Raw genomic sequence first — 65,111 nt, 5'->3', positions numbered from 1 at the left:
TACCTTTCATCATAAAGGAACTTCATCCTTTGTTGGTATGGCATCTCAGGTGGCATCAAACTACAAACCAAAAAGTAAACATAATCAACAAACCAATGAGTATTATAAAGACTTACCCTAAAACTGTGCTCATTTGGAAACTAGTAAATTATCGATACCTGATCAACTTTCATTTCAAATACTCTAGAATCCAGGATATAAGTTAAAAATGCATCACAGCCTTTTCGAATAAATTTATATGCGGATATTGCTAAAATCATATTCGAAACATAATCAGACTTAGCAAATTTAACAAAAATCAATTCACCATTCTAGCAATCTCAAATCAATTCATTTTTATCAATAATTCACTACAGCATCGTGAATAGTCAGCCAGTCCATTCCCAAAACAATGTCAAATTTATTAAGTGGCAATAACATCTAATCAGCAGGAAATTTATAGCCCTAAATTTTTAGTGAAAACTTCTTGCAAACCAGGTCAACTATGACATTATGGCCTAAAAAGTTCGTTACTTTAACAACATAATCAGTTGACTTAATTGATAAACTCTTTTTCGTTACTAACGTAGTGCATATATATGAATATGTTGAACCAGGGTCAATTAATGCATATACAGTAACATCATAGATAGAAAATGTACCCACAATAACATCAGGAGCTGAGGACTCCTCACGCCCACGGATCGAAAAAGCTCTGGCATGAGCTCAAGCTGCAGATCGAACCATTGAATCCTTGGTCCCACTTTTGTTGATTCCAGTAGTACCACTATTCCCTAGTCGTCTACCTCTAGTAGTAGTAACAATTGGTTTTGCGTTCTGATCTCATTTTTGCTCAATTCGATTTAGGAAATCTTTCTTGAAATGATCAAGAGATCCACAATTAAAGTATAAATCGTCTTTCAACCTACACACTCCAAAGTGATACCAGCCACATGGACTGCATTCAGGTTTGTTTACATTACGAACAATACCTACGTTGGCTATTTAAGGCGTCGACGTTCTCACGCTATTCTGTTTCGATTGATCTTTGCTTAAAAACTAGATAGCTCTAAAAAATGGCTACTCGATTCTTTCATCTTTTATGGGGGAGAAAAAAAATGTTCCGATTGAGTTACGTTTATTGAAGTCACGAGCTTTCATTTTATTTTGTTTCTTGTGATTGTAAACTTCTTTCATTTTCTGAGCTCGGCCAGACAATACTAGAAATTCTCTAATTTCCATCGCACCAACTAACAACTTTATTTCATCTCTTAAGCCATTTTCAAAACGAATACACATTTTTTCCTCAGTAGACATAACTTCACAAGTATATTTATTGAGCTAAATAAACTCACGCTCGTACTTCGCAACTGATCTATGACCCTATTTCAAATTGAGAAATTCATTTTTCTTCTTATCAATATACTTATTACTGACGTACTTCTTTCAAAACTCAATTTTGAAAATTCCCAGTTAACCCATTCTTTGGGTACAACTACAATCAAAGTCGTCTACCAGTAAAAAGACTCATCTTTTAACAACGATACCACACATCTCAGACAATCTTTTGGAGGACATAACATTTCATCTAAAACTCTATGTGTGTGTTCTAACCAGTATTTAGCTCTAGTCAAATCATCACCCACCTTACTACGGAACTCTTCAGCTTCGTACTTTCAGACTTTATCAATAGAAATTCTATGAGTATTCGGTCGTATAGGGCTTGAATTTTCAAACTTTGCTCGAAAAGCACCCTCAACTGATGCTTCTTGTCTCATATTTCTCCTTTGTTCTAGAGCCTGCAATGCATTTACTAATTTTTCCAACGATATACTTGACAAATCCTTAGATTCTTCTAATGAAAAAATTTTAGACTCATATTTTTCTAGCAAAGTGACAAGAATTTTTTACACTACTCGATCATCGGAAAAATCTTTACCCAACAATCTTACCTTGTTTACTATGCCTTCTAGCTTGTCAGAATGGTCGTTAATGGTTTCTGTCTCCTTCATTTTCATCATTTCAAACTCTCTGATTAGATTGAGCACTTGCATATTTTTTGTTCTTTCATTGCCTTGATATTCTTTCTTGAGGTAGTTGCAAATTTCTTTTGCTGACCCCAAATTCATGATTCTTGTAAATATTTTGCTTGAAATAGTAGAGAAAAGACATGCTTTAGCTTTGGACTTTCTTATCTTCTTCTTTTTGTGAGTCTTCAGTTGATTCATCATTAGATTTGCTGGTAAAGACGGAACATCGTAGTCTTCTTCTACTGCAACCCAAAGATCCATTGTATCAAGATAGACTATCATTCTAACAGCCCAAGCTTGATAGTTACCACTATAAAAAATTGGTGGAACAATATGAGAAAACATTGTGTCAACTTCCATGTCTAAAGCTTATGTGTTTCTCTCAACTCACAGATCCCTTAAGATAAAAGCTCATATACCAATTGTTGGTATTTTAGCAACAATATAAAACACAGAAAATGTGAAAGAAAGATATATTGGAAGCACACTATAATTTGTTGTATTGTTCATATTATATAGTAAAAAAATAACAAAAACTGCAAAAATTACTCCTAAAAAACATGCCACAAACACTTAACTTACTCCTAAAATCATGTAACATAAATCTAAATCCCTAAAGGCTTGGTCTATAGACCTATTATTAAGTAAGTCTACGGCACATCCTCAACAGTTATTCGAATTATCTAAGTTATCCGAATCGTAAAATTCAACTCAACTCGAACTCAAAACTCAGAACTACTTATTTGGGTTGACTTGAAAAAACTAAATAACTCGATTCGATTAACTCAAAATTAAAAAAAAAATTCAAGTCAAATTGAGTTTTACTCACTCCTTACCAATTACTATCCCCTCACATATCATTTCAATGTCATCAAAAAGACCTTGCACTTAAGTGTGTTACAAATACCAAAGATTTCCATCTAATTATTGCATTTGATGAGATGATCAGTAGGGTCAATTCCTTCATATGTTTCTTTTGGTGCTTGAAAGAGTGAGACATCTTTTCAACAACAACTTTTAAAGCTTAAAGATCATTGGAATAGGTTCATCCCACATCATCAGCCACGTTTTACAAAAATAATGCATCTCTCTTTTTAAGGCTTTCGTTTGACCCTTTACAAGCGTATTCTGATTTTAGAAAGGCACCAATTTAGAACGGTATACTTCATGGTTCTCTTTGATTGGCTTGCTATCCCCCAATAGGTTACGTAGGTAGCTCGACACTAAGGAGGCAACATCTTCCTACCTTAATGGTGGTTGGGTTTAGGGGGTTGGTTTGGTCTAAGCTCTTGAATAAATTGGGCATTTTGTTGTAATGTTTTCTAATGCTATTGGAGTTGCATTTAAAGGAGTTCAATTTAGGCTTGCAACTCTGATTATTGTTCAAGTGTAGGGTAGAGTTTTGAATAGTAGAGTTTTCCTTGCAGTTTGGATGTTTGATAAACAAAATAATAATGGAAGGACGACACTTGAAGTTTTGATGGGTGGCAACCATAATTAGAAGGGTCACTATAAGAATACCCATAACAGTAATTGTATTGATCATGTGGTGTGTTGGTTTGGATGTTTGATAAACAAAATAATAATGGAAGGACGACACTTGAAGTTTTGATGGGTGGTAACCATAATTAGAAGGGTCACTATAAGAATACCCATAACAATAATTGTATTGATCATATGGTGTGTTGGTTTGGTACCATTGACTACTTGTTGATGCTAGTTGTTGTTATTCAATGACATAAAAAAGACAACATTGTGCCACAAGTTGGTAGGGTGGCTTATGTTTGGAAGCTTGTGCGATTTGGGTAGAATGTCAACAATAGTAACTTGAAATCTCTTAGGTGATAAAAGGAATTTATATAGAAGAGGAGCTTGGTGTGAACCCCTCTAGATAGATGCCCTGCTATGTAAAAGTTAGAAGGTCATGGATAATTTTATTAGGATAAGACAAGATATAACCTAACCATATCTTAAAGAGTTAGCAGTAAAGATATGATAACTTTTTTTATTTTATTTTAAACTTGGATGTGATAAAAAAAAATCTTCAAGTAGATTTTAATGTAATCTATTTACAATTCACATGACAAGAATATGTCTTCGATTAAGTGACGGTCCCCATTAACATCCATTAGCGAGTTAACAAAATGGTTTTGAATAGTTAGATGATTATATTATAATATTTTTATAATTCACTAACCAAACAGTAAATTTACTTGTAATTCACTCAAAATCTTAACACACTTTGCCATGCACGTGACGCATAGGAAGTGTTACACGTATTTGATATCTGAGCTAATGATACAATGACGCATAGGAAGTGTTACATTGAAATGTGTGTACATAAAGTAACATAGACATGCACATTCAAATTCAATAAATATATTCGGACCACAGGTTTAATTTGTTGAATATTGGAGTCGCAACAATTCTGCTTCTGTACCAAGAGAATTATTTTCCATACCTAAGATACAACAAATAAAATCACAGAACAATTTTGTTTCTGAATCAAGAGAATAAGTACAATACAACACAAAATCACAGACAAGAGGGATCCTCTGTTTTCTCCAATGTAGAACAACTTAATGAAAACTAACAGGAGAATCTCTCTGTTTTTCTCCACGGCAAGCATGTCCAATCAACAAGGGAGACCAAAACCTCACCTAAATGAAGCATAAAGTGGTCGAGATCTTCTAAAACTAAAGATATCATCTACTTGGACGGTATTTGGTTGAACTGCTTCACTTTTCTGGGAGTTGTATTCTGCCAAATGTTGGTTCCCGTACACTCGCACACTAAGTGTTTTCTTTCGAGTTGCACCGACTTTTATAGTTTCATCGAAGAAATCTATCAGTTCTTGTTGTGTAAGTTTCTTTAATGCTTCAACCTGTTAAAAACAAATAGTAAAAGATGAACTATTCAAGATAAAACTAAAATATTCATTGCAGATTAACAGTAAAGTAACATGTATATGGGTTTTCTTTGATGAGTAGCCTTTCAATATTTAGAAAAATATCAAGATTGATTGAGATACCTCAGCTTCCCTCCTATCAAATTTGGGAGTCCCACTGATGATCTCAGTCCAGTAAAATTGAGATTCTTCGCTTAAACTTTTGTGCTTCTCGAGCTTCATATTGATCAATGCATTTACGTTGCCCTGTGTAAAAAGTCAGGAATTTACGATTAGATTACAAGCTCTCATTCAAACGCAACCAAAGATGCATACAAATCGAATCTTTTTTTTTTTTTTGGGGAGTCATGAACATGCAAGCTTGCAACAAATGTTAAAGAAAAATATTGGAATTAGTTTGAAATTCCTCCATCTACTAAATGCACAAAAAATTCAACTAAGATGCTCGTTAGACAAAGGATTTCCAATTGTTATGAGGCTGAATTGTCAAATGAAGAAAGAAGATTACGTATCACTCTCTCTCTCACAAATTCTTGGGTAACTCCGGTTTTGACTAGCAATAAATAGATATAACTAGGAAAAGTATTACTAACCATCTTTCTCAGACTAAGATATTAAAAAAAAAAAAGAAATACAATAGCCCTCAATTAATATTAGGATAATATACCGGCAGTATACTTTTTCAAATCCATGAGCAGAGTTATAAATTTTACACTTGCCATCAACCCAAACCCTGCTTGTGGAATTTTTAAATTCCACCGACAATATACCAAATATTGTTCCTTAATATTATACTATGAAAATATATTTTAGAGTCATAATATCTTAATTAAGCCCAAACTAAGACCCATGGACCACGACAAAGGCCATTCCAGAAGTACATAAAATAACAAAATCCCACTAGAGGCCGAAGTTAAATTACATCAATAACTTGATTTAGAAAAACTTTGTAATGAAAGCCAAGTTTTTCTAAAAAGGCTACTAGTGCCCTATAAAACCACCTCATAAATTACCTTTAGACTGTCGTGCAGTTTAAAAAAAAAGTCCGTAAAAAACAAAAAGAAAAAAAGGAAAAGAAATTACTTCCAGCAGAAGAACTCTCCATCTTACCTTAAATTCATCATTTTTCATTTCAGACAGTTTACTCTCAAACATTCTGAGGAATGCCTCAACTCTGGAATCAATATGTCCAGGATCCTGTTAAGAGAGATTGTGTTCTTAAGTTAAAAGGTACAAGGTAGGAGGTACATACAAAAGAAAGAACCTATTATTCACCTTTACTGTAGACTGGATAATGAACAGCAACCCATGGATACCGAAATCATTCCTAATGAGAAACAATTAAAGAGCTTAACATTTGGCGGACAATCCTAGAATAAAATAAGAAGAATTCTTTTTTTCTATCATACCTCTGGCCTAGGTAAGTAATATATCCCAGCTGCTCAACAGATCTAAGCTGATGGAAGGCAGCTTGCTCTCCAATAAGAGCAACAAGCTGAAGTTTCACATTCAAAATAAAATCATCCCGATGAACCTGACCATTCACATGAGATTCATGTCAGAACTAAATAAAGCCTAGATAATCAAGAAGCAGCATAATGTCAACTAAAAGCAAAAGGACACACACACACACACACACACTGTGACAAAGAAACAAAGCAAAAAATAATCACGTTAGTGTCTGATTAATTGAAAGACCTTCAGATTGTCCAAGATAGGTTTCATAGGCCATCTTTTTCCAGAATCAGCAGTTGTGCCAAAAGTATTTCCCACAATAATAGCCTTAATGCATATCATCCATCACATAATCATGCAAAACTTTGCAAAATATCAATGTTGTTTCCATAGAAAGCAAACATATACTTGTTTATTCACCACAAATATCTTCTTTTCGGAACCTTAGAGCTGCATTGACATGCATTAAAAAAATTTTCACGAAGCTTGGCACCACGGTAGGAGCCAAAAAAGAAACATACAAGATTTTCGATTTTTGTAACTAGCACTTGCCTCTGAAAGTTTTTAAGACATAACAGGTTAAGTTGAATAGATGAGTTATACAACATTCTGACTAGGTAGCAGTTGTCTGAACTAAATGATAAACATTAAATATGAAAACATAAAAATTATCTTCATAAACATGAAAATGCTAAACATCAGACATATTCTTTCAGGACTATTCTATTAAATAGTACATATATATACATGCCAGGGCTTATTCTAAAAGTAAAGAAAACAAAACAAAATCTAATTAAATCTAATCCCAATAAATCTGCTATTCAAATATTACACATTCTTTAAGAAGCAGCAAAAATTTTCTTAAATGAAAATGGCATAAATTGGATACTTCTGAGCTATGCATTGACTCAAAATTTAACGAACATCATTGTCTTTAAGGGTGATTAAGTGGTTCCTGAATGAAAATGCAATTCAAAAAAGGGGTCACAAAAAATTTTACGTTCTCCAGACAAACACAATTACCTGGATATAGTGGATTAAAGCAGAATTCTCATCACTTGGATTAAGGCCTTCCTTACTGTAGCAGTAATTCATGCCTTTTCCTAGTTTAACTACTCTATTTCTTAGAATCTGGGATGGAAACAGCGGTTGGCATATAGGGTTTGAACCCTTAAAGAACACATCTTCAATGTGCTCAATCATTGATACTGCCTCCTCATGTTCAATGTTTCCTACAGGAGAAAAAAATTAAAATAAAACAAAACAAAAAGGATGACAATAGTTAGAACCAAGCACAGATAACTAGATGCAACCGAAAAGCAATCAAGGTAGAGAGAGAAGGAAGGAAGATATGACAAACCTGCTATATAACACTGTAAAAAGGCCCGTGAGAGCATGATTGGAGCAAATTTTGCAAGGTCTTCCTCATCAAGACAATGCAAAACTTCAAGTTGTTCCATCCAAGGCCATGTTTGATCCTCTATTATTAATGAATAATAGTCGTTAGCCTGTTCATAGGGTTGCTGGAACTTGAAATTTTGATAGGCTTTAATTGCCATTTCCTGCTAAAAACAGAGTGCAAAGGCAGAACAAAGGTTATAAGAAATGTATTAATTAACAGGAAAAAAACATTTATAAGCCACATGACCCATTAATGAATTTGATTCTACGACCACCACTGTTGATTTTTTTGGTGTTTCTCCGGTATACCTTGTTGTTATTGGCTCTAGTGGTGCTGTTTTCTGAAGAAGAAAAAAAATGACTTGACAAAAAAATAATTATTTATGATAATCCCTCGTTACAAATTAGTCTTGTAAAACTTGATGGGCACAATTATCTCGCATGGTCACGATAGTGCCACACTAAATGATTCCACTTATGATCAATGGGACTTTGATAACCCTCTTGTTATCTCTCGACTTATCAACTGTATGCAACCCCAGATTTTCAAAACATACCCGTTACTTGACTCTGCAGAAAAAATATGGCATGCAGCTGCTCTCATCTACTCACAAGTTGGGAATGATGCTTAGATTTTTTAAATCCGCAATAAAGTTCACAACACTAAGCAAGGTGAGATGTCAATTTCAGTATTTTTCTGAACTAAGCGATTTATGGCAATAGCTAGATTATGACTAAGATTTCCAAGCAGACTGTACCGACGATGCAGTTAAGTTTCAGAAGCTTGTGGAAAGAGAGGGTTTACGATTTTTTGGCCGGGTTAAACATTGAGTATGATCAAATTCCAATTCAAGTTCTCAGAAAAATTAATTTTCCTTCTCTTAAGGAAGCATACTCCAATGTTCACAAAGAAGAAAGCAAAGAGGTGTTATGCTTTATAGAACACCAACTGAGAAGGCTGGGTTGGTCGCTAGTGGCTCTCAAGAGAAAAAGAAAGATGGTAACCCTGATAAAGATAATCTGCAGTGTGATTATTGTGGGAAGCCAAGACATAATAGGGACATGTGCTGGAAGTTACATGGTTGACCCACCAAAGGCTGGGGAGGAAAACAAAATAAGTCAAATTGGGGTCAAGCAAACTTGTCTAAGGCTACAGAGTCATCTATAGAAACTGCATCCACTAGAACATTTTCTTCAAATGAAATTCAACATTTCTGACGTCTCCTGTCCCAACTTGACTCTTCCTCGAATCCAACATCCAATTTTGTCCAGTCAAGTAATGCTTTTAATACTCACATTAATACTGACTCATGGATTATTGATTTTGAGCGAATAGACACATGACAGGTTCCTCTAAAAGTTTTTTAAACTACTCCCTAAGTCAACAAAAGATAGTGTCAAGATAACTAATGGGTCTTTTACTCCTGTAATTGGATCAGGTTCTGTCAGTTGTATACCCAATAGTAAACTATCCTCTGTATTACATGTTCCCCCTTTTTTGGTCAACCTTTTATCTTTTAGTACTATAACAAATACCTTAAATTGCAAATTTGAGTTTTTTCTTGATCATTGTGTATTTTAGGACCTTTGAAAAGGGAGGAAGATTGGCAGTGGTAGATTGCATGATGGCTTATATATGTTGGGGGTTCCATTGAAGCTATTTTTGGAGGGAATAAGATTATCAACCAAGAAATAATGTAGTGGCATCGGCGGTTAGGGCACCCATCATTTTTTGTTATAGAGAAGTTATACCCCAGTTTATTTTCAAAGACTCAATTTGATTCATTGTTTTTGTGAAGCTTGTAAGTTTGCTAAACACACTAAAAATTCTTATCTTTGAGAAATAATAGAAGTAATACTCGACATGTCTCGTTATCTAGTAATCGGTGGTTTGTTACTTTTATTGATTGCTACACTAGGATGACTTGGGTGTATTTGCTAAAATAAAAAAAATTATGTGTTTACATGCTTCCAATCTTTTCATAAAATGGTGTGTACTCAATTTGATGCTAAGATACAATTTTTTAAAACTGACAATGGTGCAGAGTACAATTTTGATACTTATTTGGAGTCTTATGGGATGAATCATCAGACAACTTGTCCCAGTACTAGTGCATAGAATAGGGTCACTGGAAGGAAAAAACAAGCATTTGCTAGAAGTCGCCAAATCTCTTTTGTTTACCATGAACCTTCCTAAACCATTCTTGGGGGACGCAATTCTTGTAGTGGCCTACCTTATTAATAGAGTGTTACTCAAAACCCTTAATTTCAAGAGTCTTTTGGAAACTTTACAAGGACAAAATACTTATACTGTACCTCCAAGGGCATTTGGATGTGTATGTTATGTCCATGATCAAAAAGCAGGCAAATTAGATCCACGAGCCCTTAAATGTGTATTCATTGGGTATCCTCCAACATAGAAAAGTTACAAGTGTTATCATCCTCTGTGACGAACTTTCGTTAGTAAGGATGTTACATTCAGAGAAACTAAACCCTATTATGGTACAACTCAACCACTTATTTAGGGGGAGATCAATGACAGAGAAGTGGTACTTGACTTAATAACTATTGAAAAACTTATTCCAGACAACACCATTGTTCAAGAGAAAGCTATTGTTTAGAGGGAGACTACTGTTCAAAAGGAGATTGTTGGGCGTTTGGACAAACTAGATTTAAAGAAGTATTCGAGAAGGCCTAGAACAGAAAAAGCCATCATGCAATTATGGTACAACTCAATCACTTCTTTAGGGGGATATCAATGAGAGAAAAGTGGTACCTGACTCAGTAACTATTGAAAAACTTATTCCAAACTCGAAAATCTTCCTCTTTTGGTGAGTTACCCTTACTTTCCTATCTTCCAAATAATTTAGATAAACCTATTGCCCAAAGAAAAGGTGTTAGATCTTGCACTAGACACTCTATGTCTAACTTTATTTCTTATAAATCATTATTCCCTTCCTATAAAGCCTTTGCCTTGTCTTTGTCTTCTATGTCTATTCCACAGTATTGGCATGAAGCATTTGAAGATCTCAAGTGGAAAGAAGCCATGATTGAAGAAATGAAAGCACTAGAAAAGAATGAAACTTACTATAAAACACAAGTCTGATAATTCGATTAAAAGGTTCAAAGCCAGATTGATTGCTAAAGGCTTCATTCGAACTTATGGAGTGAACTATCAAGAGATGTTTGCCCCTATTGCCAAAATGAACACCATCAAAATTATGTTATCTTGTGCAGCCAACCTCAATTGGAATCTACAACAGTTTGATTTAAAAAAAGCATTCCTACATGGAGACTTAGAAGAGGAAATACATATAAAGATTCCTCTTGGATTTGATAATACAAAAATGCAAGGGAAAGTATGCATATTGAAGAAAGCCTTGTATGGACTGAAACAATCTCCCAGAGCAAGGTTTGATAGATTTCGCAAAGCTATGATCCTTTTTGGTTATCAAAAGAGCAATGCTGATCATGCTCTTTTTATGAAACATCACAAAAGTAAGATCACTCTTCTTATTGTATATGTTAATGACATAATGATGATAGGAGACGATGATGAAGAAATGGCTCGACTAAAACAGTCTTTGGCTCAAGAATTTGAAATCAAAGATTTAGGTAAGTTACAATATTTCCTAGGAATTGAAGTTGCCAAATCAAAGAAAAGAATCTTCATCTCTTAGAGAAAATACATCCTAGATCTATTGACCGAGACAAGTATGATGGGATGCAAACCTGTAGAATCACCTATAGAAAGCAATCATAAGTTGCAAGCTGGAATAAGGAGTCAGTGGATAAAGAGAGATATCAAAGAATGGTTGGTAGACTAATTTATCTCTCTCACACTAGACCTGACATAGCATATGCAGTCAGTTTAGTAAGTCAGTTTATGCATGATCCTCGAGAATCTCATATGCAAGCTGTCATTCGCATTCTACGCTACCTGAAGTCTGCCCTAGGAAAAGGCCTCTTTTTTTCTAAGCATTTTCATCTCTAGATGGAAGCTTTTATAGATTCAGATTGGGCTAGATCTCTAGATGATAGGAGGTTTACATCTGGATATTGCACACTTTAGAAGGAAACTTAGTCACTTGGAGATGCAAGAAGCAAAGTTTGGTTGCTCGATCAAGTGCTGAGGCAAAATACAGAGCTATGGCTCAAAGAGTTTGCGAACAACTGTGGTTATTGAAAGTTATGGAAGAATTGAAGTTGTCGAATAAAGGAAAATTATCCTTATATTGCGACAACAAGGCTGCCATCAGTATAGCCAAAAACCCAATAAACATGATCAAACAAAGCACATAAAAATTGATCGACACTTCATCAAAGAAGAGTTGACTATCGGCATCTTGGACTTAAGTCATATAGCCTCTAATAAACAATTAGTTGATGTGTTCACTAAAGGACTCAACAAAAAAAGCTATCATAATTTGCTTTGCAAATTGGGCATGTCTAATATCTACGCACCAACTTGAGAAAGAGTGTTGACAACTTATCTCTTGACAGCTTACCAATCCCATTGCTGATTTTTAGGGATTTGATTAACCTAAAATTAGGGATTTTTAGTCTCAATGTACTATTTACATATCCTTAGTTAGACTTATTCTTTTAGTATAAATAGCTATGTAAATTTTTTGTTTTATAATATAAGAAAAAGAATTTCTATTCTCAACACATTTTTATTTCAACAGAGAGAAGATAGGCTACCACACAGAAATTTCATTAAAGATTACAAAAAATTGTATTCTTTTCTTGTCATTTTTTTAACAAAACTGAATGAAAATGATTATATATGGATGACCAATGTGCCATGACATGAATCATATCTTCATCTGCTCTTGATTTCAAAAACCGAGACAAACTGATAGTTAAAGTATGTTTTGTTGTAAAGCGAAGGTCATAGGTACTAAAGCAACGTAACAGCTACAAAAAGGACCTTAGGACAACATTACCTTCCCTTCAAAGCAATTTTACAAAAGCATTGCATTTGATGGATAGGCAGTTGCCTACTTTGCGGCTACCTTTACATAACTAGTAGCTGTGAAACTTACATAAATATCCATAGTTAAACTGCCCTTATCTATTTGTCCGGGAAAAGAATATCTTCTACCCTCCTAACACAAATAAATTTATTGAGAGTGACTCGTGAAGATTTGAAAGCCCCTTGCCGTGCTACTCACACTGCTTGGTTACTGTCTTTTCGCAGATGGCATAAGACTCCCCCATCTCTTGAATATATCAAGCCTATGTGGCATAAGGGGTTAACTGGAGACATTTCCATTAAGCTATTGCTTTCGAAATTGAAGCACCATCAAACGTTACAAAAATTTGGTATCTTTCAAGTATTTTTTTTGTTAGAAATTATTCCAGGAAATGTCTGGCTACACTATAAAAAACATAAATGTCCTTTGAAACTCTAAAGGTGGTTTTAGGTCTTGGTGTATCAACGTTGCCTTGAATTTTTAATCATCTTCAAACTTGGCTATCTATATGGTACACTTAACCAAACAGTAAAGAAACATTCTTTTTCAGACTATCAAATTTGGATATGACAATAAGAAAAGATGAAACAATGGATGGAAAAATTGCAGAATGGCCACAGGACACTTAAACTAGATATAAACATTAGGATGATTGTGCGCTCGGCATGACAAAGTACCAACATTATGAAGTCTCAATGAAAACCAAACAAATGCATAACTAATTCCACAAGAGAGAACAACAAATACATTCACAAGGACCTAAATTAAATTTGCTGTTAGTGACAAATTTGAGGAGAAATAAAAGGCTGCAATATCTGAATATCGGATGTAATTAACGTTAAGGCATAATGAGTCATAATCATTGCTTTTTATTCTTCTTTAAATCAATAAGAAACAAATGACTAAGACATACATGAAGGACAAGAGCAAGGAAAGACAACAGCATGCTGACAATAAAAGGCAGTTCTTATTTCTGAAGTGAAATTAGAAATTAATATTGCCTCCTAGTCATTACCTTGATTACTGAAAACCTGTCAGGTCTCACTTCAAATTTTGCAATTTTGTTGACTATGGTTTCTAGCAAGATCCTTAGTTTGTGATTATAACCAACCAAAGTCACCTGAAAGTGATTAAATGATACCATTTAATTGAGTAAAAGAAATGATGAATACTATACACCACCTGGAAGCTGCACACATATATAGAGAGAAAAAGAGAGAGAAATGTTTACCACAAAAGAAAATTTGTCCCTAGGATCATTTCAAATTAAATATGCAGTTTGACATCCATATCATGTAAATTCTAACTTCAATCTAACTATAACAGAAAACAAACCACAGATAGGTACAAGAGTAAGGCAGGACTTTGGGTGTGGAAGTGTAAGTTAATTGTTTACATTCTCCAAAGATTATACATGCTATGCATTTCAGTAAACTTCCCAAGAGCAATAGCATAGAAGGTCTTCACCAAAAAAAGAGATAATAAAGTAGAGCAATATTTGGGGTTCTCTTGAATTGTTAGTCCATTAATCTCAGTTACCTTCTAGCATTCAAAAAATCTTTTTCTTTTTGTCAAAAGAAGAAAGGATGTATAATTGTTTGAAACTACAAGGCATTTGTTATCATTTAGTTCAAGACAAAATTTGTAAACAGACCCAACCAACCAATTGAATGTGGATGAGTCAGGAAAGGTCAGGCATAGGTTAAAATGACCTCAGTAACCCTCAGAAAATTTGCCAAACTTGAGCAACGTTGAGCTTTAACAATGAAATATGCAACCCCACCTCCATATTACTGTGATAGACATCTAAATTCCGTCTCTGTTAATATTCTTCATTAAGAATATAATCTTTTTCAGTAAGTACTACTTTTAAGATAGGTATGTGTCATAAAAATCCATTACCATATCCATAGATAACTCCCATTTAGTTCAACGAAAACAATTATCAGATGGAATCACATTAATGCCAAGGAAAATAAAAATAATAAGTACCTGAAAACCACTTTCTGTGTGACTTATATCATAATGAAGACCAGCAACCTGGGCATAATAAGCTGAAGCATGCAAAGATAAAACAAGGCATTAGCAAAGAAGATAATCTTACTCAAATTATAAGAACAATGTATTGTCACTATTGAAGGCTTTGCTTATCAAACACTGTGCCTTCGGACATTTAAACCACTATGGAAAACACAGAAACCACTATAGAAAAATCCTCTGCATTTATCATACCATATTCATTCAAGTCATCCATCAATAACGTCGCTAAAAGATTGGCAAGAGCCTCAGTTTCGGGAGAGTTGCTAACATAGGGGCAGTCAAAGTCTATCTTAACATATGCCTTTGGAGTAGAAAACACTGTATCAGGCTTGTACCATAATTTTGAATAGGATGACTTTCTCAACAAAACCGGAAGCTTGATCTGTTCCAAAGGATAATCAGATGAGAAGATAGAATATATGTAAAAATAAGGTGATTTTAATAAAATCAAATGGAAAGGCTCGTCAAACCTTCTCTTGTGGATTCTTAATCGATAAGTCTGTTGGTATAAACACATTAGGTACTGGTAGATGCAGGTTTTCGTTAGGAGCTGAGGACATCCATGCCTGCAGTCAAAGAAGGATACCTTTTTCTTTCAGTATAATCAAATGACTAAATCAATAGAGAAATGAAGGTATTATGCAAATGTAATTAACATATCATCAGCAATATCTGACTACGGACCTGAATCCTTGAGGGGCTAACTTTCTCAATGGAATATGCAGTACCATACCATGGCTCAACCTTGTCAGTCAGTCCCTCAAATTTATTTGACTCCCAGAAGATTCTGTTAAAAAATGCAGGATTCAGAAATAAACTATATCAAAGCACAACTGCAACTTCTCTTTACTGGTAAAAAAGTTTCCAGATAGCTCCCAGAAACTGTTTGTAATGAGATATATAAGATTAATAGCAATTTTGTTTAGGGGGAGCTCTGATGCGTTGAGGGAAATGCATTTGGTAACTCGGCAACCAATTTACTTAGTAACATGAATAATATAATTCACAAAAACATAGAACAGAAATTTTGAAAGCTGACGTTAAGCAAAAGCCTCAAACTGATAATTGAGTTTATCATTATTGAAAAGTTATAACAAATTCAGATGGAGGGCCAAACAAGTCAATCAGATGTATACTTGCATTAAAATGAAGGTAAGTGTTGTCTCCAATGAGACAATTCAATGCTTCAAATCTTCCAGTTTAACCTTACTTGAACACATACCTAACACTCTCAGGAGAAAGCTCATTTAGTATCTTTTGTATGGTGTCTGGATTGAAATCCGAAGGCAATGATGACCCGACCAACCAATCTTTTGGAGGATATATCTGAAACTCACTTCTCAAAATATCAGAATCAAAGCTCCAACATGAGAGCATCAATATTAAAGGAAATGAACGAATTGCAGGAGAACATATAAATGAGGGCAATTGAGGATGACAGTATCAAGTAAGTCTTAGAAGTAAAAGCTAAATACATACTAGTTAAAATAAGCAATTTTCCTTAGAAAAGCTCTAAAAGGAACCTAACAAGGAACTAAACAAGCACTTAAGTGAGCTACCGAATGAACTTGAGAAAGATATTGCTTCTGAAATATCATTTAGTCACAGATTCAGCAAATGGAACAAATGGTATCCACATATAGAGAACCTCAGGAGCACCCTTCAATAGCTTCTAGCTCAGTCTCAATTCCGGTTTTTCCAAGATCTGCATTCTTACAGCATCAAATTTAACATTTAATCCTACAAGAAAATCATAAATACATTTTTTTCCACAAATCGTTTCAGAATTGATGCACCTTCACAGCAGTGCATTTGGATGCATTGATAATGATCAATCTCTTGCCACAAGCCTTGTAAGAGACTCAAATATCCAGTGACAGTTCGAGTCACTTTTTTGGTTGCTGAAATTTTCGTCTTAATTTCATAGGTTTGTGCATCATTAACCTTAGAATGTCTGTCAGATAGCTTCCCAAATCTCCTTGGTTGTTCCGAGAAACATACATGTATCACTAATTTCTGGCAGCATAGACTCCCATAACCATTACATCACCATGGAGTCTTGTTCGTCCTGCGAAGGACCTGTGCCCATTAAATGGCTCAATTTTCCCCCGCCCTTTTTTAAAGTGCGGACCAATTGTGACCACTTCAAGTAATGCTTCCCATTCAATGATATGTGGCTTGAATGCTCTGCAAGTCTCCGCTTGTAACAGCAGTAATATTTTAAAATGCAAGGGAACTTGTGACAGGGTTGGTGATTTCGGCAGAACTTTTGTGAGATTCCGACATGATTGATTGAATAAAAAGTAGATACAAATAGGGAAATATTAGAGAGAAGGCAACGACCATTGAGAGGAACAGAGAAGATGGAGCTCGGTTGGGCATGGCCAGAGAAACAAACAAAAAATAAAAAAATAAAAACTTCATTTATCGGGGAAGGTTCAACTTGGCTCTTGATACCATGTGAAATAGAAAATAGCTGCTGTTGCAACTCTACTGTTGGCTGAAGCAACGTGAAAAAGAAAGAGAAATAAAAAGAAAAGAGGAGAAAATTAGGGGAAAACTTGTCACTTTACATTAGGTTACACAGTCTATTTATAGTAAAAAATTAAACACAAATAAGGAAAGTCATAAAGAAAGATATGATTTTGTAATGTTGTGCTAATTAATCCTAGAATCATGATATAATTATGCAAGATATTATAGTTGTTCACAACACTATGCATGATTATAAACATGATGTCCAGAAGATGGTGACGGCAAATTATACACATTTGCTCCCTCCCCCACCCATTCAGCATAAGTCTAAATCAGATGTTTGTCCATATCATGAATATATTATACGTATAACATCGAAAATCTATATATTAATCTTAATAACCTTCGATTACATCTTTCCGCTAATTTTAAACTAATCTCTCTCTATTTCCGCAAAGTTAGCTTCACTATAAAACCTTGGTGCAAGTTTATTGTTGGTTTCAAAAATTGAGCAATCGTCCATTGTACGAATTTCCCCATTGTAATATACATATACTATCAATTGGTTACTAATCTTGAGGCTTCCATAAAATCGCATAATGAATTAAATCGATTTTGAATTTCTTACATTATCACAAACAATTTTGATGTCTGTCGTTAGTGGATGAATAGTTGCAATGCAATCTCAGTCAAAATGAAAAAAAAAAAAAAATTATAATTTTACCTTTCTAATTCGGCATTCCAGAATTTATATTGACCAAAATGTACTTCCTTTCAGTGTTTGTTGGATTATTTGGGTGGTTTATGGTTTTTTTTAGTGGTCTTGTGTTAGAAGAAAACTTCAGAAGTTTTAGTACACTTAGTGTAGTATTTTCGTTTATATATACTTATATTTTTAAACCTATTTATTTAATATAATATCTATTAATTCCATTAATATCTTATTATCTTTAATGATTTTTACCCACAAAGTAAAATGAAAATAAATATTGGCTTATTGATTATATAAGGTTTAACTAATATTAAACAATATTCCATAATCGAATTGTAATCTGAAAAAATTACTTATATTAGTAGATAATCTAAACGCATCCTTAGTCTAATCAAGATTAAATGAATCGATTAAAAAACTAATATGTCGTTTATGAAATCCAATAAAAGATATAACTTTATTTTGAGTATCAGAGAGAATGACTCGTAAAAGATGTTATAGATGTAGCTGATTGGACTAATAGTAAATAGGACATGACCTAAGTGGAATAAATCTTAAATCCATTTATGGATTTTATTCACTTATGACAATCATAATGTGAATACCTTAATTCTGAGTAGATAATAAACTATGTACATGTGACTCGTATATTTTGATGTGAATAAAAGCATGAATTTAAATAAATAAGAAACCAAAAACCAGTATTCAAATATAAGTTAAACTGGAATATTGTTTAATATTCTGCACCCTAGGTCATGATTTTTAATAACAATAGAATTAATGAAAAGTAAAACATGGGTCATTTGTCTTTGTGATTTACTAGGGCTTTCCAGTACACCCTATACTCCTAATTGGAATAGAAGTTGTATTTCTATTAAATATTATTATTTAATCAAGCTTTATTCGAATAGAACTCTTATACCGTTTCTCTAGAAATAGGAACCATGTGTTGAGTAATTTACAACATGTCTCATTCATCCTTATTCTGTCAAGAAAATAGTGAAAAGTTGTTTCACAAAATAAATTCTATTTTTTAGGGAAAACCACATAACTTCAATTGTAAAGAAAATTAAGTTTCCTATTGAAAGTTACTAAAATTTTTCATTCTTTGCTTCGATAGAAAATGGGTTTCGACTTTAGTTTGCCTCGAACAAAGCACAAATAAAATTTCAATTAAAGTTTATCATCATAAATAACACAATAGGTTCAGTTTTAAAAAATTTTAAAACTTCTGTTGTACCTAAAATAATCATTTTCTAAATCGAATTTTCCAACACTTGATCGCTACACCCCTTTTTATTGTAGCATACGTATCATTTTTGGTAAAAAAATCCTCCCATGTTATTTCAGTTAAAAAATATTAATTTTATATCATTTTAGTAAATTTCCTATTTTTTCAATAAAAGTTCTTTAATTTGTATTATTTTAGTAATTTTCCCATTACGAGAAAATAAATGTAAAATATGTTTCATGTCATGTCATCAAATATACAGAAAAATCCTTTCTTTCCACGTATTTTGATTAATGTGGCAAAATTGCAAGGGGCTTTAGTCAGCTAGCCATGTCCCTAGTCAATAGGAGAGATTTTGTCCATGTAGTTTTAATTAATATTACATCAAAACACTAACTGTATAAAACAAGAACAAAAAAGTTAAAGCAATGAAATGGAGAAAATGGGATGGAAGGGATGAGATTTAATTACTTGCATGTTTGAAGAAATACGAACAACATAGTCAATAGGAGAGATTTTGTCCTCATAGTGAAATCCTGTCTCGCAAATAGCTGACAGCTTCATTCACAAATCAAAATATCTTAGAATAATTAATGTAAAGAGATACTGGCTATAACTAAAATCAAACCATTGATGCACAGAAAACAAAATGACACATTAGGAATTCTGAAATCACCTTGACCAAGGTGCTTATAGCTATGAAAGTTTATCAAGTCATCTTACTCTTGTTCATAAGTTTTGAATAAAGGGGGAAAAGACACCAACAAAGAGATTCAAAACGATAAACATGAAAATAAGACACTTGACTTTATTTCTATTAACCAAATTAATCATAGGGTAATCAATTTACTTCCGGCTACTAAAGAATCAGCAATAAATAAGTTTCCCAAAACAAACGCACCAATGTGATTGTATTAAAAATTTAGGCTGCTTCCATGTACAAGGGCAAAATTGTAGCTCCTTATTTCAGTGCACTGGGGTTAAGCTATTGACTGTAGACTATATACGAGTTACATTTATTTTCTTCGAGACCAAGTTTGTTCTGTGGTTCTTTTATCAAGAAGGGTTTGAAGTTTAGGGTAGTCTAGACATCATTGGAATACCAGTTACTTAGATTTCACTATTCTTTTGATTAATGAAATAACTATTCCTCGCTAAAAGACTAAATACTCTTCCAATCTCCACTATTGATATCAACTCCCACCCTTTCTCCAAGCTTCTCTCCCTTTCTTGCTTACACATATTTGTAGCCTTAGTCACATTCCTTTCTATTATCACCCATCAATCCTTATTCTTAACCATAGTCTAACATAATTCCCATAAGCAAAACCTCAATTAAAAAATAAATCCTAATCTTCTTTCTCCTGCCAAAAAAAATTAAATCTAAGAGCAAACATTTCATCTAGAGATGTTACACGGAAGCCACAAGTCGACAGTTGTTTTCACGAGATCTAATGAACTGCAGCATGTTATCAATCAAAAAGCAGCCTTTGTGGGTAAGCTAAAACAGAAATATGGTCACATATGCAAGCAACAAGGACATGAAATTATGATAAACAGTCACAATGAATGGTCAACAACTCCTACAAGACAATAACTATAATTATTCAAGTATAATATATGCATACCTCATCAAAAATCCATTTACAAACACCAGATTGCTGCAGCAGCTGAATGTATTTAAATAGTAAGCCAATTATCTCTTGCATGTGATCTGAAATTTACTCAATAAGAAACAATATTAGTCAAGTTAAAAGACATCATTGTTTCCTATGCAAAATTTCCGAGCCTTAATAATCTCTTATCAATAAATAATACTACAATGATTAAAAGCATATCAAACACCAAATAATGAAAGAGAAGTGTGAAGGAAAATAAAACTAACCCTGGCCAGCATCAGTCAGATCAATTACTACATAGAAGAAAGAAAACTCTGAAGCCCTATCATCTTCACCAGCATACAATTCAGTAGCCCATCCTACAAAATTCCATACATATGCAGGCACAAAATTCACTAAATATACACACAATAAATATATATAATGCCCTTACACATATATACATAAACATAAATTCACAAACATTCACAACTTTATCTATGCCTTAAAAAAGGAGAAAATAGAGGGAGCCAGGGGGGGGGGGGGAGAAAAAGGGAGGGGGGAGGGGGGGCATGATGCCTATTTGTCCATGTGTATACATTCAAACTTATCCTAGTGCAGCGTAAACATATCATGGTTTCAAAGAATAACCACATACCTAAAGGATAAAAAAATTATTGAAGCATTCAAGATGATCCTAATTTGACACAAAACAGAGAAGCAAAATACTTGTACTGACCAAAACTATCATTTGATGAATTTCCAAATTGATTCATGCGGTATGAATTAACAACAGGATTCAAAATGCAGCAACATATTTTGCAAAACCTCAACTTGTATTTCCACATCCATGAAAAGTTTAAAGGGTTGTCAACAATATATAGAGATTAATGAACCATTAAAGGGATGTGTAGAATATGGAATAAACTGAATATCTTTAAGTAAAGAAGCACATTATTTTTAGGAAAAAACTAAAAGAAAAACAAAATACTTGGATAAAATTTGTCTTAAAGATATAAGATCAAAAGGCCAATCTAGACTAATAACAAAGCCCATGATTGAGTTCAGTGTAACGTGTAAAATCTCACAAAGGGAATAGAAGAAATTGCTGTATTGTTTCAGGTAGAAGACTAGGATATATAATTGTTACAGTAGCTGAGAAAAAGGAAGTAAATAAAGAAAAATCCTAACATTAGCCTAAGATCAGTCAATAACTCCTACGATTAGCCTATGATTAGATTAATTATAGATTCTATATGGTTAACTAATATATTACGGTCTGCAACATAATGAATGCAGCGACACCAGTGAATTGATGAGAAAACCAATCATAAAATGAAAAAATAAAACCTGTGATGGTAAGACCCTATTTGTTATTTACTTTTCCTATGAAGTAGGGTTACAGTCGAAAAACCCATTTACATGACTATTTTTCTGAATGGTCTCTTTTACATGCATTTTATCCGAAAGACTGACTTCTCTCTTTTACAATTTAAAATGACTCAAATTCTTTCGTATTTTATGTTGTTTTAATATTACCTACTTCATACACATAAAGGATGTGCATGAACTGGTATTTTTGTATATGTCAACCAAAAAGCAAAACAAGTATACAACTTGGATTTTAAAAGGACGCATCCTAAATTTTAGGGATGCGTGAATTTTGAGATATTTCCAAATTGGTTTATCTAAAGCTTATATATGAGCAACCTACCTAATTTTTTCAAGACATAAGACAATGATCCTTCTCCTTCATGGTTAATGAGATGATCAAGATACCTGCATGGCTCTTCTTTGTAATGAACAATGCTTGGAGTTATTGGCCATACAATCCTTAATTTGTGGCCTTGTTTTATTGGAACAGCTCTGACAAGAATCTGAGAATTGAGAAGAAAAAGAACAGAAAAGAAACCAGCCAAGTAAAAAAAGCCTCTTAGAACATTGAAGCTTGTGGAAGAGTCTTGCTTGCTTTGCTCAAAATTGTGACAAACATAACACACTTACAGCGCATAGACAACATAACAGCACCATATACCTGAAGGTGTTCTGATGTGCAAGGCTGACTCGAAAACTGGAAACGGCTTCTATCAGAGTTTTGGATTTCCTGGAACTTATCCTCCACCAGACTCTGAATTTTATCAAGGCTTTCTGAAAATACAAAAAAAAAAAAAAAAAGAAATTAAATTGTAACATTGATTATTCAAAGAAATATAGCAACAACTTTTCTTCTTACCAAAGCCATAGTCCTTAATGGAAAATTTAGTTACTTACCTTTTGAATAAACAACCAGATGCATGAGGTTGGCTGAATATTTGTCTTCATAGAATTTAAGGAGTTCTTGCCTTGTGTCAACTCCCTTTGCTTTTGGTCTAACATCTAAAGTATCACAGTTCCCTATACATGAACAAGTTACTGATAAGCATAAAAAGGAAGGCCAGAAACCTGTGGTAGAGATCGGCGGGTAAAAATCAGACACATCCAACAGATAAAAAAGATCACAAAAGAAGAAAACCAAAGAAATTATTTGAGAAAGAGAGATACATCTGTATCTCAAAATTAAGATCTAGTTCAAGATCCCATCCTTGCATATTGAAGGAATATTGAAAAACAAGAGAATGCTCAAAAGGGTAGTAATTAAATTAAGCACTTAAATCTAAACCATCTAAGAAGAGTAAAAAACCTTAGCATCCCTCAGAAAGGAGAATAAGTAATCTCAAAATCAAAGACATTCAGACAGGAGTCTTGGGAAATTTTTTTTAAGTGGAAATGCTAAATTAAGCATTTTCAGGTTCATAAATGGGTTTTTACTACGGACTTTCTCATTCAATTTTTTATAATTATTCTCCAATGTCACTAGGTTAGTAGACTACCTATAATGCAGAATGCATCCCAATAGCCTGCTAGTCTAAGAATTCAACTAAAGAGAAAAGGGAAGACAGAAGGGGTCAAGGGAAGAAGGAACGAAGATCAGTAAGAAAGGGTTTTAACCTCCACCGAATTTATGATATGGATGACTTTCCAAGCTTAGATGTTTTTGAAGCTGCAAAGAAGGAAAAAGTTAAAACAAAAAAAAAACAGTTAGGAATACATCTAGAAATTTCACCATTGAGTATGAATTTTTAACATGCAAGTAAGCAAGCAGACTAATCCTTTTAAATACTCATGTAAAATTACAATAAAGCATAAGTAATAAAATCTTTTTTTTTTAAACTTTATTTCTCTATCAGGTAAGATATTATGCTAATCAATCAACCAATCATTATGTGGATAAACTACTTCAAATACAATATTCAAACATAAATTGAAAATAATTAACATACGGGTCAATTACAAATCATACAAATAAAATAATTAATAAAATAATGAAATGCAGGCGACTTGAGATTTAACATGCATATTAACACTTTAAATAGAATTTAAAATAAAATTATAAACTTTAATCTAAAATAAAATAAATAATATAAAATATTGTTTTTCTTAAGTTCAATATAGATATTAAATAGATTAATGAATTATCATGCACAACAATCTCTTTGAATACATCATTTAAAACATAATAATAGATAATCAATAAATTAATTCTTTTTTCAAGCAGGTCAAATATGAATCCCAAATCAACTTGTAACTTACCATGTAAGTTAATCCCTTTAAAATATCATTTTAAAAGTAAATCAAGAAACTTAAAATATTTATTTAAAAAACTAACAACCAATAAAAACATGCCCATAAGGGCTGTAAATTAATCCTAGATCATGAGATTTTTTTTTTTCCTTCAAACAGTTTAAGTTTTAACCCTAGATCAACTTATGAGTTGCCATGTAAATTAATCCCTTTAAAATATCATTCTAAAATGTAAAACAAAGAAAAAACCAAATTAAAAAAAAAAAAAACTAAATTCAATAAAAATATACTTGTATTGCAGAAGGGCTGGACATGTGTCACATAGACACTCTGTTAGGGGATTGCGGGATGGGGATTCGACTCCAAAATCCATTTCTTCCAAAAAAAAAAAAAAGAAGAAAAATAGGTAGTAACAGAAAGGGAAATTTTTACCAACATTTTAATTTAGTGAAAGCTGAGATTTTGCAATCTTTCAAAATGGTTCAACAATAAGAAAATAATACAACAATAAGAAAATAATACCTGGCTCATTCTCCTCTCATCAGACAATAAGTACATTTTGTTCTCTACAAAGAAAAAGACATGTTGATTAATTATAGATTAAAATAAAGGAATCTATGTGTTAAAAGTAAACCAAGAACCAAAGTGATAACCAGAATCAACAGCTTTAATTTCCCTCATGGTAGCATCAGCCGACATCAATGGTTTAATGAAGAACTGTGCAAACCTAAAGAGCAAGGAAAACACCCAGTCTCGCATGCATTAAAAGAACAAGATGAAAATAACTGCTAAAGGAAGACTGCATAAACAACATCTACCGGTCCAAAGCCTCTTCAAAGCAATCGGTGTTGGCATCAAAAAAATAGTTGGTCATCTCAGAAGCTGTGAAGGCATTTGTGCTGCCTCCATGCTGTAAATCAGGAAAATAAAACTACTTAAATTTTAAATCAAAGGAATATTATCTGAAAACAAGTCATGCAAATGATTTTACTTCACTATAAGCCTCTTGTCTTAAGGCATCCCTTTACAAATTTTGAAGTTAATTCTATTCAAAGTTAGCTAACAATTAATCGGTTATTAGATCACAAACATCTTACATGAATCCTTTCAAATTTGATGTTCAATTGGTTCTAAGATTAAGATTGCTTATCTATTATGCATGTCTTTCTGTAATTATAATATTATACAATTGTTTTGGCAAAAAAAGATACCAAGAATTTGTAATCACCCCTTTTATTGATGCTTCAGAAATAATTTTGATACTTTTATGGTTTAAAAGGTTTGTATCAATAAAACATCTTTAGAAGTGCTTATCTATTACAATGGTTTTTATATCAATAACAGCCAAATAACTGATCCAAATACCTGACCTCATAAAAGGCACAGTAATTTTAATGGCGTAAGGTATGATGCAAGTGACTAGTAAGCAATACTAGAGATACTAAGAACCTGAACCCCTCTCAAACTTTGGTTTTTTCTTTTTCCTTTTTTCTCCCTTTCTTTTAACAATTTCTGCATACTTATATAGCAAGTTTGTAATTAAAACACGAGGAACTTTAACTTAATAAAAAGTAACCATTAAAACCGCATGAACTCATCAATAGATGACCATTCTGCATTTAAGATGGGCAATACCTCTGTTATATACTTTAAGTAGCTATCTTCCAAGGGATACTTCTCGCTAGCATAAAACAGCATGTGCTCTGCAAGGAAGGACAACATGTTAAACATAAAAAACAAAGTAAAAATCATAACTATCCCACTACCATGCAATTCTTGTTCAATTGCTGGACCAGAGTTCTTTCAACAATTAAATCAATGCACAGAAACAATAATACCACCAAAAATAATCAGAAAATCAATAAGATCATTTTGAATTATTTACGATAAGGGAAGTTCAACCCAGTAATAATAAACTTTACTGAACCAACAGAATTTTTTTTAATCAGCATTAATGACATATTTTAGTGAGAGCTATACTGATTACAAAATTTTAGCCCATTCAATTTATTTAAGAACACGACGAGGAACAGAATTGCTTAAGTCACACACTGTTAAATTCAAAGAATAGAAGTAACACAAAAAATTCCTGGCAGTTCACATATACAAAAAGAAGATCAAATAAATGGATTAAAAAAAAAAATACCAAGAAAATGGGCGAGGCCTTCGAGGCCGACAGGGTCACAAAAGGAACCAACACCCACATTTAAAGAAGCAGCACACTGTAACATAAAATAAATAAAAAAAGAAACAAGGAAATTAGAAAGAAAGGTTCATAATAGTAATGGATTTGGGAATGAAATGAAAGTCAAGGAATTGGAAGATTAATTTGCCTTGTCGGTGTCGGGATCGCTAATAAGAAGAACTTGAAGGGAATTTTTAAGGACGATCCTTCGGTACTCTCTTTTGTCCGTTTTGGGCTTTAAAATCTCCACATCTTCAATGCTGACCGCCATTTCTCAGTTCACTGCTTATCTATGTTTGGATAATTTGAGCTTGGGTATGGAAAGCGGAAGAGAAGATTGAGTTATTAATCTGCTACTTCCGGGCCGGATGATACGTCTATAAAGAGAGAAAGAGGAAGATTCGTAGTTTCTTTCCATACTTTCTCAAACTTGACTTTGCTTCACCTAAAATTGACTGTACATGGATCAAGTCTTTTTTTTTTCTCTTGTTCTTTTGTCCAACACATGGATCAAAGATTGTTTTGATTTGGGCGTTTAGTTTGTATACAGCGTTAAGATTACATAACTTGCAGGTAAAACCTTGTACTCTTTACAATTTTGGAATGTAATTCTATTTCAAGAAATTTAGCCTATTCTAATTATTAAAATTGTTAAAATTTTTTGCTAAATTTATTAGTGTGAAATTTTAAAATAATAAAATATTCACTTTGTAACAATTTAAATAAAAAAAGAGATTTTAATTAAGTTAAATTTTAAAATTTGAAAAGTATAAGAAATAAATTTCTAGAAATAAAAGCCCGAAACTAAATTTTAAATTTACAAATCTTAGAATGACTTATGGCATATTTTTACTCAAAATAATATAAAAATATATAAATTTGCTATCTATAAAAAATTATATTAAGAAATTAATCTATATGTAACACTCATTACCCGAGTTACATAAATAACTGAGGAAAGGATGTCACACAGTGGCGTAGTCAGGGGGGCTAGCATGGGCCCCGACCCCCCCTAAAATGAAAAATTTCACTTTAGGCCCTTACAATTTTTTAAAAATTTTAAATTAGTAAAGGTAAAATTGCACTTTGGCCCCTCCTAAAATTATAAAAATTCAATTTAATCCTTTACATATTATAAAAATATAAACTATAAAAAATTAAAATTTCATTCGGCCCCCCCTAAAAAAATTTTCTGGCTTCGCCCCTGATGTCACATTTGGACATTAAGTTCACTAACTTCACAAAACTTTATAGATAATATTAAACACTTCATTTGAACTTTATTATGGTCTTTTAAAGTAATTTGAACCATTTCTAAACTTCCTTTAAAGTTTGGTTGTAATCAGGATCATTCTAAGCTTGTTTGGACACAAAATAGTGAAAACAAGGCACTTGTTGCGCAGCATCTAGGGATTTTGCGGCACAAGTCCTTATTACTATTTATTTTTTCTCTCTGAAGGACTTATACCGATACTTATTGGTATTTGTTGCAGCACATCTATCCTAAAGTGTCAAAATGACCTTAAAACACCTTATTTACATGCCAAAACATGTCAAATTCTTGTTCAATCATTCTTGACCATTTTTAAACCTTAATCCACTTAAAAACATCATTTAAGATATCATACATTCGTCCATGATTAACCTCTAAGTAATATATTCTAGGATTCTCAACAAATTTCGACTTAATTACATGACAAATTAGTACCAAAATCATTATTTCTCAACACTTATAATACCTAGGTACTTGTAACACCTATACCCAACCTGATCATCGGGTCAGAGCTATGGGACGTCACATTCATTGTCAGAGCAATTACAATCAACTACGATTCAATTTAACCAAGTATAGATGCTATTAATTATAATATGTATTCACCATATGTTATACATTCATTTCCAGGTCCTTTACAAGCTTACGAAAGCTCTTAAGATGACTCGAGGTTGAGTAAGGACCAAATTATAAAGTTTTCAGAATATCGGGTTGACGTCGCGACTTTAAGAGTTTCTCATTGCAATGCAACTCACTAACTTGATCTCGTCATGACGTTAAGGGGCCCAATGTCGCAACGTGACCATCTACTTTCAAATGGTACAAATTTTGCAACACCTAAACAATTAAACTTATGATCCAGTTCGACCATTTCAACAAGGATTCATCTCAAATATGTTTACTTCTAAACATTAACATCTTTTATACATATGCATTACATCAAATTCATCATTTCAACTTAAACACATATGCTAAGTTCCACGAGTCTAACTATTTAACCATATGATAGAAATGCACTTATATGCCATACGTCATACATCATCTCATTCAATTCATATAAATACCAATCTCAATTATATAACCAACCATTTGGCCATACTAAACTTTACCATTTCTAGCTTTAATTATCAACAAGATCTCATATTATGAAAATTGACTCAAAACCTACGTACATGCCATTTATCGAAACAAAATGATGTTAGAAAAAACGAGTTTGAAAAACGCAGCGAAAAATAAATTTAGAGAAAAACCATGGTTTTAAACTTTTTCCAAAACAAGATATTGGTTGTGATATCTAAAGTAATAAACACTTACTCAAAATTGTACATTTTCGATTTGTCTAGGATGAGTGCTTCAATCGATTAGTCTTCATTGTTATCTTCAAGCTCACGTTTGTCGAGTGTAGGATCACTTCGAATCAAAATTTTTTTCAAAAATTACCAGTGGGTTAATCTTGAAATTTCTCTAAACTTTTGGGTTAAGTTGTAAATTACAAAAATATCTCTATAAATTTTCTAGAATAATCTCTTCAGAGAAATTTCTCTTTACAACTTTCTCTTGAATTCAAATGTCTATACATAATGACCCAATGCTCTCTTTATATAGGGAGAGTTTAGAGAGTTCAACTATGATTAAATTTAATCAATTTAATGTTAAATTTATTAAATTTAATAATAAATATTATTAAATAATAGAATGTTTATCTTGTAGATAAACATTAAATTAAATTTAATATTAAGATAATCACTTTAATATTAAATTAATAAAATACTATTAAGATAAGTATTAAATTTAATTTAATATTAAACTATTAAAATAATATTATTTTTTGAATAATTAATCTGAAATCAAATTCTCTGGTAGAGTCCCAGTACGAGTGTAACCCTTCCACTGCTTAACCATCGATGACCAGTCACCGGGACGCTGCTGTCGCAGCCACCGGCACTATCGTGTCCAGTAATATAGGTGCGACACCCTTACGGCATTCCGAGCCAGTTCGGTTGCTGTCGATTCGGTCCGAGTCGATGACGACCTGACAAATCCAGTTTAGCCACCAGTTAGACCGTTGGCCCGGTTTCACATACCGGGCCCAGTTCGACCAATTATTGGGTTTTGGTATCGATTTTGGGCTTTCGGGCCCAATTTACGATTTTAGGTCCAACTTTCAAGTTCAATTACCCATTAGGCCAATTGTCTGACTTGAAAATTACCTTAAAGATAACAAAACATTACCTTAAAGATAGGTCGTTTCCTCCATTCATCGCAACTGTTAACCATATCTCAAGCTAATTACAATAGGCACTTAACAATGACTAAAAGCACATCAAGGCTCAAACTTAAACCAAAAATACCAACATATATATACAACCACAAAACTTACTTAAACCAACTTATAAACAACATTATCATGAGCAAAATAACTTAAAGGCTCCTAGTACATGCCATTTATAACCTGTCATCAAAATGACCAAAATTTCTACTGATATGAGGGATGGATAGTGTGTATGTACTCTGACTTGATTCTCAATCGATCGGGCTTTCTGATGATCTACAAGAAAGGAAAAACACTACATAAGCAAATAATGCTTCGTAAGCTTGTATAGATCTTAAACGTAAACTTACTAAATAGGTTCAATTTATATAGTTCATGCATAATTCCATAAGCATGATCATATATTTAACCAATTCCTTTTCACATCACCAATCTCACAAGTTAGTGAACTAGTACATAAAACATACAATTCGTCCATATCAAGAAACATATTGGCAGTATATCCACTTATATAACATTCAACACATTTCCAATGTATCATTCATACATCTCAAATCATTTGTACAAGTACTCTTAATTTCATCCATTTAACATATAACTTATAAGAAATCATGTTCACTTAATTTAAACCTTTAATACCCGTTGAACCAAATGAAACAACATTGGATACACGGGAACCATGCTCACACAAAGTGTGCCTGTATCTATAATCATGATTGGAATTGTAATGCTCACATGAGCTGTGAAATGGGCCTACTCACATGAGCTGTGGGTTGGGATGTTAAGCTACACGATGATGCTCACACGAGTTGTGGAGAATCCGCAATAAATGTAGGACCTCAGCCATCGGTAGAACATCCAAGACTAGCACCCGGAATCGTATAACCCTTAAATGTCATTTGTATCCTAGGTATTCACGAGGTTCAAATGGGACTCATTATATATTCTTATCCTTGAACTTCACTTCCGTTATCACATTTCATACTCATGTTCATGAAATTCACATTTTCAACCAATTCATCAATTAATCACTATGACAATTTAATCCATTTTAGCATATAATACACAATAAACATTTAAGTTACCTAGCATAATTATTCATTAACAATTAATAAATTCCACAAGCAATAAGTTAACGATGATACGAACTTAGCTGCACCAAAAAAATGATTTTTAACACGAACTGACGACTACTTTGCTACTTTGGTTTTTTTGAAATTTGTGTTCGTTTGAGTTGTTTCTTGATCTAGATAATAATTTTTGTTCAATTAATCCAATTCTAGTACTTAAATAAACAGATTTATATAATTAAGTCCTTCTATCATAATTTATAAAATTACCCCAATATTTTACTCTTTTTTCAATTTAGTCCCTAAACCTAAAACTTACAAATTAACCACATTTACTCAAAACTCAAGCTAGCCGAATTCCTTAGGGTGTCTCTACAGCCCACATTTGTTACAATTTCACTAAAATTCCTTGAAGTTTTACCATTAAAACAATGTAGTCCTTTAACATTAAAATTATCAAAAACTATTATACAAAATACTTATATTTAGTTATTAAACTCAAGAATCTAACAACTATGTTCACAAACACACCTAAATCATTCGTGGTAAGTCCCTAAAGTTTTAACAAATTTATGAATTGACCCCGAGTTAGCTAAATTAAGCTAAAACGATCACAAAAACATAAAAATCATTAAAAATGAGAATAAAAAAGTACAATGCATGAAAAACAAGCTTGGTCGAATGCTTTTTAGGTTTGCCTATGGCTTTTTTGGTTTCAAGAAAAAATAAAGGAAGAAGATGATAGTTTTACTATTTGTTTATGTTATTATTTTTATTTTACTTAATTACCATTTTGCGTTTAAAATAACATATAATATAATTAAAATATATGTATAAATCGTCTACTAAACAACCAATGGTAAAATTACCAATGAATCCAACCATTCTTGTTTCCTTGTTAAATTAACACTTTTAACTTATAAAAACTAACTTTTGCAGCTTTTACGATTTAGTCTTTTTTACTTAATTAACTAACTAAACGTTAAAAATTCTTAACCAAATTTTAATATGACTCTAAGAAATGCTTATAAATATTAAATAAATAACATTTACTGACTCATTTGTCAGAATTGTGGTCCCGAAACTACTGTTTTCGACACCACTAAGAATGGGTTGTTACATTTTGTCTGTACTTCTTGGATTCTCCGTATAACTTAGCCAGATTAGTCAACATTTTTATGTTTTGATGCAACAAAAATATGTTATTTGTAACAAGTAGTTTTGTTGGTTGGTTAATTGGTCATATTTTATTGATGAAATGGGTTGGGTTGGTATTAGTTTGGATACAACAAAATAATTTAAGTAGGTCTAATGTACTTATTCGATCTAATAAGTATATTGTATCATAATTTAGAAATCCTATGGCTTGAATCTTTAGTATTCTATTATTTATTACCTGTGTTTACTATTTAGGCAGAATACCGTCACTCATTCTAACTAAGAAACTTAAAGGAATCTAGAAATAGGGGACAGAAGAAAATACTTCTTGTTCCCTTTTTTCGGAGGAAAAGGTGGATCCAAGCAAAATCGATGAAATAGAAAAGCTACAAGTCAAAAAAAATATTAGTATACATGTCAACGTGATGGAAAAGAAAAAATATCTTTTATGTATCCACCCAGTTTAACAACTTTTGAGGGAAATGATACAAAAATATATATTTTTTCACACTAGAAAAATTGTTTGCTGATGAATTGTATTCTGATTGGAGTTTTATCAATGAACTAAAAAGAAGAAATTTTAGTAAAGAGTTTATAAAAAGAGTTGAATCTTTAGATAAAGAATCTTTTGGGCATACTTGAAAAAAGGACTCGACTCTCTAATAGTGAAATTAAAAGAGAATACTCAAGAACAAATTTTATTTTGTTTTTATTAAATAAATAAAAATATTAAATTTAAATTAAGGCTCCATTGGAGAATTCAGACCTAAGCGTTAATTAAGAGCAATAGGGACGACGGAACTCGTGAATGTAGAGGATTCTATTAAAAACGAATCTTAATGATTTATCAAGGAGGAGAGTGGAATAAACCAGAGACCACTGCATTTCTTTTTATTCTGATTCTGAGAGGTCATGAGTTAACCCGACGACTGAACTGGAAAAAAGTATATATTCGCCCACGAAAATTTGAGTTTAATTTTATTTGATTGTTCAATTCTTGTCGATCTGAATTTGATATGAATATGATAAAAATACAAAATAAAGATTCGTTATACCATTAAAACAAAACCAAGATAAGACATTATCTAGAAATAGAATTCATGTTTAATTCTTTATATATATCTCCAATATATCCAAACAAGGCAAAGCACCTTAAGGTTTGTTTCTTAACTCGTTAGGTAGTTGTCTCATTTGGTTCTCCAAATTCGTTAAAGTTGTATCGTTCTTAACTATATATGCTTCCAATAAGTTCTCCAAACTACTTGAAGACTCGGCTAGCTGATTTTTTTCATTTGTTGAGAAAAACTTGACTAATGATTTGAACGCTAAGGCATATAGGAATTACCTGGACCAATCCCTTGATTACTCTAGGAGAAATTAGGATGATTTCTCCATGAAGGGTTGTAATGATTGGATTGTGTACCTAGACCATTCCAATTTATTGTTGGTTTCCTACATAGTAGATAGATTCTGGGTTTGATAGACAATCTTCAAATGTATGAGCATCTCCACAGAACACACATGCGATGTTCTCAAATTGACGCGATTATTGACCTGTCACGTTAGTGTTGCAACCATTAACAGTAATATTTTTTAGCATGGAAGTCATAGTAGATACCGGAGCTGGTAAAGACATAATAGCGTCGACTTGATAACTCCTGCCACTTTTCTTCTTGTGGCTGCTCGGTTGGCTGGCCAATGATAGTTGTTGCTTGAAATTCTTTCAAGAATATCATACGTTGAAAGTTTTCAAGAGAGTATTCAATAAAATTATTATAATTTTATTAAGGAAATAACTGAATATAAATAGAAAAAAAACTCACAACATAATTGGGAATGTAATTCCCTTATTATTGTAAACTATTAAAAGATAAAAAAAAATATTCCTAAAAAATCTTAGTTAATTATTCTAGGATTTATCTATCTAAATAACTTTAAAAAATATCCCAAAATATATGGGGCTTGAACACGTATTTCAATTCCTTTCTTTAAGTTCGTGCATATATATATATCAATCATACCCAACTTGCTTACAAGAAAGTCAAAGCTTGTCTTAGAGAGCCCTTTGGTGAGTACGCCGGTAATATGTTGTGTTGAAAGAACAAACGACATGCAAACTTGGCGTTCTTCAATCTTCTCCTCGATAAAGTGTCTATTAATTCAACAAGTTTAGTTCTGTCATGTTGAACTTGGTTAGGAGCAATGCTAATGGGAGCTTTTCTATCACAATACAACTTTATTGGTGAAGTTATTGGTTTCCTCAGCTCTTCCATAATTCCTTTTAACCGCATTATTTCAAAAATTCTTTGAGCTATTGATTTAAAATCAACCTTTGCACTACTTCTTGCTACAATACTTTGTTTTTTACTTCGCCAAGTCACAAGGTTTCCCTAAAAAAACTTATTGTACCTTGATGTAGTTCTTTTATCTGTTTTTGAGCCTGCTCAATATGTGTCTGTATAAGCTTCAATTCCTCTTTATTCAGATTTCTTGAAAACTAAGCCCTTACTAGGTGAACTCTTCAAGTATCTCAGAATTTGAAACACTGATTCTTCATGTTCCTTTATTTGAGAATACATAAATTAACTCACTAAGTTTACTGCAAAACTATGCTTGGCCTAGCATGTGATAAGTATATTAACTTGCCAACTAATCTCTGGTACTGTCCTTTATCAACTGATCTTTTTTCTTTATTTCTAAATTTTACATTTGGATCAATTGGTGTGTCAGCTGGGCGGCAACCACTAATCAAGTGTCCTGTAAAAAATCAATCACATATTTTTCTTAGAGACCATAAGACCCTTCTTTGATCGAGCAACTTCCATTCCAAAGAAGTATTTTAAAGGAACCAAGTAATTGATCTCAGGCTCCAATTTTAGATGCTCCTTGAGATGCCTTATTTCATCCACATCATCTCCTGTAAAAATGATATCATCGGTATAAACTATAATAACTGTTATTCTACCTCTTTGTAAGTGTTGGTAGAATATTATCTGATTAACTTGCCCTTGTGAGTAACATTGTCTTATAAAAAATTTAGTGAGCTGTTCAAACCAAGCTCGAGGAGGCAACTTTAAACCATACAAAGATTTCCTGAGCTTACATACTTGAGTTCCAAATTTTTCTTCAAATACTAGAGGAGGATCCATGTAAACTTCTTCTTCAAGTTCCCCATTTAGGAAAGCACTCTTCACATCTAGCTCTTGTAAAGACCAATTAAGATTAACAGTAATGGATAAAAGAGCTTCTACAATATTTAACTTAGTTATTGGAGCAAATGTCTCTAGATAGTCTAAAGATCTAGCAGCCAGCCGCCAGTTATAGTATTTAACGTATGTTTGAGTGTACCCTTTAGCCGCCAGCCAAGCTTTGTATATGTCTAAAGATCTATCCGGTCTGAATTTGGTTGTGAACAACAATTTATAGCCCATTATTTTTTCCTACAGGTAATTCCACAGTTTCCCATGTACCCGTTTTTTCAAGAGTACGCATCTCCTCTAAAATAGCTTCCTTCTATTTGGGAACTTGTAAAGCATCTTTCATATTTTTGGGCATTTTCACAGTATCAAGACACGAAGGAAAGGCTGAGAATGTCGAATACAAGGCTTTATAGGACAAGAATTTATATATGGAATATTTGACAGCATTTGTAACATATTTTCTTTTAGCAATTGGAATATCTAAATCAAAAAATTCATTGGTCAGATTATGAGTTTTAGTTAGACTTTTGACAAGATCTTACGGGTCAGATTCTTGGTGATGAATCTGTTGGATTCCATTTTCTTGATTTCAGTTTCTTCTTGAGTAAACCAAAACCTCCTTTGTTTGTTCTCTATTTTTGTTATCAGACTCAACACATTCATACTCTTTTTTATTAACAACATTAACATTATTCAAGTCCTTTTTATTAACAACATTAACATCATTAATTTCTATGTTGATCATAATTCCCCATTATTAGAATCCATATGTTGTATATTCCTAATCTTTTCTTGATCAATTATTGAATCTTCCTTGCTATAATTCCCCATTAAGATTAGAATCAAAGTAAGATTGTGTTTCAACAAATGTGACATCAATGGTAACAATAATCTTCCTATCAATTGGATCATAACATTTGTAACCCATTTTATTAGAAGCATTGTAACACCCCTAACCCGTATTTGTCGATAGATTAGGGTTATAGAGCATTACCATACAAACGAAACATTTAAACATACATTTCATACACTATCATAAACATATTATAAACCAATCATTCAAATACATATCATCCCTAAATCGAGCCCTCGAGGCCCTAAAAATACCCTAAAAATAATTTGGGACTAAATTAAAATCATTTGAGAAGTCTAAGAAAAATTCACCAAAATTTGGAAATAAGGGTCACAGGGTCATATGCCTCACATGGCTGAGACACACGCCTGTGCCTCAGGCCGAGTAACCTTCAACTAGGGACACACGGCCGTGCCCCAGTTTGTGACCTCACCTTGTAACTCTCTGTGTAGGGTCACACGGCCGCGTCACACGCCCATGTACCAGGCTGTGTGCTAGGCCATGTAACTCAGTGACTTGCATACAAAGGAACCATTAGATGACACACGACCATATGGCCAAGCCGTGTGCCACACATGGCTGAGTCATACGCCTGTGTCTCAGGCTGTGTGGACATAAATTTGCCTACCATTTCCTATGCCATTTCATGCATAACCATTTGACCAAATTGTGCACACTTACAAGGCATCAAACCATACTGAAACATGCATATATTTGTCATTCTAAAAGTCTTATTTCAACTAACCAATATGCCATTCAAAGTCACCTCAAACATTCTTCAAAACTTATCAAACATGTCACAACTTGAACATTACTGTTCCATCACAAGACATGTCATTTGAGCCATTCAAAACATGCAACATGATATAGCCACAACGACACAAACTAGCAAGGCATCAAATGTACCAACCAAGTTAACTTATATAACTATACATACCAAATCATCAAGTGAACATTCAACTAAACACCATTATAAGTACACTTATACATGCCATTATAACCTTGGCCAAAATATAAAAAAACTAGCAATATTTATGCTAGATAGTGTGATAGATCTCTGACGATCTTCCAAACAGATCGAGCTTCCAATAATTTATAAAACATAAGAAAGAAACTACGTAAGCAAGTAATGCTTAGTAAATTCGTAGAAAATAAACATAACTTACAATTTAATTTACATAACAATAAGTATAAGCATAATGTAACCCAAACCACAAGCTTGGCACAAGCCTATGCATCACATCTGTAACAATTCTTTTTTAATGAAATCAAAATAGTGGTTTCGAGACCATAAATTTGACAAGTACATTATTAGTTTTTTATTATTTTAATTTCTATGGAGTGTTAGTTGGGTCGTATAAAAATTTCGTTAATAAATTTTGAAGTTTACATGTTTAAGTACGTAAAAGGACTAAATCGTAAAAGGTGCAAAGTAGAGTTCTATTAGTAAAAGGAGTCTAATTGATATGAAACTTAAATGTGAGTGGAATTAAATGGTAATTAGACGAGTTATAATGTTAGTGGACAAATATGGACGTAAAATTAAGTGACTTTAAGGTTAATTAGTAGGTTTAAAAAGGTAATTCAATAATTAGAGTAGAGTAAAATATAGCAAAAATAATGTATCATCTTCATTAGCTCATCTCTCCATCGAATTTAGGGATAGAAAACCCCATTGATGAGGCTTGAAGATTCGGCTAAGTATATCCCTTGCATGTAAGTGTAATTTTGTTCTGTTTTAATGGTTTTTATGTTTTCGGGATCGTTGTAGCTTAACCTAGCTAGCCCAGGGATCAATTTGCAAAACTGTTAAAGAATTAGGGTTTTTCCATGAATATTATTGCATGATTCTTGATGTTTCATGAGAGATTATTAGTCCTTGTTGATAAATAAACTAGTTTTGTAAAGTTATTGTTGATGAAAATGGTATTTAGGGACTTATTTGTAAAAATGATAAAGTTCATGGTGAAATTATGAAATGATGGTTTGTATGAATTGATATAGGTCCCTAGTAAATTCGACTAGCATGAGAGGAGGATTAAAATGCTTAGATTTCAATTTATGAGCTTAAGGACTAAATTATGAAAAAGTTAAAATATGAGGGGTAAAACTATAATTTTGTAAAAATATGAAATGCAGACTAAATTGAATAATATAAGAATTAAATGAATTGGATTTGTCTATTTAGATCAAGATAGACCACGTGTGTAACGCCCCGCAACCGAGACCGTTGCCGGAGTCGAACACGAGGTGTTAACGAACTTAATTCATTTATTTACACAGTTCATTTTGAAATTTCTAGACAAGCTGGCTAACTGCGTCACTGTCACCTTAAAAATCATATCTCGAGTTACAAAACTCGAAAACTGATTCCGTAAATTTTCCCTGAAACTAGACTCATATATCCATCTACAGATTTTTTTCTAGAATTTTTGGTCAGGCCAATTAGTACAGTTTATTAGTTAAAGTCTCCCCTGTTTCAGGGTTCGACTACTCCGACCTTCATGCATTACGACTTAGATATCTCCCTGTACAGGGCTTCAATACATATGCCGTTTCTTTCTAATGAAACTAGACTCAAAAATGAATCTGTACATATAAAGCATGACTTCTAATTATTTCTGGTTAATTTATGGTAAATTTCCAAAGTCAGAACAGGGGATCCAGTAACCGTTCTGGCCCTGTTTCACGAAAACTTAAACATCTCATAAAATACGGCTCATATGGTCGTTTCGCTTCTTCCATATGAAAATAGACTCATCAAGGTTCGATTAAATTATTTATTCATTATTTAATTAAATTCCTACTATTTTTAGTGAATTTTCAAACTCACATCACTGCTGCTGTCAGCATCTATTTTAAGGTAAATTTCACCTATTTCATAGTTTCCATGATTCAACTAGCCATTTGACATACATAGCACCAAATATGATCGTGATTAACCATTCCAATGGCTAATCATTGCCAAGCATTTCCACACCTCTCAATAACCATATATATACAAAATAATTTTAATACTATGCTCAAAATATATTTAAGCCATTTTCGCATGGCTATCCGAATATATACACATTACCAAAGGTACTTGATTAACAACAAAGGTTAGTCCTATACATGCCATTATCAACGTTTAACTAAAAGAGTACCAAAAGAGCTTAGATAGTGTGGACGACTTCGACTTCGACAATCCCGAGTCCGATAGCTTGTAACACCCCGAACCCGAGACCATCGCCGGTGTCGGACACGAGGGGTTAACAAGCCAAGTTCACTTGTTTTGCCCATCTTCATCACCATTTAATATTTCCAGTCAGGCTGGAAAACTGCGTCACTGTCGCCTTAAAAATCATATCTCGAGTTTCAAAACTCAGAAACTGGTTTCGTAAATTTTCCCTGAATTTAGACTCATATATCCATCCATGGATTTATTTCTAGAATTTTTGGTCGGGCCAAATGATACAGTTTATTAGTTAAAGTAGCCCATGTTACAGGGATCGACTGCTCTGACCTTCGCGCGTTACAACTTGAATATCTCACTGTACAGGACTTTAATTCTGGTGCCGTTTGTTTCTAATGAAACTAGACTAAAAATGGAATCTGTACATGTAAGGCATGACTCCTAATTCTTTCTGGATAATTTATAGAAAATTTTTAAAGTTGCGACAGGGAACCCAGAAACCGTTCTGGCCCTGTCTCACAATAGCTTTAATATCTCTTAACATGTAACTCCTATGACCATTTCGTTTCTTCCATATGAAAATAGACTCATCAAGGTTCATTTACATAGCTTATTCACTTTTTAATTCTATTACTACGAATTTTGGTGATTTTTCACATTCACGTCACTGCAGCTGGCAGCATCTGTTTTTAAGGTAGGTCTTACCTATTTGGTAGTCTCTATGAACCAACTAGTCTTGCCATACATAGGTTCATATATGATCATTTTAACCATGCCAATGGCTGATCATATGACCAACATTCCCATTTCCAAGCCATAGCCACATCATGACACCAAATATATACATACAAACCACAATTAGTCTAAGTCGATACTTCGCTTTTACGAGCCATTTTCGCATGGCCGTACATATATACATCACAACATATTTAACCAACAAGGGGTAGTCCTATACATGCCATTTCAAGTTCAACCAAAAATTTATACCAAAATGGAGGCTTGATAGTGTGGATGACTTGACTTTATTGATCCCGAATCCGATTGCTATTGAGCGAAATCTATAAAATAGAGAGCCAAAGTAACGGGGTAAGCATTTTTATGCTTAGTAAGTCTCAAGGAATATAATCAACTCTAATTACAGCAATACATTCACATAGCCAAATGCATCATTTTATTTATACACATTCTTACTTCACACTTCATCATTATATACTTTCACAAAGTATCAATCAATTCAATAACTGAATTTCATTAGTCGATTGAGCGAATGTTGCTCAAACGTGTCGACTTTCCAATGCACATATAAACGTACCTTATTCTTTGGGCTTTTCGGGTGTACTAATTGAATTTATTACAGCAACCAACACTCACCTCCAGCCCAAGATTCCTCGGAATATAACCGGATATAACCATGTGCACAAATGCCTTCGGGTCTTAGCCCGGATAGAATGTCTCGCACGAATGCCTTCGGGTCTTAGCCCGGATGTAGCCACTAGCACAATTGCCTTCGGTCTTAACCGGATATAATTTCCAGCATAATTATCTTGGGCTTAGCCGGATATCATTCAATTTCCCATGAACACATACATCAATAATCATTGGACATACATATTTCATTTTCGTTACTAAGGCTCAAACGCAAATATATTCACAAGCATATTCGCCTTCGGGACTTAGCCCGGGTAGAATTCAAATACTCATACACACATAATCAATAATAAATGCACATCCATACTTCATTTCACATAATTCAAGTAGGGTCACTTCTTGAGGACTTACCTCGGATGTTGTCGAACGGCTTTTACGGCTATTCGATCACTTTTTCCTTCCCCTTGTCCAATTGTGGCCCTCTTAGCTCTCGAGCTAATTCAAACAAATTCAATTTATTAAAACCTCATTGTGCTAGCCTATGGCGAATATGACAAGGAGTTAAAATGGTCATATGGCCACTCTTTAGCTTGAATACACAATGGTCATGCTCATTTTATACTACATCAAGCAATTCAATACAATTTATTTGAGCATCAAGGAAAAGCTAGGGCCTTTACTAAGCTACCCAAGGCGAATATTCATGTACATGTTAGCCAATTATGCACTTAATACCTCGCAAAAACAGCATGCATTTACTAGTTAATGCTTTGCATATTGTAGCTCAAAACTTATAATATAACATCAAGCACTCATATGTGTGCTAGGCCGAATGTGCTTGCAATTTCACAAGCATTCTTCAACATCTTCTTCTTTAAACAAACATATTCATCACTACTTCATAGCCAAAACATAATGTGCAATCATATATATGCATATATAAGCATGGCAATTTCAAGGTGTCCATAGCCATCCAAAACACAAATTTTAACTAACATGCAAGAAGCATGAATCATGCTCAAGAATGCATCATGGCGAATATGACAATCATGCCCTTTTCAACTTCAATCATGGTTGAACAAAAGAAAACTCAAAATCTTACTCAAGAGTAGACAATCCATCATTGCATGCATCATCATCAAGCTTCACACTTAGCATGCAATGGCTTTATCACCATAACAACTTTGGTCAAATACCATTTCCATGGCTTAACAAAGATTTGAGCCATGGCTAACATGCATATCAAGTTAGCAACCATAACATGCATGAAACTCCCAACACAACCTCATACATACCTTAATCTTGATGCAAACTTAGCCAAATCTCCTTCTAGATCTCTTCCAACCCAAGCATGAAGCAAAAATCCTCCCCTTTTCCTTAGTATTTTCGGCCAAGAAGTGAAAATAGATGAACAAATTTTCTCTTTTCTTTCTTTAGGACATTCGCCAAGGCTATGGAGGAAGAATGAACACTTTTTTTTTTTTCTCCATACTCTTATTTTATTATTTCTAACATCATCCATTAGTAAAACATGTTGGGAACATGTTTCCCCTTGCCCATAATTTGTCATGGCCGGCCATCCACCTTAGGAAATGGGATAATTGACATGCAACTCCATTTATTTCATTTCATGCATTATTAGGCCACTTAAAAATACACCTATCACATTTTCAAGTCCTAGCACATGGGTCATTTCTTATAAATTTGCACCTAATTAATAAAAATCGAGACACGAAATATTTACGCATACAAATTCCACATACAATAAGCACGGAATATAACGCCTAATTATTCTTGTGACTCGGTTTCGTGGTCCCGAAACCACTCTCCGACTAGGGTCACATTAGGGGTGTCACAACTCTCCCCCACTTAAGAAATTTTCGTCCCCGAAAATCTTACCGGTAAATAGGTTTGGATATCGCTCTTTCATAGAGTTCTCGGTCTCCCAAGTAGCTTCTTCTATCCCGTGCTTGAGCCATAACACTTTTACTAGCGGAACCCGCTTGTTTCGCAACTCTTTCACTTCTCGTGATAGGATACAAATCGGTTCTTCCTCATAACTCATATTAGCTTGAATTTCAATTTCTGATGAACTAATCACGTGCGATGGATCGGATCTATAGCGTCGAAGCATCGAAACGTGAAAGACATCGTGAACCTTTTCGAGTTCAGGGGGCAAAATCAAACGATATGCCACTGGACCGACTCGCTCAGATATCTCATATGGCCCAATGAACCTCGGGCTCAACTTGCCGTTACGGCCGAATCTGAGTATCTTTTTCCAAGGCGATACCTTGAGAAACACTTTATCACCCACCTGATACTCGATATCCTTACGCTTCAAATCCGCGTACGACTTCTGACGATCGGAGGCTATCTTCAGACTTTCACGGATTACTTTCACTTTCTGTTCAAAGATCTCTAATCAAATCCACCGAAAATCTTGCTTTCACCGAGCTCGGTCCAAAACAATGGTGTACGGCATTTACGACCGTACAAGGCCTCGTAGGGTGCCATCTTAATACTTGATTGAAAGTCGTTGTTGTAAGCGAATTCAATCAACGGCAAATACCGCTCCCATGAACCACTAAACTCGAGGACGCAACATCTTAACATATCCTCAAGTATCCGAATTACCCGCCGGATTGACCATCGGTTTGGGGTGAAAGGTGGTGCTGAAATGCAACTTGGTACCCAAAGCTTCTTGCAACTTTTTCCAAAATCGCGAGGTAAATCTCGGATCTCTATCCCACACGATGGAAATAGGCACCCGTGTAATCTCACAACCGAGAAACGTACAATTCGTCTAGTTTGTCCATTGAAAATCCCGACGACGGGATAAAGTGGGCCGACTTAGTCAATCTATCTACCACGACCCAAACCGCATCCTTCTTACTTGCGACAATGGCGTCCGGATACAAAGTCCATTGTGACTCGATCCCATTTCCACTCGGGTATCGTGATTGGTCAAGTAATCCTCAAGGCACCGATGTTCCGCTTTCACTTGTTGGCATATTAAACATCTTGAAACAAAGTCGGAGATGTCTCGCTTCATACCATGCCACCAAAACCGACGTTTCAAATCATTGTACATCTTCGTACTCCCCGGGTGGATTACCATTCGGCTACAATGGGCTTCATTCAGAATTATCGAAATGAGTTCAATTCTTTGGAACACATGACGACTTTTGAACCTCAAACAATCGTCATCATCGATTTGAAATTCGAGTCCTTGTTCGACACACACTCGGCCGTTTTGCGACCAACTCGTTGTCGACTTTACGAGCTTCTCGAATTTGATGTATCAACAGTGGTTTGGCTTTCAATTCAGCTACCAATACACTATCGGATCGAACAGACAAGTGCACGTTCATCACTCGTAAAGCGAATAATGATTTACGACTCAAGGCATCCGCAACCACATTCGCCTTTCTCGGGTGATAGTCAACGACCAGCTCGTAATCCTTTAACAGCTCGAGCCAACGTCTTTGTCGCAGATTTAAGTCTCTTTGGGTCATCAAATATTTGAGACTTTTGTGATCCGAGTACACATGGCACCTTTCACCAAATAAATAATGTCGCCAAATCTTTAAGGCGAACACGATGGCGGCCAATTCAAGATCATGAGTCGAATAATTTTTTTCATGTGGCTTTAATTGCCTCGACGCATAGGCCACAACTCGACCTTCTTGCATTAATACGCAACCTAACCCAAGTAGGGAGGCGTCGCTATAGATGACAAACTCTTTGCCGGACTCGGGTTGCACTAGAATTGGGGCTTCAGTCAAATAAGTTTTCAGTTGATCGAAACTTTTTTGGCATTTCTCCGTCCATTCGAACTTAACATCCTTTTGGAGTAGCTTTGTCATCGGCGTGGCTATCGTTGAAAAGCCTTTTACAAATCGTCGGTAATAACCGGCAAGCCCCAAAAAGCTTCGAACCTCAGTAATATTTCTGAGGCTTCCAATTGAGTATGGCTGAAATTTTATTCGGTCGACTCGAATAATTCGATGAGATACCACATGACCCAAGAAGCTAACCTCTCTTAACCGAACTCACACTTGTGAACTTAGCATATAATTGCTTATCCCGTAAAATTTACAAAGACTAACCGCAGTGTTCAAGATGTTCGGTCTCATTTCTTGAATAGACCAAGATGTCATCAATGAACACGACTACGAATCGATCCAAATATGGTCCAAGATCGATTCATTAAATCCATAAATACCGTAGGGTATTAGTGAGCCCAAACGGCATCACTAGGAACTCATAGTGACCATATCTCGCTCAAGGCGCCTTGGGCACGTCCAAATCTCGGATTCGCAATTGATAATAGCCCGATCTCAAATCTATTTTCGAGAACACCGAGGCTCCCTTCAGCTTGATCGAACAAGTCATCAATACGTGGCAACGGATATTTGTTCTTTATCGTCGCTTTATTAAGTCGACGATAGTCGATGCACAATCGCATGGTTCCATCCTTCTTCTTCACGAACAACACCGGCGCACCCTAAGGCGAAAAACTCGGGCGAGCAAAACCTCTATCCACCAATTCTTGCAATCGAGCTTTCAACTCCTTTAATTCCGTTGATGCCATACGATACGGAGCTATCGAAATTGGAGTGGTACCGGTACCAATTCGATGCCAAATTCTATTTCCGAACAGTGGTAAACCCGCAATTCTTGGGAAAACATCCGGTATTCACAAACCACGGGCACAGATTCGGGTTTCTTTTTCGATTCCTTGTCATCGAGCACGACGCAAGGTATGCTTCGCACCCTTTTCTTACATATTTCGGGCCAACATCGGCGATATTACGGTGGCAACCCTTTAAGTCCGTAGACTCAACCCGAACTATCTTGTTATTCGCGCTCCTCAAATCGATAGTCTTGCTCTTGCAATTTACAACCGCATCGTGCATAGTCAACCAATCCAAACCAAGAATAACGTCGAACTCATCGAACGGCAAAAGCATCAAGTCCGCCGGAAAACAAGAACCTCGGAACACTAGGGGACTTTTCTTGCACACTTTGTTGACAAGCACGTAATGACCCAAGGGGTTTGACACCCGAATTACAAACTCAGTAGACTCAATAGGCAAAGTCTTACTGGATGCTAAGGTTTCACATATATATGAATGAGTAGAACCAGGGTCAATCAAAGCAACCACATTTGTATTAAAAAGAGTGAAAGTACCGGTAATGACATCTGGAGAGGCAGCATCCTCACGTGCGCGTATGGCATAAGTCCTTGCAGGAGCACGAGCCTCAGATCTGATGGTAGCATCTCTAGATCCTCTCTGACCACCGCTGACATTGCCCATATTTCTAGGTGGCCTACCTCGAGCAGTGGTAGCACCCGGGTTTCCACTCTGACCCACATTCTGTTCAAGCATCCTCGGGCAATCCTTCATAAAGTGGTCGGCCGATCCACACTTATAGCAGAGCGATCACGAAACCAACAGCTCCCGAATGCCATTTGCCACAATGTGGACACTCGCCTCTCTCGGCGATCATTTCCACCACTGGCGATCGAAGTGACTCGTGTGGTCACAGGGGGTCGATCGCGTCCTCGTCTAGAAAAGCCCGAAACGCCTCTAGACCAGCTCACATCATCTCGAAATCTCTTCGATGTTTGTTGAAGAGACTTTCCCGAGGACCTCTTTCGGAATTCTCCAGTTCCCACATCAGCTTTTTGTTTCTCCTTTCTAAGCTCTTCGGCTTTACAAGCTCGCTCAACAAGTACTACGAACTCTCGTATCTCGAGAATGCCAACAAACATCCTTATATCATCATTCAGCCCATCCTCAAGTGTTTACACATAATAGCTTCGGATGAAATGCATTCTCGCAGTCTGGCTAAGCCTCACAAACTTTCGCTCGTAGTCGATAACGGACATAGAACCTTGCTTAAGATCAAGAAATTCCTCCGCTTTTGGTCGATGAATCTCGATCGATATACTTTTTTGGAACTCGGTTTGAAAGAATTCCCAAGTCACTTGCTCTCTAGGCACCACAAGTCGAGTACTCCACCAATAGTAGGCGGACTCACGTAGCAAGGAGATGGTACACTTTAAGCACTCATCGGTGTACAGGATAGCTCATCGAGCACCGGATAGTGTTATCCAACCAAAATTCAGCTCGCTCGGCATCATCATCATCCGTAGCCTTAAATTCAGTGGCCCCATGTTTTCGGATCCTATCGATCGGGGCTTACTTGACCTTATTTGGTCATCACGGAGGCATTGTGGGTGCGGGGTTGCATTTGTCGGGAATGGAGGTTGTGGAACAGCCGTGTTAGTTCGAATGTATTGATTAAACCATTCGCTCATCACACTATAAAAGGCTTGCCTAGCCTCGTCATTCGGATTGCTGGCCATAGGTTGGGAGTCCGCCGGCTGTCCCCTTGCGCGGAGCAGCGCCACACTCTCCACATCATCAGCTATCGCTCGGTTGGGATCGGGATCCATTGCTATAAACAAACACAAAGTCAAATTGTCGAAATCACCACACTATCGATTCATCATTTAATGGCATGTATAGCTAGACCCCAAACACATCACGGTAGTCCTAGAATCGACTAAACCGTGGCTCGATACCAATAAAATTGTAACACCCGAACCCGAGACCATCGCCGTGTCGGACACGAGGGTTAACAAGCCAAGTTCACTTGTTTTGCCCATCTTCATCACCATTTAACATTTCCAGTCAGGCTGGAAAACTGCGTCACTGTCGCCTTAAAAATCATATCTCGAGTTTCGAAACTCGGAAACTCGTTTCATAAATTTTCCCTGAATTTAGACTCATATATCCATCCATGGATTTATTTCTAGAATTTTTGGTCGGGCCAAATGGTACAGTTTATTAGTTAAAGTCGCCCATGTTACAGGGATCGACTGCTCTGACCTTCGCGCGTTACAACTTGAATATCTCACTGTACAGGACTTTAATTCTGGTGCCGTTTGTTTCTAATGAAACTAGACTAAAAATGGAATCTGTACATCTAAGGCATGACTCCTAATTCTTTCTGGATAATTTATAGAAAATTTTTAAAGTTGCAACAGGGAACCCAGAAACCGTTCTGGCCCTGTCTCACAATAGCTTTAATATCTCTTAACATGTAACTCCTATGACCATTTCGTTTCTTCCATATGAAAATAGACTCATCAAGGTTCATTTACATAGCTTATTCACTATTTAATTCCATTCCTACGAATTTTGGTGATTTTTCACATTCACGCCACTGCAGCTGGCAGCATCTGTTTTTAAGGTAGGTCTTACCTATTTGGTAGTCTCCATGAACCAACTAGTCTTGCCATACATAGGTTCATATATGATCATTTTAACCATGCCAATGGCTGATCATATGACCAACATTCCCATTTCCAAGCCATAGCCACATCATGACACCAAATATATACATACAAACCACAATTAGTCTAAGTCGATACTTCGCTTTTACGAGCCATTTTCGCATGGCCGTACATATATACATCACAACATATTTAACCAACAAGGGGTAGTCCTATACTTGCCATTTCAAGTTCAACCAAAAATTTATACCAAAATGGAGGCTTGATAGTGTGGATGACTTCGACTTTATTGATCCCGAATCCGATTGCTATTGAGCGAAATCTATAAAATAGAGAGCCAAAGTAACGGGGTAAGCATTTTTATGCTTAGTAAGTCTCAAGGAATATAATCAACTCTAATTACAGCAATACATTCACATAGCCAAATGCATCATTTTATTTATACACATTCTTACTTCACACTTCATCATTATATACTTTCACAAAGTATCAATCAATTCAATAACTGAATTTCATTAGTCGATTGAGCGAATGTTGCTCAAACGTGTCGACTTTCCAATGCACATATAAACGTACCTTATTCTTTGGGCTTTTCGGGTGTACTAATTGAATTTATTACAGCAACCAACACTCACCTCCAGCCCAAGATTCCTCGGAATATAACCGGATATAACCATGTGCACAAATGCCTTCGGGTCTTAGCCGGATAGAATGTCTCGCACGAATGCCTTCGGGTCTTAGCCCGGATGTAGCCACTAGCACAATTGCCTTCGGGTCTTAACCCGGATATAATTTCCAGCATAATTATCTTCGGGGCTTAGCCCGGATATCATTCAATTTCCCATGAACACATACATCAATAATCATTGGACATACATATTTCATTTTCGTTACTAAGGCTCAAACGCAAATATATTCACAAGCATATTCGCCTTCGGGACTTAGCCCGGGTAGAATTCAAATACTCATATACACATAATCAATAATAAATGCCCATCCATACTTCATTTCACATAATTCAAGTAGGGTCACTTCTTGAGGACTTACCTCGGATGTTGTCGAACGGCTTTTACGGCTATTCGATCACTTTTTCCTTCCCTTTGTCCAATTGTGGCCCTCTTAGCTCTCGAGCTAATTCAAACAAATTCAATTTATTAAAACCTCATTGTGCTAGCCTATGGCCGAATATGACAAGGAGTTAAAATGGTCATATGGCCACTCTTTAGCTTGAATACACAATGGTCATGCTCATTTTATACTACATCAAGCAATTCAATACAATTTATTTGAGCATCAAGGAAAAGCTAGGGCCTTTACTAAGCTACCCAAGGCCGAATATTCATGTACATGTTGGGGCCAATTATGCACTTAATACCTCGCAAAAACAGCATGCATTTACTAGTTAATGCTTTGCATATTGTAGCTCAAAACTTATAATATAACATCAAGCACTCATATGTGTGCTAGGCCGAATGTGCTTGCAATTTCACAAGCATTCTTCAACATCTTCTTCTTTAAACAAACATATTCATCACTACTTCATAGCCAAAACATAATGTGCAATCATATATATGCATATATAAGCATGGTCAATTTCAAGGTGTCCATAGCCATCCAAAACACAAATTTTAACTAACATGCAAGAAGCATGAATCATGCTCAAGAATGCATCATGGCCGAATATGACAATCATGCCCCTTTTCAACTTCAATCATGGTTGAACAAAAGAAAACTCAAAATCTTACTCAAGAGTAGACAATCCATCATTGCATGCATCATCATCAAGCTTCACACTTAGCATGCAATGGCTTTATCACCATAACAACTTTGGTCAAATACCATTTCCATGGCTTAACAAAGATTTGAGCCATGGCTAACATGCACATCAAGTTAGCAACCATAACATGCATGAAACTCCCAACACAACCTCATACATACCTTAATCTTGATGCAAACTTAGCCAAATCTCCTTCTAGATCTCTTCCAACCCAAGCATGAAGCAAAAATCCTCCCCCTTTTTCCTTAGTATTTTCGGCCAAGAAGTGAAAATAGATGAACAAATTTTCTCTTTTCTTTCTTTAGGACATTCGCCAAGGCTATGGAGGAGGAATGAACACTTTTTTTTTCTCCATACTCTTATTTTATTATTTCTAACATCATCCATTAGTAAAACATGTTGGGAACATGTTTCCCTTGCCCATAATTTGTCATGGCCGCCATCCACCTTAGGAAATGGGATAATTGACATGCAACTCCATTTATTTCACTTCATGCATTATTAGGCCACTTAAAATACACCTATCACATTTTCAAGTCCTAGCACATGGGTCCTTTCTTATAAATTTGCACCTAATTAATAAAAATCGAGACACGAAATATTTACGCATACAAATTCCACATACAATAAGCACGGAATATAACGCCTAATTATTCTTGTGACTCGGTTTCGTGGTCCCGAAACCACTCTCCGACTAGGGTCACATTAGGGGTGTCACATAGCTGACGAACAAAAATCTATAAAATAGAGAATTAAAGAAACGGAATAAGCATTTAATGCTTAGTAAGTTTTGAGTAACGAAATTATTTACGACTAAAGTATAGCGTTCATATGACTAAATGAATAATTTCATATATGCACATTATCAAAATCATAATTTCTTCACGCTTCAACCAATATATTCATACACGTGGTATCAAACCTAACTAGAGGCCTAAGCTCGTTAATCAATTGAGCGAGTACTATTTGAAAGGAATCAACCTTTCGATGCATATCTGAAACATACCTTATCGTTTGTATTTTATGAGCGTATTAATTGAAATTATTACAGCAAGATCGCCGCTTCCAAACCCAAGTATCTTGGATTTAGCCGGATATAGCAACTCGCACAAATGCCTTGGTCTTAGCCCGGATATAGTCACTAGCATGAATGCCTTCGGACTTAGCCGGATATAGTCACTAGCACAAATGCCTTGGGACTTAGCCCGGGTATAGCAACTACTCACACAAATGCCTTCGGACTTAGCCGGATATAGTAACTTGCACAAATGCCTTGGGACTTAGCAGGATATCATCCGAATAAGCAAGCACATATACCAATAAATCATGACACATCCATATTTCATTATCATAACTAGAATTCAAACACAAGATGCTTATCAACCATTACCATTTTCGGCTCAATAGCCACATACAAAGAGCATGATTTTGATTTGCTTTATAACATGATGTCTATACACATTCGGCTACCCGTCATAGGTATAAACTAATCACCTCAATATACAATTCAAGTAGAATCATTATATCACCGTTTATTTGTTATGCTTATATGTCATGACTTAATCAAATCATAAACTAAGTTTCATTACTCGAAAACTTACCTCGGATGTTGTCAAATGATTTCAACGGCTATTCGATCACTTTTTCCTTTCCCTTATCCAACTTTGATCCTCTAAGCTCTTGAGCTAAATCAAACAATTTACTTCCCAATCAAACACAATCACACGGCATCCATATACATTTTAGAACCATTCTTAACATATTTACTACTCATTTACAAACAAAATACTCATATCACATTTATAAAACTGCAAGCTGAATATACCTATGTGTGACCATTCCAATTTAATCGATTTCTTGTTTTATGCACTACCACATATTCACACACACATATATATATATATTATGCCATTTACTCATAAACCCCATTATGCCGAATATTCATTAACCAATAGTCACACACACTACTTATGTACAAAAATTTATCCACCCTAGCCTATAGTTCATTCGGCCATTCATCACTCAACCAAACAAAATTTCATAGCAAACTCCTATGACCAAGCACACACATATACTTACATCCCAATACTCATAACATTCAAAATCACATTTTAAGTAAATTATCTTAAACAATGCCGAATCCTTAAGTGATTAAACACCAAATTTTTACTCAATTCCCAAACATATAAACAACATTTATTCATGACATCAAGCATCTTCATTTCGGCTATTACACATATATACACTAGCAATCAAATACTAACATTTGCACTTCACCTTAATAGCTAGCTTAGCAAACCATAATTTAATATATAATTGTTCATAACACAATTAAAGCATCCTCTCCATTCCATCAATTCAAAACACATACATTGCCCAATAATATCCAAAATCATATTCGGCCTTAGTACTCAACTTGCTAGCCGATTTTTCTCCATCTAGCAACTAATGCACATATGTGCTCATTTGTTAGACTCTACTTCACCTAACTACCAATTTTTTCTTTTCATCCAAATTGTGACAGCCCAAAATTGACCCTAGTCAGAAAGTGGTTTCGGGACCACAAAACCGAGTCATAAAAATAATTAATTGTTATATTCTATGCTTATTGTGTGTGTACATGCACATGTGGAAGTTTCATTCTCTAATTTTACCAATTGTATGAGAAATTATTAAATAGGGATCAATGTGAGACATGGTGAAATATGATAGGCTAATTTTAAATGGCTTATTAGTGCATGTTAACACAAAGGTGGACTTGCATGTCAAATTGCCCAATTTATTAATGGTGGCGGCCAAGATGGGATATTGATGGGCAATATATATGTTTAATTAGATTTTAATAATAAGGAATGGGTCATTGGAGATAAAATAATGTTAGTAAAAGAAGAAAAGAAAAGAAAAAAAAAAGAATGCTCATCTTTTCTCCATTGCGTGACTTGACGGAGGAAGAAGAATGGAATTCTTTGGTTCATGATTTGGCTTGGATGATGCTTAGGAAGAGGTAAGCACTTTGAAATCCTTGGAAATTTAGGTATAAATGAGGTGATTAGTTCAAGTTCTACTCATTTCATGGATTAAATTTTGTTGTTTGGAGGTTTGATATTCGGCCAAGTAGTTGAAGCTCTTGGTACATATGTTTTTTTTTCTTTTGAAGGTTGAAATTGGTTGTTCATAAGGGGGTGCGAATGTGGCCATTGAAGGGTCTTAATGAACAATATATGTAGCTTGGGTTTATAACATTCGGTTAAGGAATGTTGTGTGCTAGCAAGTTTGGTTTAATATTAGATGTAAACAACTTTGTATTTGATGAATTGAAGAAAATAGTGAAGGGCAAATTAAAAAGATGTTGAATGAATTTTGGCTTAGTTGAGCTTAAGCATTCGGTCAATTATGGGCATTGTTGTAACCTAATTGTAATTTGCAACTCTTAATTTTGAGATGTGAAGCTATGCTAGAAGAGAAAAGAAAATTCGCCAAGTGTTCATGGGAGGAAACTATGTGCTTGAAAGAATAAAAATGACACTATATTGATAGTATAGGTATGCGCCATTCAATCAAGTGTATAGGTGATGTTAGATCAAGTTTAGCACATTCGGCTATATAAGTATACCCATTTATGATATTGCCTTCGATTGTATAAAATTGACTAAAATGAGTAGTTAGTAAGGGTGGTTACCTAATATACGAATATGTATATGTGTATGTATGATTGGATTATTGATAGTATGGTAATTGCATAAGGCTATTAGCGAATAGCTAAGAACGTAAGGTAGTAAGATAAAAATTTTACCATGTCGTTCGTATGTCATAAGATCATTAAAATGTGGATACCAATATATGTACCAAAGCGGTTGAATGAGTTAATTTATTTGTTTAAGCTCAAGATCCTAAAGGAGAGGCGTCCAACAAGGGGAAATCGAAGATCATCGAGTAGCCGACTTGGAATTATTTACCCAGCACAAGGTAAGTCATTAAGCGCATATGTTTGATATTGCTTAAATGATTGGAAAATCTATGCAATTGTGTTTAATGGAATGCTATATATATGTGTATAAATGAAATTGTATGTGTATGGAATGAGGATAATTGTTGAATGTAAAAGAAATAGTGGAATGTGTAGAAAGTTTGCTTTCGGCACTATGTGTGCGGGCAATACGGGTGTATGGTGACGAGATTGGCACTAAGTGTGCGTGCTGGAAATATATGGCACTAAGTGTGCGTGCTGGAAATATTTGGCACTAAGTGTGCAAGCTGGAAAAATACGACCTTTGGGTGTGCGAGCTCGGAGGGTATGGCAATCGTGTGTGCGAGCTTAAATTACGTGGCACTAAGTGTGCGAAATCGAGTAGTAAGCACTGTGTGTGCGTACTCTATATATATGGAGGTGTGTCTCCATTGAATTGAGTATGGACAGCGGATCGGTAAGTACCTCGAGCTCATGACGAATAGAGAATTCGCTCATGCTTGGGGATTGAAATTGGTAAGCCTTAAATCTATGTGATGATTGAAATGTGTATGGTTGTGCTGGAAAATGAGTTAATGTGTAAAATGCTTGATTATCTTGTTGTGTAGGATATGAAATGTGGATGTATGAATTGGTACGAGATTGGACCGAAAGGTCCGAGGTATTATGGTATAGATTCGATGTGGACGAGTACCTAGCCTCATTTGTTGTACATGTAGTAGTAACTTTATCGGTGGATTGATGAATGCTTATGACTTCATCGAGTTGTAAACTCACTCGGTGTTTTTCTTGTCACCCATTTTAGGTCTCTCGGACTCGTATTGTTTGCATGATCGGGACCGTCGCTGAAGTCATCACAACGGCTGAAATCTTGTGGTATTGTTTTTGTTGTTGTAGAACATTTGGCATGTATAGGCTATTATATTTTGTCGAATTGTGGGTTGTAAACTTTAAGCCATGCGAAAATGGCCTATGTGGTCGTCGAGTGGGATGCTAGAACCTATAGCCACGAGTCTTAGAAACTCAAATTTTGATAAGGTGGCCATAATTTGTGTCATGTATGATGGATGATTAAGGCCAAGGAAAAATTCATGAAATTGGCATAGTCTCTGCAGTAACTGTTGCGGACAGCAGCAGTGAGATGAGATTGAAAATCACTAAAAATAGTAGAAGTAGAATTAAATAGTGAGTAAATTATGGAACTGAACCTTGATGAATCTATTTTTATATGGACGAAACGAAACGACCATATGAGCAGTATACTGAGAAATCTTAAAGTTCTCGTGAGACAGGGCCAGAACGGTTTCTGGGTCCCCTGTCGTGACTTTGAAAATTTACCATAAATTATCCAGAAAGAATTAGGAGTCATGCCTTATATGTACAGATTCCATTTTGAGCCTAGTTTCATTAGAAACAAACGGCACCAGTATTAAAGCCCCGTACAGATAGATATTCAAGTTGTAACGCGCGAAGGTCAGAGCAGTCGATCCCTGTAACATGGGTGACTTTAACTAATAAACTGTACCAATTGGCCCAACCAAAAATTCTAAAAATAAATCCATGGATGGGTATATGAGTCTAAATTCAGGGAAAATTTACGAAACCAGTTTCCGAGTTTTAAAACTCGAGATATGATTTTTAAGGCGACGGTGACGCAGTTTTCAAGCCTGACTGGTAATGTCAAATTGGTTGGTATATCGAGAGGATTTGGCCGTTAACCCCTCGTGTCCGACACCGGCGTCGGTCACGAGTTAGGTGTTACAATTTTATTGGTATCGAGCTATGGTTTAGTCGGTTCTAGGACTACCATAGCGCGTGTGAGTCTAGCTATACATGCCAAATTGTTAGCGCTTAATAATGTGATGACTTCTGACGGTTGGAATTTTTGTTTTGATTAGCAATGGAACCCGAGGTAGAGAGACCCTTGGCGGATGACGTTGAAAGTGTAGCGGCTGCTCCTGCACAAGGACACCGCCCATTGAGCCTCGGTCATCCGCGAATAATCAAAATGAAGGGCGAAACAAGCCTTCTTCACCATGATGAATGAGTGGGTCGCGCAATATGCCCGAACCAACCCGCTGTCCAACCATTCCCGAATTTAAATACTCCACCCCAAGAGCCCACAATGCCTCCATTCATCGATCCCGTGAGGCTGAGTAAACCACCGTGGACTTGATTAGGAAGCGTGGGGCGAGGAGTTCAAGGCCATAGTTCTTGATGATGCCGAAAAGGCCTAGTTTCGCTCGATAACACCATTAGGGTGTTAGATGAACTGTCATGCACACCGATGAATGTCTTAAGTGTGCTATATCCTTGTTAAGAGACTCACTTACTATTGGTGGAGGACTTTAATTTCCATAGTCCCAAATGAACGAGTTACTTGGGATTTCTTCCAATCCAATTTCGAAAGAAATACATTAGTCAACGGTTCATCGATCGAAGCGTAAGGAATTCTTGGAACTCAAGCAAGGCCGGATGATCAGATTCGAATCTGAACATGAGTTCGTAAGACTTAGTCGGTATGCTCGGAGTGTGTGGCTGATGAGGTTGCGATGTGCAAAAGATTTGAAGAAGGATTGAATGAAGAGTTAAAGTTACTAGTGGGAATTTTGGAGATAAAGGAGTTCGTGACACTAGTCGAACGAGCCCGAAGGCGGAAGAACTTGGGAAGGAGAAGAAGAAGGCTGAATTTGAAGCAAGAGATTACCGTAAAAGATCGACGAGTAAAGCTCCGTTCTCGGTGTAAAGAGGTTCGTGGAGGACACCAAGAAGTCGAGGACGATGCGGAATTTCCATTAGAGCCCGACCATTGACGGACTCGAGATACTTCAGTAGCTAGTGTGGGCAATAATCGTCAAGAGAGACCCAATGCCCCAATGTGGAAGACGACACCTAGGTGAATGTTGGGGTAAGTCATTAATAGGGCTGTTATGGATGCGGTTCAAGGACCACTTCATTAGAGATTGCACGGAGCTAGATGAGAGGAATAAGACGCAAGGTGCAAGACCTAGTGGAACGACGGTGGAGGTAGGCCCCGAGAATCTCTGGAGGTAGGGGTGGTAATCGAGAGGAGCCTCTAATACGGCTGTCCGATCCGAGACCCGTGCTCTGCTAGAGCATATGCCATCCGCGCACGAGAGGAGGCATCCTCCCCGACGTTATCACTGGTACTTTTACTCTCTTTGATACTATTGTGATTGCATTGATTGACCCCGCTCTACTCACTCATATGTATGTGAAACCTTAGCATCCAAGAAGACTCTACCGCTGAGTCTCATCGAGTTCGTAATTCGAGTGTCAAACCCTTTGGGTCAATACGTGCTCGTTGATAAAGTGTGCAAGAGATGCCCCTAATAATTCGAGAATCTGTTTCCTACCGATCCGATGCTTCTACCATTTAATGAATTCGATGTTATTCTTGGTATGGATTGGTGATCAGTACATGATGCGTTGGTGGATCGCAAAAGGAAAACCATTGATTTGAGGAGTGCAAATAATGAGGTAGTCCGAGTCGAGTCTCATCGATTTAAAAGGAGCGCCAATGATAATATCTTCTATGACCGCCGGAGGTATGTGAAAAAGGTGTGAAACATACCTTGCGTATGTGTTTGGAAGTAAAGAGACGGAAAGGAAACTCGAATCGGTACCAGTGGTTTGTGAGTATTCGGATGTTTTCCCGAGGAGTTACCGGATTGCCACCGGTTCGAGAAGTGGAATTCGCATCGGTTGTACCGGTACTACGCCGATTTCAATAGCCCCATATCGTATGGCATTAACGGAATTAAAGGAATTGAAGGTTTAATTGCAAGAATTGACGGATAGAGGTTTCGCTCGACCGAGTTTTTCTCCATGGGGCGCACCTGTATTGTTTGTGAAGAAGAAGGACGGAACCATGAGGTTGTGCATCGACTATCGTCAACTCAATAAAGTGACGATAAAGAATAAATATCCATTGCCATGAATTGACGATTTGTTTGATCAATTAAAGGGAGCCTCGGTGTTTTCAAAGATAGATTTGAGGTCGGGGTACTATCAGTTGAGGGTCCGAGAATCGGACATACCCAAAACCGCTTTTAGAACGAGGTACGGTCACTACTAATTCTTGGTGATGCCGTTTGGGCTCACTAATGCCCTCGGTGTTTATGGATTTAATGAATAGAATTTTCAGGCCATACTTGGATCGGTTCGTAATTGTATTTATCGATGACATTTTGGTCTATTCGAGAGATGAAACCGAACATCTTTGAACACCTAAGGCTAGTGTTGCAAATCTTACGAGATAAGCGATTATACGCAAAGTTCAAGAATGTGAATTTTGGTTGAAAGAGGTTAGCTTTTTGGGGCACGTGGTGTCGCGTCGGTGTCGTGGTGGACCGGACAAAATTTCGACCATAGTCAATTGGAAACCTCCAAGGAATGTTACCGTTAGGAGCTTTTGGGGCTTGCTTGGTTACTACCGACGGTTTGTAAAAGGATTCTCGATGATGGCCACACCCATGACAAAACCGCTTGAAAGATGTCAAATTTGAATGGACGGAAAAGTGTCGAGAAGTTTCACCAATTGAAAACCCATTTGACGTAAAGCTCCGGTTCTAGTACTGCCGAATCGGCAAAGAGTTTGTCATCTATAGTGATGCCTCCCTCATGGGGTTAGGTTGCGATTGATGCAAGAAGGTCGAGTTGTGGCCTATGCGTCGAGACAATTAAAGCCACATGAGAAAAATTATCCAACCCATGATCTCGAATTGGTCGCCATCGTGTTCGCCTTGAAGATATGGCGACATTACTTATTTGGTGAGAAGTGCCATGTGTATTCGGATCACAAAAGTTTCAAATATTTGATGACTCGAGAGACTTAAATCTGCGACAAAGACGATGGCTCGAGTTGTTAAAAGATTATGAACTCGTCATTGACTATCACCCGGAAAGGCTAATGTGGTTGCGGATGCCTTAAGTCGAAATCACCGCTTGCTTTATTTAGTGATGAATTTACACTTGTCTATTCTACCCGACAATGTGTTAGTAGTCAATTAAAGGCCAAACCATTGTTGGCTCATCAAATTCGGAAGCTCGAAAGTTGATGAGGAGTTGCTTGCAAAACAAATTTGAGTGTGTTCGAACAAGGAATCGAGTTTCAAATTGATGATGACAATTGTTTGAGGTTCGAAGTCATCTGTGTGTTCCAAAGAATTGAACTTATTTCGATAATTCTAAATGAAGCCCATTGTAGTCGAATGTCAATCCACCCGGGTAGTACTAAAATGTACAATGACCAAACGCGTCGGTTTTGGTGCCCCGGTATGAAACGAGACATTTCGAATTTGTTTCAAGGTGTCGATATGTCAACAAGTGAAAGCGGAACATCAAGTGCCATCGGGATTACTTGACCGATCATGATACCCGAATGGAAATGGGATCGAGTAACAATGGACTTTGTGTCCGGGTTACCATTGACTCGAATAAGAAAGACTCGGTTTGGGTCATTGTTGATAGATGACCAAGTCGCTCATTTTATCCTGTCGCACGGATTTTTTGCTCGATAAGTTGCGCGAATTATACGTCTCCCAAATTGTTCAATTGCATGGGGTACCTATTTCTATCGTGTCGGATAGAGACCCAAGATTTACGTCGCGGTTTTGGAAGAAATTGCAAGAGGCTTTGGGTACCAAACGCATTTTAGCATGCTTTTCACCCCAAACCGATGGTCAATCCGAACGGATAATTCAAATACTCGAGGATATGTTGAGATGTTGCATCCTTGAGTTTAGTGGTTCATGGAAGCAGATTCGCCTTTGATTGAATTCGCACAACAACAAACTTTCAATCAAGTATTAAGATGGCGCCTTACGAGGCTTTATACGATCGTAAATGCCGTACCCATTATTCGGGTGAACTTAGTGAAGGTAAATTCTTGAGGTTGATTTGGTTAAGGATGCCGAGCAAAAGTTCGAGTAATTCGCGAAAGTTTGAAAGTCGCCGGATCGCCAAAAGTCGTATGCGGATTTGAAAAGAAAAGATATTGAATATCGGGTTGGAGACAAGGTCTTTCTCAAAGTTTCACCTTGGAAGAAGGTGCTTAGATTTGGTCGTAAGGGCAAATTGAGTCCGAGGTTCATCGGGCCATATGAAGTATCCGAACGAGTCGGTCCAGTCGCGTATCGTTTGATTTTGCCCCCTGAGCTCGAAAAGATTCACAACGTTTTTCATGTCTCGATGCTTCGACGATATAGGTCTGATCCATCACACGTAATTGCTCCTTCTGAGATAGAGATTCAGCCTAATTTGAGCTATGAAGAGGAACCGGTTCGCATTATGATGCGTGAAGTAAAAGGGTTGCGCAATAAGAAAATCCCGTTAGTGAAGGTGTTGTGGCATAAACACGGAATTGAAGAAGCCACTTGGGAACTTGAGGACTCTATGAAAGAGCGATACCCGAGCCTATTTACCGGTAAGATTTTCGGGACGAAAATTCCTTAAGTGGGGAGAGTTGTGACCCAAAATTGACTCTAGTCGGAAAGTGGTTTCGGGACCACAAAACCGAGTCATAAAAATAATTAATTGTTATATTCTATGCTTATTGTGTGTGTACATGCACATGTGGAAGTTTCATTCTCTAATTTTACCAATTGTATGAGAAATTATTAAATAGGGATCAATGTGAGACATGGTGAAATATGATAGGCTAATTTTAAATGGCTTATTAGTGCATGTTAACACAAAGGTGGACTTGCATGTCAAATTGCCCAATTTATTAATGGTGGCCGGCCAAGATGGGATATTGATGGGCAATATATATGTTTAATTAGATTTTAATAATAAGGAATGGGTCATTGGAGATAAAATAATGTTAGTAAAAGAAGAAAAAGAAAAGAAAAAAAAAAGAATGCTCATCTTTTCTCCATTGCCGTGACTTGAAGGAGGAAGAAGAATGGAATTCTTTGGTTCATGATTTGGCTTGGATGATGCTTAGGAAGAGGTAAGCACTTTGAAATCCTTGGAAATTTAGGTATAAATGAGGTGATTAGTTCAAGTTCTACTCATTTCATGGATTAAATTTTGTTGTTTGGAGGTTTGATATTCGGCCAAGTAGTTGAAGCTCTTGGTACATATGTTTTTTTTTCTTTTGAAGGTTGAAATTGGTTGTTCAAAAGGGGGGGTGCCGAATGTGGCCATTGAAGGGTCTTAATGAACAATATATGTAGCTTGGGTTTATAACATTCGGTTAAGGAATGTTGTGTGCTAGCAAGTTTGGTTTAATATTAGATGTAAACAACTTTGTATTTGATGAATTGAAGAAAATAGTGAAGGGCAAATTAAAAAGATGTTGAATGAATTTTTGGCTTAGTTGAGCTTAAGCATTCGGTCAATTATGGGCATTGTTGTAACCTAATTGTAATTTGCAACTCTTAATTTTGAGATGTGAAGCTATGCTAGAAGAGAAAAGAAAATTCTGCCAAGTGTTCATGGGAGGAAACTATGTGCTTGAAAGAATAAAAATGACACTATATTGATAGTATAGGTATGCGGCCATTCAATCAAGTGTATAGGTGATGTTAGATCAAGTTTAGCACATTCGGCTATATAAGTATACCCATTTATGATATTGCCTTCGATTGTATAAAATTGACTAAAATGGGTAGTTAGTAAGGGTGGTTACCTAATATACGAATATGTATATGTGTATGTATGATTGGATTATTGATAGTATGGTAATTGCATAAGGCTATTAGCCGAATAGCTAAGAACGTAAGGTAGTAAGATAAAAATTTTACCATGTCGTTCCGTATGTCATAAGATCATTAAAATGTGGATACCAATATATGTACCAAAGCGGTTGAATGAGTTAATTTATTTGTTTAAGCTCAAGATCCTAAAGGAGGCGTCCAACAAGGGAAAATCGAAGATCATCGAGTAGCCGACTTGGAATTATTTACCCAAAGACAAGGTAAGTCATTAAGCGCATATGTTTGATATTGCTTAAATGATTGGAAAATCTATGCAATTGTGTTTAATGGAATGCTATATATATGTGTATAAATGAAATTGTATGTGTATGGAATGAGGATAATTGTTGAATGTAAAAGAAATAGTGGAATGTGTAGAAAGTTTGCTTTCGGCACTATGTGTGTGGGCAACACTGGTGTATGGTGACGAGATTGGCACTAAGTGTGCGTCTTTGAAATATATGGCACTAAGTGTGCGTCTGGAAATATTTGGCACTAAGTGTGCAAGCTGGAAAAATACGGCACTGGGTGTGCGAGCTCGGAGGGTATGGCACTGTGTGTGCGAGCTTAAATTACGTGGCACTAAGTGTGCGAAATCGAGTAGTAAGCACTGTGTGTGCGTACTCTATATATATGGAGGGTGTGTCTCCATTGAATTGAGTATGGACAGCGGATCGGGTAAGTACCTCGAGCTCATGACGAATAGAGAATTCGTTCATGCTTGGGGATTGAAATTGGTAAGCCTTAAATCTATGTGATGATTGAAATGTGTATGGTTGTGCTGGAAAATGAGTTAATGTGTAAAAATGCTTCGATTATCTTGTTGTGTAGGATATGAAATGTGGATGTATGAATTGGTACGAGATTGGACCGAAAGGTCCGAGGTATTATGGTATAGATTCGATGTGGACGAGTACCTAGCCTCATTTGTTGTACATGTAGTAGTAACTTTATCAGTGGATTGATGAATGCTTATGACTTACTGAGTTGTAAACTCACTCGGTGTTTTTCTTGTCACCCATTTTAGGTCTCTCGGACTCGTATTGTTTGCGTGATCGGGACCATCGCTGAAGTCATCACAACGGCTGAAATCTTGTGGTATTGTTTTTGTTGTTGTAGAACATTTGGCATGTATAGGCTATTATATTTTGTCGAATTGTGGGTTGTAAACTTTAAGCCATGCGAAAATGGCCTATGTGGTCGTCGAGTGGGATGCTAGAACCTATAGCCACGAGTCTTAGAAACTCAAATTTTGATAAGGTGGCCATAATTTGTGTCATGTATGATGGATGATTAAGGCCAAGGAAAAATTCATGAAATTGGCATAGTCTCATCTGCAGTAACTGTTGCGGACAGCAGCAGTGAGATGAGATTGAAAAATCACTAAAAATAGTAGAAGTAGAATTAAATAGTGAGTAAATTATGGAACTGAACCTTGATGAATCTATTTTTATATGGACGAAACGAAACGACCATATGAGCAGTATACTGAGAAATCTTAAAGTTCTCGTGAGACAGGGCCAGGACGGTTTCTGGGTCCCCTGTCGTGACTTTGAAAATTTACCATAAATTATCCAGAAAGAATTAGGAGTCATGCCTTATATGTACAGATTCCATTTTGAGTCTAGTTTCATTAGAAACAAACGGCACCAGTATTAAAGCCCTGTACAGATAGATATTCAAGTTGTAACGCGCGAAGGTCAGAGCAGTCGATCCCTGTAACATGGGTGACTTTAACTAATAAAATGTACCAATTGGCCCAACCAAAAATTCTAAAAATAAATCCATGGATGGGTATATGAGTCTAAATTCAGGGAAAATTTACGAAACCAGTTTCCGAGTTTTGAAACTCGAGATATGATTTTTAAGGCGACGGTGACGCCGTTTTCCAGCCTGACTGGTAATGTCAAATTGGTTGGTATATCGAGAGGATTTGGCCGTTAACCCCTCGTGTCCGACACCGGCGTCGGTCACGAGTTAGGGGTGTTACACAAATAACATGAACAACAACCATTTCTTGAACATTTTCTCTTAACCGATTACTCATGTTACCAACAAGATTCAAAATTTGGACATGGGCTAAGCAAGGAGCTTAATGACTAACTCAAAAAAAATGCTAGAAATCCAAGAATCATCCTTGAACTTACCTTGATTTAGCTAACCACCACAGCTGAATTTTTCCAAGCTTGTTCTCTCCTAGTCACGGCAATGAGGAGCAAAGATGAAAACTTTGGTTTCTCCTCCCATTTACCACATGTTTTATTATTCTTAATTCCTTATTTTATTTTGTAAACTAATAATGCTAATAGAAAATACATATTATCATCAATGACCCATACCATGGCCGGCCACTACTTATTATAAATGGAAATTTGACATGCAAACCCATCATTTTTATAACATGCATTAATAGGTCCTTATAGATTAACCTATCACCTTTTAAAAGTGTCACACATAAGTCCTATTAATTAAATTCACATGCAATCGACTAAATCGAAGCTTAAAACTTTCACACATTCATATTCACATATTTTAGACAATAAATATCAATGTTATGTATTGAAATGGTAAGTTATGTTCATGTTTTACGAACTTACTAAGTGTTATGTGTTTATGTTGTTTTCTTTCCTATGTTTTATAGATAATCAAAAGCTCGAAGGATTTGGAAGCTTATCTAAGATCTATCACACTATCTAGCGATTGTATCAGTAGTTTTTGATGTTTCGACCAAGGTTATAATGGCATGTATAGGTGGACTTGTGTTTAATGTTAGTTGAATGTTGGTTAATGACTTTGACATGTATAAATTTTTTTGGCACCATGTGATGTTGGTTAGTTTGTGTCATCTTGGTACTTTTGATGCCATATTAGCATGTGCTAATGTAGCAATGGTTTGCTGCATGTTTCAATGGCCAATATGGTAAGTGGTTGATTAGTTTTAATATTGTCAAGACAGGGTATGTTTTGAAAAGGTATTGGACTTTATGTGCATGATTGAAATGTGGTAATGTATACATGTTTAGGTAAGATTTGAATGAATGCATTTAAGGTGCCTTGTTTGGCATACTAGTTGAATGGATTTAGGCTATTGAATTGGTCATTTCATGCATGTTTTGGTAAGGTTTGAATGCTTTGATTATGTGCATAAAATGCTTTTATGTATATGTTTAATTTGGTGATGGAAATGGCTTGATTTTGGACAATTTCATGTCCACATGGCTTGAGACACAGGCGTGTGACTTAGTTGTGTGTGACCCACGGCCAGGTGACATGGCTGTGTGTCCCCTGTAGGTTTTAATGTATGCAAGTCAGGCTATTACACGGCCTAGCACATGGGCATGTGGCTTG

The 65,111-nt window shown here is 35.5% G+C and overlaps 1 protein-coding gene across 2 annotated transcripts; it reads right to left on the bottom strand.

Annotated features, from left to right (window-relative positions):
• Positions 1 to 4,372: 4,372 nt before the first annotated feature.
• On the bottom strand, positions 4,373 to 27,189 carry LOC108481937 (insulin-degrading enzyme-like 1, peroxisomal). 2 transcript variants are annotated; one of them, XM_017785030.2, is made up of 26 exons: positions 26,763 to 27,189; positions 26,576 to 26,651; positions 26,065 to 26,132; positions 25,248 to 25,339; positions 25,083 to 25,156; positions 24,952 to 24,995; positions 23,797 to 23,848; positions 23,080 to 23,202; positions 22,844 to 22,956; positions 22,523 to 22,685; positions 21,096 to 21,188; positions 20,839 to 20,924; positions 19,682 to 19,768; positions 16,015 to 16,118; positions 15,477 to 15,579; positions 15,263 to 15,358; positions 14,985 to 15,174; positions 14,745 to 14,806; positions 13,768 to 13,872; positions 7,733 to 7,934; positions 7,396 to 7,604; positions 6,327 to 6,451; positions 6,193 to 6,244; positions 6,028 to 6,114; positions 5,041 to 5,163; positions 4,373 to 4,893 (listed from the first exon to the last, which is right to left on the bottom strand). In XM_017785030.2, exons 1-26 carry the CDS (start codon positions 26,883 to 26,885, stop codon positions 4,666 to 4,668), a joined length of 2,880 nt encoding a protein of 959 aa, XP_017640519.1. In that variant the 5' UTR covers positions 26,886 to 27,189; the 3' UTR covers positions 4,373 to 4,665. The 2 variants fall into 2 exon arrangements, with proteins under 2 accessions (XP_017640519.1, XP_052885334.1); XM_053029374.1 differs by lacking the exons at positions 25,083 to 25,156; positions 26,763 to 27,189 and having other exon boundaries at positions 26,576 to 26,649.
• Between the last annotated feature and the right edge of the window lie 37,922 nt (positions 27,190 to 65,111).

This window comes from Gossypium arboreum, chromosome 1 (assembly GCF_025698485.1).
Source record: "Gossypium arboreum isolate Shixiya-1 chromosome 1, ASM2569848v2, whole genome shotgun sequence".
NCBI lineage: Eukaryota > Viridiplantae > Streptophyta > Magnoliopsida > Malvales > Malvaceae > Gossypium > Gossypium arboreum.
The sequence above is the reverse complement of the archived record's forward strand: the minus strand, read 5'-3'. Positions and strand labels throughout refer to the sequence as shown.

Excerpts from the sequence above, each read along its gene's own strand:
- LOC108481937 (XM_017785030.2), bottom strand. The coding sequence starts at position 26,885 with ATGGCGGTCAGCATTGAAGATGTGGAGATTTTAAAGCCCAAAACGGAC. Across the intron at positions 24,996-25,082 it reads AATTAAAGCTGTTGATTCTG|AGAACAAAATGTACTTATTG; the intron begins GTTATCACTTTG and ends TTTTCTTTGTAG. Across the intron at positions 7,605-7,732 it reads TTTACAGTGTTATATAGCAG|GAAACATTGAACATGAGGAG; the intron begins GTTTGTCATATC and ends TTTCTCCTGTAG.